This window comes from Anomaloglossus baeobatrachus, chromosome 5 (assembly GCF_048569485.1).
Source record: "Anomaloglossus baeobatrachus isolate aAnoBae1 chromosome 5, aAnoBae1.hap1, whole genome shotgun sequence".
NCBI lineage: Eukaryota > Metazoa > Chordata > Amphibia > Anura > Aromobatidae > Anomaloglossus > Anomaloglossus baeobatrachus.
Window position 1 is genome coordinate 74142726 of NC_134357.1, and position 60948 is coordinate 74203673.

Genomic DNA, 60948 nt, shown 5'->3' on the forward strand with positions numbered 1-60948 from the left:
ACCCAAACATCCAGTCCTCTAAACAGACGGCTCCTGATGAAGACTAATTGGAAATGAAGTTGTAAAATGCTTTATTGATCAGAGCCTTCAGCATAAAGACCATTGTGAATGAGATGAATTGGAAGACGCGGCTGCTGTTTTGGTTTCTCGCATGTGTCATTTAGTTACGCCAGTGCTTCCAAGATCTAAGTAAACATATTGATTTATTTTAGTTTACTCGTTAAAGATATATCGCCGATTTTCCCAAGGTTTTTTATAGAATTATTTGATCTTCCTTTTCCGCAGACTTTTCTCCCAAGTGATGACAGTATCACCCATGATATTTATTATGATGGAGACAACAGATGGAGAGTTTCATATTATCACTTTATTTATTGAAATCGAACAATGTAATTAAAGTGTTATGACGGGTTACCTAAGATCTCCCTTCTGTAGGCCTCTTTTATACGTCAGTGCAAAACATACGCGTTTTTCACGGTCCGTGTTAAAGGTGCATATGGCCATCCGTATACCGTGATTTTGGAACACTTGTGTTCTCCATTTGCTGTCCGTGATAGCACACGGAGATCAAGAACTTTATACTCGCCTGTCTCCGGCGCTGCTGCTGCTTCCGGGTCTGCGGTGCAATGAATATTCATGAGCATAATGAGTGGGCCTGGAAGCAAGTGACAGCAGCGGCAGAGACTGCAACGGCAGAGACAGCAGCGGCAGAGACAGCAGCGGCAGAGACAGCAGCGACAGAGACAGCAGCGGTGCAGACAGGTGAGTATAGAAATTAATTTTACTTCAAAGACAATATGTTTTCATTGGTACGTGTCACACGGATCACATCAGTTTGCAGTCTGTGTGACACGCGTGCTGCTGGAGAAAAATGGATATGTCGCAGTGTGCTCTACACAAACACATCGTCCATGTCAAAACATGACATGTGTACAGACCCATTGATTTTAATGGGTCTAGGTGTGTCTGTGTCTCTGGTACCTATGGAGACAGACGTCACACGTACCATAAACACGGACGTCACACGTACCATAAACACGGACGTGTGAAAGAGGCCTTACAGAAAGAGTGGTGCATACGTTCATGGGCTGTGTCCAATTTTGCAGTAAAGCCTCATTCCATCTAAAGGAGAAAGCAGCACGGCGGCTCAGTGTTTAGCACTATACTATATATATATATATATATATACTAGAAGGTGGCCCGATTCTGCATATACGCACACACCCGATCGCATACACGCACACACCCGATCGCATACACGCACACACCCGATCGCACGGGAGCCCACACCAGCGTACGCCGGCAACCCCAGCAATGCGAGGGCATGTGTCGGCTGGGTTGCCGGCGTACGCTGGTGTGGGCTCCCGGGGGTACAGCACTCACCTGGGAGTCGGGGCTCCGTGTCGGTTCGGGGAATGCGTGCGGGGGGCAGGGCGGGCGTGCAATGCGTGAGGGGGGTGGGGCGTGGCCGAGTTGCCAATGCGTGCAGGGGGCCGGGGCGAGAGGCCAATCCGTGGGGGGCGGAGCCTGGGTGAGCAGCCAATCCGTGCGGGGGGGCGGAGGCGAGGCGAGCGGCCAATGAGAAGCTTGTCGCGGTAAGGACAGAATTTTGGAGCAAGACAGACAGACAGACAAAATAAGGCAATTATATATATATAGGGCAGCACGGTGGTTCAGTGCTTAGCACTATACTATATATATAGGGCAGCACGGTGGTTCAGTGCTTAGCACTATACTATATATATAGGGCAGCACGGTGGTTCAGTGCTTAGCACTATACTATATATATAGGGCAGCACAGTGGCTCAGTGGTTAGCACTATACTATACTATATATAGGGCAGCATGGTGGCTCAGTGGTTGACACTATACTATATATAGGGCACCATGGTGGTTAGCACTGTTGCTTTGCAGCACTGGGTTCCTGGGTTCAAATCCCACCAAGGAGACCATCTGTAGGAGTCTATATGTTCTTCTTGTGTTTGTGTGGGTTTCCTCTGTGTTCTCTGGTTTCCCCCAAGGTTCTCCGATTTCCTCCCACACTCCAAAGACATACTGATAAGGAGTTTCGATAGTGAGCCCCAATGGGGACAGTGATGATGATGTCTGGAAACGCTGTGGAATATGATAGCACTATATAAGCTTTGCATAATAAATAAAGCTGCAATGCCAGAGACAAACGATGAACAGGAATTGTGCTGTACCAGGAAAATGCTGTAAACTCCTTCAGTTTAATTAAGACCTGCATTGATGGCATACAACGGTCAATTTCTACATTATATTACATATACCATCCCATATGGACATTATGGGAATAAAAAAAAAAATCAGTGCATGAAAGTAAGTTCCTGCACCTATAGTGCTGGCAGAATGCTGATGGACGGCAAGTTACAGAGCATGAGAGTAGGGATAGATCTTGGACATATTAGTCCATTATCTGCATCAAAAACAGTGGGGAATGAGCTGGATCAAACTTTTCTCCAGGTTTTGTGTAGATACTACTTTTAGACTCATATACATCACCAGCAGCTCTGCTCCCAGAGTGAAAAATAAGGCACCTAGGGTGAAGATCTGGATAAATGGGTACAAGTGAAATGACTCATTTAGATGTGGTGGGAGCCTGAGGGGAACAGGCAGGGTACGCTGTGTTCTCTGTTGAAGTTTTTCTTTAAAAGTTTCCTGTATTCCATTTCTGTTTCTTTTTTTATAATAATAATAATAATAATAATTTCTAAGAATTATTGATAACTAAAAATTAAAAAATAATACAAATTCTAATAATACTAAGATTTTCATAAACTAATTTTGTGTTCCAAAGTTACCAGACTTTTTGTTTTCAACCAAGACATAAAATTATTTACTTTTAGTGACTATTTTTTATAATTTTATTTATTATAAAATTTTGACTAATTCTGAAGTTTTTAAGTAATTGGTCATAAGTTAAACACAAGCCCTTCTGCATTTTATCTGTATCATTCATCTTTCATGCTATTTTACTACTTTATTTTTAGCATCTATCACTTACTGTAGTAAATAATGTTGGATCTAAAAATTCCGAGCAATCAACCATCAATCAATCAATCAATCAATCCAAACACTACTATGAAAACAGAGCCGTGGAGAGCTTTATTGGAAGGAGCGTTATTAGTTTTAGGTTGCCCTCTTGTGGCCAGCAACCTCATTCACATCTTCAAGAGATGGGGAAGTGGAATGATTATGTGCACACCAAATGCAAACTTAAAATATTCTAAAGGCCCTGTCACACACAGAGATAAATCTGTGGCAGATCAGTGGCAGATCTGTGGTTGCAGTGAAATTGTGGACAATCAGTGCCAGGTTTGTGGCTGTGTACAAATGGAACAATATGTCCATGATGTCACTGCAACCACAGATCTGTCAAACATTTATCTCTGTGTGTGAGGGGGCCTTTAGGCTGGGGTCACAAGATCCATCCGAGAAAAAAAGGGCTGATTATACTAATCAGATTCTGATCAGGGTAGGATCCGTTTTTGGCCAGACGGGGTTATCTGTGAGTCCTCGCATGACACTCAGCACACACTGGCAGCATAGCGGGAGCTGATTGTCATGCGAGGGTCATACAACTGTGGTCCGATTTTCTTTAGTGCTGTAGTGCACATTTAGTGCTGGCTTTTTTGTTTTTTCTTCATTGAATTGGTCGGTGGTTGACCCCCACCTTGCCATGCACCCCAATTTGGGATGTATTCCACCTGTCTAAATTTTGGCGATTGGTGACTGTTCACATTCAGTCATCAGGCCCTGTCAGGCTATTTACTTCATGCAGCATTTGCTTGGACCTATCCCGCCCACAGCCATGACTCAGTCATGGGTACGGGATTGAAATAGACCAGGTGAGTGCTGCTAAGAGCAGTTCTACTATTCATATATGAGGCCGTATGGCACATTTTATAAAAATATTTTAGAGGTAGGACTGCCCCAACAGAGATTTGCCATGGAGTGGTGGGGTGGCTCAAGAAATTGCAATTTTTTTGCCAAAAATCTCATATTTATAATAAGTACAGTTGGAATTTTTAGTGCTGTAGTGCACATTTAGTGCTAGCTTTTTTGTTTTTTAACTGTGGTCCGATTGTGTGATCAGACCACAGTTGCGGAGGGGGGGGGCGGGATTTATCTCCCTCTCTCCTCCGTTGCCGGCTATTGCCATTCTCGCTCTGCACTCGCATTACACCGGTGTAACGCTAGAGCAATGTGATGTTTCTGTCACCCCATACACTTGAGTGGGTGCGAGTAGAACAGGATCGCATTCCACCCGCAGCATGCTGCGACTGTTTTCTCGATCCGATTAGGGCTGAGAAAAAAATCCTCATGGGAGCTTCCCCATACAGTAATTTTGGTCCGAGTGGAATGTGATGTTTTATCGCATTCCACTCGCACTGTTTTTCTCGCTATGTCTGCTGGGCCTTTTTGGAAGAGGGAGAATTAAAAAAAAAAATCTCCACCTTCTCCATTATGTGAGTTAGTGAAAATCGGACCATCCAAAGTGCAATCCAATTTTTTCCACGGGCCCATAGACTTGAATGGCGGAGGGCAATCTGAATCTTAGATGTTGCAATTTTTTATCTCTGACCACTTGACCTCGTTGAATAACATTGGTCCTTGTGAGATCCGATTTTTTGCACTGGGACTGAAAATACGTCCGTCTGCACGAGCCCTGATAACGACCTATCAGCACTAACCCAATATAGTGCACTAACACAGGAACTGCCAACATCAGAGCAATTCTTATATATTGCATACTGATAGTTTACATGTCATTCTATGTAACCCCTTCACCCCCAGCCTGTTTTCACCTTCATGACCAGACTATGGTCAATCCCAACCAGTGTCCCTTTATGAGGTTATAGCTGTGGAACACTTCAGCGGATCCCGATGATGCTGAGACTGTTTTTTTTCGTGACATACTGTATTTCATAATAGTAGTAAATTTAGGAAGATATTTTTTGCATTTGTGAAAATATCGGAAATTTGGTGAAAATTTAGAAAATGTACAAATTCTGAAACTTCAAATTTTTATGTCCTTAAACCAGAGAGTTGCGTCACACTAAATAGTTAATAAATAACATTCCCCACGTCTACTTAACATCAGCACCAGTTTTGAAACATCATTCTTTTTATCTTAGGATGTTGGAAGGGTTAAAAGTTTATCCACAATTTCTCATTTTGCCAACAAAATTTCCAAATCCATTTTTTTAAGGACCACATCACATTTAAAGTGACTTTGAGGGGCCTAGGTGACAGAAAATACCCAATATAGACACCATTCTAAAAACAGCACCCCTCAATCTGCTGCAAACCGCATCCAAGAAGTGTATTAACCCTTTAGGTGCTTCACAGGAGCTAATGTGGAAAGAAAAAAAAATGACAATTTTACTTTTACCCAAATTTTGCATTTTTATTAGGGTGAAATTTCGTGCAATTTCTCCTGAGTATGCCGATACCCCATAGGTGGTGGAAAACTTCTGTTTGGGAGCACGGCAGGTCTTGGAAGGGAAAGAAGCGCCATTTGACATTTGGAACACAAAATTAGCTAGAATAGATAGCAGACACCATGTTAAGTTTGGAGAGCCTCTGATGTACCTAAATAGTGGAGCTCACCCACAAGTGACCCAATTTTGAAATTACACCCCTTAAGGAATTTATTAGATGTTTGGTGACCAACTTGAACCCCCAAGTGTTTCACAAAATGTTATAACATTGAGCTGGGAAAATGAAAATAATACATTTTTTTCACCCCAAATCTTTCATTTCCACAGGGATAGCAGGATAAAATGCACCATACAGTTTGCTGTGCAATTTTCCCTGAGTAAGCAGATACACCAAATGTGATGTAAATCTACTGTTTGGGCTTATGGCAGATCTTTTAAGGGAAGGAGCGCCATTTCACGTTTTGAATGCAAAATTGGCTGAAATTGTTAGTGGACACTAGTCATGTTTGAAGAGCCCCTAATGTGCCTAAACAGTGGAGATCCCCCACAAGTGACACTATTTTGGAAACTAGACTCTCAAGGATTTTATCTAGATGTGTGGTGAGCACCTTCAACCCCCAGGTGCTTCAAAGAATTTTATAACATTGAGCCGTGAAAATAAAAAAAAATCTACATTTTTCCACAACAATGTTTTAGTTTTTATTTTCACAAGGGTAATAGGAGAAAATGCACCATACAATTTTGTTGTGCAATTTCTGCTGAGTACACTGATACCTCATCTGTAATGAACAATTATTGTTAGGGCGCACGGCAGGGCTCAGAAAGGAAGGAGCGTTATTTGAATTTTGGAGTGCCATTTTGGCTGGAATGGATTGTGGGCACCCTGTCGCATTTCAAGATCCCCTGATATGAAAAAACAGCAGAAACCCCCCACAAGTGAACCCATTCTGGAAATTACACCTTTCAAGGAATTCATCTAAGCAATTCTGAGAAATTTTAACCTTCAGGTGATTCACGGAATTGTATAACATTGGGCTATGGAAAAAAAATACAATTTTTCCACTAAAATTTTGCTTTGACCTCAAAGTTATACTTTTCAAAAAGAGTAATATGAGAAAGTGTACTGTATAGTTTGTTACACAATTTCTCCTGAGTTCATCAACAGTGCAAAGGTCAGAAGGGAAGGAGCGCCATACTGGAATGCAGATTTAGTTGGAATGGTTTGCAGGTGTCATGTCACATTGGTAGAGCCCATGAGGTGCCAGAACAGCAGAAATCCCCAACAAGTGACCCCAGTTTACAGCCTGCAGCCCTAACTGAATTCATCTAGGGGTGCAGTGGGCAGATTGACACTACAGGTGTGTCACAAAATGTTATACCATTGGGCAGTGAAGAAAAAATAATTACATTTTACCAGTAAAATGTGGTTTTAACCCAAGATTTCCAACTTTCACAAGGGAAACAGGTAAAAAATACCTGATAATATGTTACACAATTTCTTTTGAATGTAACTGTACAGTGTTTTTCGGCCATGCCGCAGGGCTCGGGAGGGAAGGAACAACATTTGATTTTTAGAGCACAGATTCTCCTAGAATTATTTGAGGACTCCATTTGCAGTGCCCTTAAGTGGGGACTACTATATAGATTACTGATGAATAAGAGGTAGTAAAGGTAGTGATCAGAGTTTATATTAGAAAAACCTGGTGACAAAATCCCTTTAGCGGTTATTCTATTACCATTAGCCAGTAAACTAGCATCAGTCAATTTTTATATCGTTGATAGGTGCTTGGTAGCAGCCATGATCGGCCAGTGAGAATGCCACATTAATAAAGATGAGTGATCAGTACCATGCTCGGGTGCCCAGTACTCGTAACGAGCAGTTGGATGCTCGGGTGGGCACGACTCGAGTACCGGAGTATAATGGAAGTCAATGGGGAACTCGAGCATTTTTTCAGATTTTGTGCGAAAATGCTTGAGCTCCCCATTGACTTCCATTAAACTCAGGTACTCGAGTCGCCCCCATTTGAGCATCCAAGTGCTCATTAAGAGTACTGTGCACCTGAGCATGGTACTGATCACTCATCACTAGTTACAAGTACCGAGCACCCGAGCATGGTAGTGCTCACTCATCACTAGTTACTAGTACTGAACACCTGAGCATGGTAGTGCCCACTCATCACTTGTTACGAGTACTGAGCACCCGAACATGGTAGTGCTCGCTCATCACTTGTTACGAGTACTGAGCACCTGAACATGGTAGTGCCCACTCATCACTAGATATGAGCACCTGAGCATAGTAGTGCCCGCTCATCAGTAGTTACGAGTACTGAGCACCCGAGCATTGTAGTGCTCGCCCATCACTAGTTACAGGTACCAAGCACTCAAGCATGGTAATGCCTGCTCATCACTAGTTACTAGTACTGAACACCTGAGCATGGTAGTGCCCGATCATCACTAACCATTAAGATTAGAGCTTTTGATTGGACGTACACAGCTGTGTCTGGAATCCTAATAGTGAATCCTTTCCTTCATGATCCTTTGGATCTGTTAGATGCTGGAAATACAGTACCAGAACCGCATTGACTCTGCTGATGACAGAAGCCATGATGCTTCTGCATATAGTAACAACACTAGAAAATAAAGCGTAATGCAAAAGATACACATTTAATTCATTTTAATAATAATTTTATTAAAGAACAACCAAATATCACAACTATCTGTAATCTTTATTACAAGGCAGACGGCAAACTGCGAGTTTTTACAACACTTTTTGACATATGAACCAGATTTTGGACTACACAGTCTGCATAGAGTTCCATTGTATGGGATTTCCTCTGTAATGGGTTAGCGTCCAGCAGTAATACAATCTCCTGGCAAAATTTTTTCATCAATCATGGGTCATTAGAAGGCAGAATTTACCCTGAGAAGTAATTGTACCATCCATTTACATATTTTCAGGAGGCGATCATAGAAGACCAATGGCCATTGTTGTGCACTCCACCAAATGTAGATTATAGGTCGTATGTACTTAATATAAATTAGCATGGATGGGCCAAAAAGGAAACCCCAGCTTACAATTCAACATGGGACAGTTAACGGGATTCTGTCACCAGGCCAGCATAATGTAGGGGCAGAGATCCTGATTCCAGCGATGTGTCACTTACTCAGCTGCTTAGTGTAGTTTTGCTAAAATCACTGTTTAATCAGCAGGAGATTATCATTACAGGACTACTTGGCATGCTGCAGGTAGTCCAGCATATTCATGAGCTCTGTATAACTGCTAGATCTGCCGCAGAGAAAACATTGATTTTATCAAAATGACAGCAAACAGCTCAGTAAGTGACACATCGCTGGAATCAGGGTCTCTGTCTCAGATGGGGTAGCAAAAACCCTTTAAGTTTATAAGATGATGTCTGTTGGCCCCAAATCAGTGCAGTTTTTAGATTTTTGCATTGGCTAATATTCATGACGTTACTATAACTTGGAGATCAAAATCTTTGAAGAGACCCAGAGCCCCTTTTTATTGAGTTTGACCCTATAGGGGGTTGTGTCCCATTCCTACCTTCAGGAGCAAACGGCTTGTGAGTGCCTGCTCTTTGCTTAGGAGATTGGCCACCAAGACAATGATCAGTACACGGCGGAAAAAAAAATCCCTCCGATCTTGAGACTGGAGAGGCTTTTTAATAAGAGGTAAATTGCAAGGTTGATTATTTTTAAAAGCACTTTACAATTGTACCCATTAAATAAGATAATATATGCAAAAATCACAATATCTGTAAATATGTAACCTCTTCTACTTCACCATTGGAAATGTCCGAATTGGCCATTTTTATATTGGCTGACCCAATAGAGACTGTCATGTAACATAATATATATAGTAAACAGTACATGATCGTTTTAAAGATGCTAAATAATATACACAGCACATTTATCATCCCCTTATATTGAGAAATTAAATTTTTGTAATAAACTGCAGGGGTCATCTGGAGATTTTGGAACTTTCTAAAAAGGAATAAAACCTTATGTCTTTAATTAACGCTATTGAGCAAATTGATCCTTATCCTCATGAAAAGGTGCAAATTATGATGCATGTCATATTTGCACAATAATTTATATTATTTTTTTCTTTTTTTTCCTCTGCTTTCAGTACTTTTCTTAAAGGGAGCCTGTCAGGTGCAATGTGTACCCAGAACCATGAGCAGTTCTGGGTCCATATTGCTAATCTCTGCCTAACCGTCCCTGTATACACTAGGATAGATAAAGGGATCTTTAGAAAAAGTATTTCTAAAGATCCTTTATGATATGCTAATGAGTGCAGGGACTAGTCGCAAGGGCATTATATCCCAGCAACTAAGCCGCCCTCTTAGCATGTTAGCACTCCCACAGGGGCATGCTAACATGCTATTCAATGCCTAGCGTCATTGGCGGTAACATGTGTACCTGTGTCTGTTGTCACTGCATGAGTCACTGGGCAGAACGCATGATCAGATGTCCCGACACTTCCGGTCATGTGCACTATGAAGTTGGGTGTACGCGCCCTGGCTTACAGGGAGGTCTAGTGCGCATGACCGGAAGTGCGGGGACTTCTGATCATGCGCACTGCCCAGCGTCTGATGTGGTGACAATGGAAGCAGGTACGCACATCACCGCTGATGATGCTGGGCAATGAATAGCATTTTAGCATGCCCCTGTGGGTGTGCTAACATGCTAAGAGGGTGGACTAGTCAGGGAAGTAACGTCCTTGTGACTAGTCCCTGCACTCATTAACATATCATAAAGGATCTTTAGAAATACTTTTTCTAAAGATCTCTTTATCTATACTACTAGATACAGGGACGGTTAGGCAGGGATTAGCAATATACACCCAGAACTGCTCGTGGTCCTACCTACATATTACACCTGACAGGTTCCCTTGAAGATTACTAGAAGCGAGGAAAATAGGCTATAATTTGCTGCAGAGATCTGGGTGTATCTAAGTGCACATGTACACCAGTTATGGTGCATATAGAACCAGAGATGCGCCTAATTTATTGAGTTCTACGTCTGGTGATACATTGGGTGTAACTTAAGGGTACTTTACACACTGCGACATTGCTAACGATATATCGTCGGGGTCACGTCGTTAGTGACGCACATCCGGCGCCGTTAGCGACATCGCAGCGTGTGACACCAAGGAGCGACGATCAACGAGCGCAAAAACGTGAAAAATCGTTGCTCGTGGACACGTCGCTCATTTCCTTAATATCGTTGGTGCTACAGGTACGATGGTGTTCGTCGTTCCTGCGGCAGCACACATTGCTATGTGTGACACCGCAGGAGTGAGTAACATCTCCTTACCTGTGTCCACCAGCAATGCGTTAGGAAGGAGGTGGGCAGGATGTTACGTCCCGCTCATCTCCGCCCCTCCGCTTCTATTGGCCGCCTGCCGTGTGACACCGCACGAACCGCCCCCTTAGAAAGGAGGCGGTTTGCCGGCCAGAACGACGTCGTAGGGAAGGTAAGTCCGTGTGACGGGTGTTAGCGATGTTGTGCGCCACGGGCAGCAATTTGCCCATGTCGCACAATCGACGGGGGCGGGTACGCTCACTCGCGATATCGGTACCGAAAGCGCAGCGTGTAAAGTACCCTTTACTACTACGTCCTTCTTAATAAGACTGATAGATACAATTCTGATCTTAATGAATTCCCCCATATAGTTTTATTTTTCCACTCATAAAGCCCAGTATAACCTATCTATCTAACCATGTCCTGGGTGATGTCACTAAAAAACGGAATGTATTTAACTCACCAGGAAAATAGCGAATCACAAACCTCACAAAACATTGCACCGTGTCTGGTTATACCTGAGAAGACCGGGGATTTACCCTCATGGAGGAATACAATGTGTAGTAGCAGCTTGTAGAATTGTTCGTATTGTCTGCTCAGTGTGGAGAAACCGCAAGGCCCAGGTCTACAGTCCTTTGTTAAAATATACAACCTCTGTCTTGGGGCTTTTTGCAAGGATGCGATCACGGACCTCCGGCTCCAGACTGGATATTTTCATAGAGCTAAAAGGGTTAATGACAGAGAAGTAAATGTTTTCTGGGATCATTGTCGTCAAATGATAATTTGTTTTAAGGCATTACAGAGAAGATAATAAGGAACCAAGAAATAAAATCAGAATGATAAATGGATACAATAAATGATGTGACATCAGAGATCGGGATCAGAGGACTGGGGGTAGACGTGATCCTGGGCAATGCGGATCGCTAAAGATTGAAGTGTTGAATTCTGACTATATGGAAATTCACAATAGCACAAACACAAACAATCCTAATATCACAAATCCGTAGCGAATATTATCACTACGGCAGCTTCACACGCACTTACCTGCCCTGCGACGTCGCTCTGGCCGGCGACCCGCCTCCTTCCTAAGGGGGCGGGTCGTGCGGCGTCACACGACGTCACACAGCAGGCGGCCAATAGAAGCGGAGGGGCGGAGATGAGCGGGATGTAAACATCCCGCCCACCTCCTTCCTTCCGCATTGCCGGTGGAGGCAGGTAAGGAGATGTTCCTCACTCCTGCGGCTTCACACACAGCGATGTGTGCTGCCGCAGGAACGAGGAACAACATCGTATCTCCTATTGGTGCAACATTATGGAAATGTCTGACACTACACAGCTCACCGATTTACAACGCTTTTGCGATCGTTTATCGGCGCATCTAGGCTTTACACGTTGCGACGTCGTTACCGGCACCGGATGTGCGTCACTTTCGACTTGACCCCGACGATATCGCAGTAGCGATGTCGAAACATGCAAAGTACCCCTAAGTCTGGGTGGTAAAATACCAAAGTCAAAATGCTCATTGATCTCTAGATAAATTTAAAGCCTTTGAACTCTGACCTACCCTGCTTCATAGAAATGGATGGGAGATACAGAAACCACATAGATCAGCTAGTCTTGGCTGTTTTTGTACCTTCACCCCGTCTAGTTGGCGGAGAGCAGATTAAAGCGGGCTTTACACGCTGCGACATCGCTAGCAATTGCTAGCGATGCCGAGCGCGATAGCTCCCGCCCCGTCATACAGCTATGTGGTGATCGCTGCCATAGCGAACATTATTGCTACGGCAGCGTCACACGCACATACCTGCCCTGCGACGTCGCTGTGACCGGCGAACCGCCTCCTTTCTAAGGGCGCAGTTCGTTCAGCGTCAACGCGACGTCACAGCAGCGTCACTGAACCGCCGCCCAATAGAAAAGGAGGGGAGGAGATGAGCGGCCAGAACATGCCACCCACCTCCTTCCTCCTTTTCCGGTGGACGGAGGTAAGGTGATGGTTGTCGCTCCTCGGTGTCACACACAGCGATGTGTGGTGCCGCAGAAGCGACGAACCACATCGCTACTGAGCAGGAAATGATTTTTTGTTTTAGGACGACCTCTCCATGACCACCGATTTTTCCCTCTTTAGCGATCGTTTACGGTCACTCAGAGGAGTCACACGCTGCGATCTCGCTAATGAGGCCGGATGTGCGTCACAACCACCGTGACCCCGACGATATCTCCTCAGCGATATTGCAGCGTGTAAAGCCCCCTTAACTCTTTAAAGAGGACCAACCAAAATTTTCATATAAAATCTAAAGCCAGTGCTATACTGGAGCTATAATGCTGATTCTATACATACCTTTAGTTGTGAGATCGGATGTATAGTTTCTGAAATACGTGTAAGTAAAGTTTGTGAAATGCACTGTTATTTGATTGATAGGTGCTACAGAATATCTAATAGGTGGGTCGGGTTTTGCTAGTTATTCCCGCCCCAGTCTGCTGTCTGTCTTTCCTCCCTCTGTAATAACAGAGATATGTGTAGCGCCCCTGAGGCCATCAGGGTGTTACAAGGTTCTGCATCCCCACCAGGATGCAGGGTCTATCCCCTTAGGTACCCAGAACCCAAGTGCCGGTACCAACAAAAACCCAGGTAATCCCAGTTTTCCCCAACAATCCCCCATACAATGGTACTTAGCTAGGGTGAAATCATGGATGGCCACCTAGAGGTGAAGCCACTCCAGTCCACTAGTTGACCAGGTGGGAAGGGCAGACTGTGGAGAGTAGTCGGGACACAGGAAGACAGTACACAGAAGGGAAAGTGAGAGGTGTGTGACTGAGCAACGTCCTGCCTCGGGTTAACGGTGACCTGGTACCCAGGAGAAGTGGTTGCCAGTGGAGTACGGTGGAATACTCCCAGAACTACGCACTGACGGGGTACAGGACCATAGGACAGGGAAGAGCTTCAAGCCAACCTGTTAACACCTGCATAGAAAAGGGGACCATCAAGGACCTTGCTGACCCTAAAGAATCCAAAGACTCAGTAGCAAAGGGAGAATTGGGGACAGGACCAGAGACTCCAGCCCCACAAGGTTCAAGCTACCGTCAGGCGGACAGAGGTTGATAAACCACAAACCAGACACCCTCAGTGTTCCATACCACGGAGACCCACTTAGCAGAGACAGGTGCAGGGGAAGAAGGTGCCAGAGAACCAGACTGGCACTGGGATGAAGTGGACCTGGAGGCGAAACCAGCCGGCCCCAGGCAACCAGTTACATCTTGAGAAAGTGAGTAAACCAGTTGCACTGAATACCTGTCTGGACTCCTTCTACCGCACCAGACACACTCTGGGGCAATACCCTACTTGCGGAGGGACTACCATACTAGCTGTAATACCATCAGCCCCAGTAGAGACATTCTGCAGCAGCAGCTCCCTACACTTAGTCGCAACACCGCAAGTGGCATCACGAATAACCTTATTCACAAATCCCCTGTAAATATCCCCATTACGAAAAGGGCCCACGGCACAGAACCGGGACCGGCCACCACCGTGACATTCCCAATAGAGACTCTGCCCGGAACCGAGTACCCCATATCCCTGGGGGCTACATATGCATTTAGTAAAGTCTCAAACTGCCTTTTTGTCAGATAGATAAACAGACAGATGCCACAAACTGACCAGTATCTACGAACAGGTGATGCAAGCAAGTGTAAACAGGTGCAAGATGCTATAACAACATAATATACAAATAAAAGAATACAGCAGCACAAGTTATAAAGTGTATGCAATCATTGAATATAGAAAATTAGGATTGCATTACTGCTATATAGAATATGCTTATAAAAATGAAGGTACTTCACCCATAAATTGGCTGATTCATGAGAGCCCACCAGCCGTGTCAAAGCATGTTCTTTATAGGTGCTTAAACTATAGTGGCGCAGTATCTTTTCGTTTGCATATTATTCAGTCATGGCAGCTTGCACCTGTTCACACTTGCTTTATTCTGTTCAGAAGTGGAGGCCTTTTTTTTTTTTTTGCTTTTTTTGTAATATACTATTAGGAGGTGGTGACTGCCTACATGTTTGACTGAGCACCTCCCATCAGCCCGTTAGATTTGTAAGCTTTTAGTCCGAGAGAGGCATGTCTGATAAGTATTAGGTTTAGGGTCCTTTCAGAGAAAGGTTGCCTTGTCGTGCCTAGTGGGCTATCAAGAATTGGCCAAGTAGTTTCGCTAAATATCATAATTTTTTCTAAGTATATTCTACTACCTGGCATTGCCTGGGATAGTAACTGTCTCTCTCACTCTCCCTCTCTGTCTCTGTAAGCCTCTCTCTGTCTTTGTGTGTCTTTGTCTCTGTGTGTCTCTGTGTGTATCTCTTTCGCTGTCTCTTTGTCTGTCTTTGCCTGTCTTTGCCTGTCTCTGTCTGTCTCTGCCTGACTGTGTCTATGTCTGACTCTGTCTCTGTCTGACTGTGTCTCTGTCTGACTATGTCTGTGTCTGACTGTGTCTCTGTCTGACTGTGTGTCTGACTGTGTCTCTGTCTGACTGTGTGTCTGACTGTGTCTCTGTCTGACTGTGTGTCTGACTGTGTCTCTGTCTGACTGTGTGTCTGGCTGTGTCTCTGTCTGACTGTGTGTCTGACTGTGTCTCTGTCTGACTGTGTGTCTGACTGTGTCTCTGTCTGACTGTGTGTCTGACTGTGTATCTGTCTGACTGTGTCTCTGTCTGACTGTGTATCTGTCTGACTGTGTCTCTGTCTGACTGTGTCTCTGTCTGACTGTGTATCTGTCTGACTGTGTCTCTGCCTGACTGTGTGCCTGATTGTGTCTCTGCCCGACTGTGTCTCCCTGACAGTGTCTCTGCCTGACTGTGTCTCTGCCTGACTGTGTCTCTGTCTGAATGTGTATCTACCTTTTTGCTTTGATTGACTTTAATGAAGGGAATTTTGTTTACTTACCGTAAATTCCTTTTCTTCTAGCTCCTATTGGGAGACCCAGACAATTGGGTGTATAGCTTCTGCCTCCAGAGGCCACACAAAGTATTACACTTTAAAAAGTGTAACCCCTCCCCTCTGCTATACACCCTCCCGTGCATCACGGGCTCATCAGTTTTGGTGCCAAAGCAGGAAGGAGGAAACTTATAAATTGGTCTAAGGTAAATTCAATCCGAAGGATGTTCGGAGAACTGAAACCATGAACCAAAAGAACAATTCAACATGAACAACATGTGTACACAAAATAACAACAGCCCGAAGGGAATAGGGGCGGGTGCTGGGTCTCCCAATAGGAGCTAGAAGAAAAGGAATTTACGGTAAGTAAACAAAATTCCCTTCTTTTTTGTCGCTCCATTGGGAGACCCAGACAATTGGGATGTCCAAAAGCAATCCCTGGGTGGGTAAAAGAATACCTCGATAAAAAGAGCCGAAAAACGGCCTTCTCGTACAGGTGGGCAACTGCCGCCTGAAGGAGTCGCCTACCTAGGCTGGCGTCTGCCGAATCATCGGCATGCACCTGATAGTGTTTCGTGAAAGTGTGCAGACTCGACCAGGTAGCCGCCTGACACACCTGCCGAGCCGTAGCCTGGTGTCGCAATGCCCAGGACACCGACGGCTCTGGTAGAATGGGCCTTCAGCCCTGCAGGAATCGGAAGCCTAAAAGAACGGTAGGCTTCAAGAATCGGTTCCTTGATCCACCGAGCCAAGGTTGACTTGAAAACCTGAAATCCCTTACTCTGGCCCGCGATAGGGACAAGAGCGCATCAGACCGGTGCAGGGGCGCCGTGCGAGAAATGTAGAGCCGGAGTGCTCTCCCCAGATCTAATAAATGCAAATCCTTTTCACATTGGTGAACTGGATGCGGACCCAAAGAGGGGGAGACGATATCCTGATTGAGATGAAACGGGGATACCTCAGGGAGAAAGTCCGGACCGGACGTAGAACCACCCTATCCTGGTGAAACACCAGGAAGGGGGCTTTGCATGACAGCGCTGCAAGCTGAGACACTCTTCTGAGTGATGTGACTGCCACTAGGAAGGCCACCCTTTGCGAAAGGCGAGATAGAGAGATCCCGCATCGGCTCGAAAAGTGGCTTCTGAAGAGTCGTCAGCACCCTGTTAAGATCCGAGGGTGTTAACGGACGCTTGTAAGGTGGGACCGGAAAGCGCCGATACTTGTCCCTTGAGAGAGCCGAGAGACAAGCCCTTGTCCATTCCGGATTGAAGGAAAGAAAGAAAAGTGGGCAAGGCAAACGGCCAGGGAGTAAAACCCTGATCAGAGCACCAGGATAAGAAGATCCTCCAAGTCCTGTGATAGATCTTGGCGGACGTTGGTTTCCTGGCCTGTCTCATGGTGGCAATGACATCTGGAGATATCCCTGATGACGCTAGGAGCCAGGACTCAATGGCCACACAGTCAGGTTTAGAGCCGCAGAATTCAGAAGGAAATATGGCCCTTGAGGCAGCAAGTTTGGTCGGTCTGGGAGTGTCCACGGTTGACCCACCGTGAGGTGCCACAGATCCGGGTACCACGATCACCTCGGCCAGTCTGGAGCGACGAGGATGGCGCGGCGACAGTCTGACCTGATCTTGCGTAACACTCTGAGCAGTAGTGCCAGAGGAGGAAAAACATAAGGCAGTCGAAACTGCGACCAGTCGTGAACTAGCGCGTCTGCCGCCAGAGCTCTGTGATCCTTGGACCAAGCCATGAATGCCGGGACTTTGTTGTTGTGCCGAGACGCCATTAGATCGACGTCCGGCGTTCCCCGGCGGCAACAGATGTCTAGAAACACGTCCGGGTGAAGAGACCCTTCCCCTGCGTCCATGCCCTGGCGACTGAGAAAATCTGCTTCCCAGTTTTCTACGCCCGGGATGTGAACTGCGGAGATGGTGGAGGCTGTGGCTTCCGCCCACCGCCAAATCCGCCGAACTGCTCGGAAGGCTTGACGACTGCGCGTGTGCCGCCCTGGTGGTTGATGTACGCAACCGTCGTGGCGTTGTCCGACTGAATTCGGATCTGCCTGCCCTCCAGCCACCGCTGGAACACCTTTAGGGCTAGATCCACTACCCTTAACTCCAGAACATTGATCTGAAGGGAGGACTCTGTCGGAGTCCAGGTTCCCTGAGCCGAGTGGTGGAGGAAGACCGCTCCCCACTCTGACAGACTCGCGTCCGTCGTGACCACAGCCTCAGCTGGGGGCCGGAAGGATTTTTCCTCCGCCCAGGAAGTGGAAGAAGACACCACTGAAGAGAGGTTTTGCTGCAAGGGAAGAGAGACGTTCTTGTCTAGGTACGTCGACCTCCTGTCCCATTTGCGGTGTCCGATAGAATCGGACGCAGACGAAACTGCGCAAGGGAACTGCCTCCCTTGCTGCCCCCATCTTCCTTAGAAAGTGCATGAGGCGCCTCAAGGGGTGACTGGGCCCGAAGATTGCACCCCTGTCTGTAGTGAACGCTGACTATGCAGCGGAAGCTTCACTATCGCGGAGAGAGTATGAAACTCCATCCCGAGGCAAGTCAGTGATTGGGTCGGTGTCAGTTTTGACCTTGGAAATTTGATGATCCACCCGAACCCCTGGAGGGTCTCCAGAGCAATGGTCAGGTTGAGTTGACATGCCACCCAGGAGGGTGTCTTGACTAGAAGATCGTCTAGGTAAGTGATCACCGAGTGGCCCTGTAGGACCGCCACCACTGCTGCCATGACCTTGGTGAAGATCCGTGGGGCTGTCGCCAGGCCGAATGGCAGTGCCACGAACTGAAGTGTTCGTCCCTGATGGTGAAACGCAGAAAGCGTTGAAGCTCGGGTGCGATCGGCACATGGAGATAAGCATCCTTGATGTCAATTGATGCTAGGAAGTCTCCTTGTGACATCGAGGCTTCAGAGTATTCCCCGCCTGAAAAAGTGCATTGGCTCGCTCGGGGGGCGGAGATGTTTTGAAGAAACTAGTCGGAGGACGAGAGCAGAGCTCTATCCTGTAACCTTGAGACAGAATGTCTCTCACCCATCGGTCTTGGACATGTGGCCACCAGGCGTCGCAAAAGCGAGAGAGCCTGCCACCGACCGAGGACGCGGTCTTGGTGAGGCCGAAGTCATGAGGAAGCCGCCTTGTGACTTAGACCGCCATGCAGAAGAGTTCCTCTAGCCCTCCTCTGACCTGTTGGACATGGAGGAACGGAACTTTGCTGAGGACCGAAATGACCGAAACCTTTGGACTGGGGCCAAGACGATACCTTTCCCTTGGACTGTCTAGTAACTTCATCCAATTGCTCGCCAAACAAACGGTCGCCAGAAAATGGCAAACCGGTTAAGAACTTCTTGGAAGCAGAGCCTGCCTTCCATTCACGTAGCCACATGGCCCTGCAGACTGCCACCGAATTGGTGGATGCTACCGCTGTACGGCTCGCAGAGTCCAGGAACGGCGTTCATAGCGTAGAGCGAAAAAACCTACGCCTGAGAAGTGAAGGACACAACCTGCGGGGCAGAGGTATGTGCAACCGCAATAATCTCAGCCAGAGAAGTTGAGATAGCTTGGAGTGCCCTCACGGCTGCGAAGGCTGGAGCAAAAGATGCGACTATGGCTTCATAGATGGATTTCATCATAAGCTTTATTTGCCTGTCAGTGGCATTCGTGAGAGATGGCATCTGCCACTAATACTACGGATCTAGCCGCCAGCCTAGAGACTGGAGAATCCACCCTGTGACACTGAGCCCAACCCTTAACAACGTCAGGGGGGAAAGGGTAACGCGTGTCAATAAGGCGCTTAGTAAGCGCTTGTCCGTAAAGTTCTGTGCTTCAGGACGGCCCCTCTGGAGATAGAGTGATCGAAACACGCACTCCTGATGAAGTCGGGGAAGATTCCCAGCGGGCCCGCTTAGCCTATCAGAGGCCGCAGTCCGTGACGGAGTTCTCACCGTGGGATCTGGGTGTTACCCCAGGAGCCCTTTGTTGTACCGACCCAGAGGGACCCGGGAGCGATGAACTCACAGCTCCCTGGCCCTGTGTTACCGGTCTGGACTGCAAGGCTTCCAGTATCTTAGCAGACCCTCTGTCCATAGACTGAGTCCTGGAATGTGAAAGCTACCCAGAGATTTGCTGATTCCAACATGCAAACTCTGTCCCTGTCATCTGTGCAGTGGAAACCGGCGGTACCACCTGGCCGAGGGTCCCACCAGTGCCGGAGGCTCCGGCTGAGTGAGTGCCCTCGGGGCCAAGCATTGTACACAATGAGGGAATGTGGAGCCTGCCTGTAATATAGCCGCACAAGAGGTACAGGTTGTAAAATAAGCCAGTACCTTGGCACCCTTACTCTTTAAGAGCAGACAACAGCATGTCGTCCGCAGAGTAATCAGTGAGGGTATACAGCCAAAAGCAAATAATGCTGCCGAACAGTGAGATCATATACCATATAAATAAACATATATATATACACTGCGGCACCAAGGGGGGTCAGCACCTGAAAAACTGGTGCCCCACAGTGCTCAGTGAGGGGGAAGGAGGATACCAACGTATGCTCCAGCCCTCCCTGCCGACGTCCAGTCGGCCGTCCCGTCGTTTCCCCTGACTGGCAGGCCTGAGAACGGGAGTATATGGTACTAGGCCGCAAGAGCCGGGGACTAAATTTAAAAACGCGGCCGGCAAACATGGCGCGGACGGCGCGGTAGTCCCAGTCTCACAACCACTCAGCAACCGCTGCGGCATTTGTAACACAGATGCTGCATGCACCGTCCCTCAGGGGACACAGAGTACCTTATGATGCAGGGCTCTGTCCCTGATGATGTCCAGTCTCCTGTCCGTCAGAATTCCCCAGGGGCTGCGGATGGAGCCCGGTCCCAGTGCATGGCGACCGGTTAGGATCCCCCTCTCCCAGAACAGTGGGAAACCTTTGCAGATTCTGAGATCCTCCACCGGCAGAATTATAACAATGGCTGCCGGCGTTCCGAGGGGAGGAGAGAGCCGTGGGCGGAACCGCAAAAGTGCGGGAACCTGGTGGCCCATAGAGATCAGTGAGGGGGGCGGAGGACAGCGAAGTGTGCTCCAGCCCTCACTGTCGGCATCATACCGACCGTCCCGCCTTTCTCCCTGACTGGCAGGCTCAGGGGCGGGAGTTTAACACACTAGGCCGCAAAAGCCGGGGACTAAAGTATAAACCGCAGCCGACAAACAGGCACGGTCGGCGCGGTAGTCCCAGACAAAAAATCCACACCGCAGTCGCAGCTGCGTATGAGGCCAAGGTGCTTCATGCGCCGTCCCAACGGGGACACAGAGTACCTGTAGATGCAGGGCCATGTCCCTGACGATACTCCGTCTCCTGTCCAGCAGATTCCCCCAGGGGCTGCGGAGGGAGCCCGGTCCCAGTGGCTGGATGACCGGTTAGGATCCCACTTCCCCAGAGCCCCTAAGGGATGGGGAAGGAAAACGGCATGTGGCTCCTGCCTGTGTACCCGCAATGGGTACCTCAACCTTAACAACACCGCCGACCTGAGTGGGGTGAGAAGGGAGCATGCCGGGGGCCCTGTTATGGGCCCTCTTTTCTTCCATCCGATATAATCAGCAGCTGCTGCTGACTAAAATGTGGAGCTTGCGTGCATGTGTGCCTCCTTCAACACAAAGCATAAAAAACTGATGAGCCCGTGATGCACGGGAGGGTGTATAGGCAGAGGGGAGGGGTTACACTTTTTAAAGTGTAATACTTTGTGTGGCCTCCGGAGGCAGAAGCTATACACCCAATTGTCTGGGTCTCCCAATGGAGCGACAAAGAAAAACATTATTTCTATACTATTGTTTCTGGTTCCTTTTTTGTTAAATTGGTTTGGTTGACTGTGTCTCTGTCTTTGTCTCTCTACCAAAATCATATTACCTCACACAGAAGCTTCTTATACTAAGAATATCCTTTGTTCCTATCAATCACAGCTCCTATTAATTACATGTAGCTCCCAGCTCCATTGACTATAATGGAGGCAGGTTTTTTGGTGAATAACTGTAATGCGCGGGGTTAAATTTTCCCCTCAAAATGTAGTCTATGATGTTCCCTGAGTCAAATGAGGCGTCTGTGCAAAATGTTTTGATTGTAAATGTGATGGTGCGGATTCCTTTAGCGGACATACACACACATATACACATACACTCGGCTTTTTATATTAGATATAGCAGTAATGCAGACCAATTATTAAAAATGTGCATACATTCTTTTGTTTGTAGATAGATAGTTTGATCTTTGGCAATTTGCCAAAGAATAATTAATGAATACATGAATATAATGGAGTATATGACAGCGGCAGGGAACTCTGCTGAGCATACAGCAGATGGCGCTGTGTTCATTGTTTAAGTTTGTCAGTATTGTACAATATGACCTCAATTTTTTGTGTTAGTTTTTTCTTTCCTGTTATCCTCCTTGTGATGAGGCAGATAATCTTTGCTGTATAAACCGAGAAAAACAGATCATTCTCCCACAATGGCCGAGCGCTGAGTATTACTTCTCCAGAATTAGCTGATCTATACACTCTGTAAAGAAGGCTAAAACAAAAAACTTGTCGAACCTCTAGTTCTTGGGGTGAGAACATACCTTTTTTGAGGGAAGAGTGCACAGCACAGTGGAGTGGCAAAAACCAGGCTAAAAGAAAAAAAAAACAGAAGGTTCACATTTTCCAATGATGATAGAAAGTATAAAATAACACAGTAAGTGAAGAAAACACAATAGCGCTTACCAAAATCCCACCAGTCCGACTTGCAGTGGTGCATTCATCCAGGGGTAGCGCTATTACAGGAATACAAGAAGAACAATAGTTGTTTAGGGTCAACCCAATAAATGCAAAGGCCTGACTCCATCACGACATTTCACAGTATTTTCAATTTACAATTACAGCTGCTTAGGAATTTATCTTAGTAAGGCCTTGGTTCCTCTTGCGTTTCCCACGGAAGAGTGCAATCTGATAAAACAGTGCAAAACTACGGGCAGTGTCCTTCTGCGATTGATTTCTCATGCCATATCGGTATGAGAAATTAGTTGCAGCATGCTGTGTTTGGCAGCGAGTCTCGGCTCACACACCCCCATACAAGTCTATGGGAGCATGTGATATATGCAGAGACAGGCAGTGGAGGAGATGGGGAGAAAGTGATCCCTCCCTCTTCTCTGCAGCTGTGATATGATCGCAAGATCGGATCACAGTCACATAACCCTCGGCTGACGCTCCCAGCAGAGGCTCATTAGCATATCGCTTCTGATGCTCTCGCATCCGAAAATGTGCGCAAGTGGAACCGTACCCTAACTCAGTAACTACAATTGAAGGACAGAGCACTGCCCATTTGCCGAAATCTCTCCAGGAAGATATATGTTATTTTTTGTTTGACTTATGAACGTACCTTAAGGAATGCTCTCTTCTCTAATATGTTCATTATTACCGGGGGAATTGCTAAGAAAAAATAAAATACATACTGATTATCTCAAAATCAAAGCAAAACTCACGTCATCCTACAAGAAAATTACAATAAAATAAAATTCAATATTTCTGAGCTGAGCACCAGTGATGCAACGGTGGGGACTTGTCCACAATTCATAGCTAAAACAGAAAACACTGAGTATAGTTTTCCCATCCAGGAAAACAATGTTTGCACCGGAAGAATGGGAATCATGTCAGATATACTGTATATCTGTGTATCACTAGGGTCAAAAAGCAGACGGTGGGTATATGGAAACGTATAGGAACGTGCAATTTTAACTGATATACAAGGTTCAGATTGGAGCAGTGTATGACACAGGGATACGGCAGATTTCCAGCTGGTTCTTACTGGTAACCTGTTAAAATGATAATTGGTTTGCTGAACCAGCAAAAAGTACCCAGATCCGGTCCTATCTCTCAGGGGGCGACACAATCCTCCTGCAATAGGAGCGCTGATTGTGCCGCCTACTAAGAGACAGCACTGAGCGATGGCTGTGCCACCCAGAGACAGCACCGAGGGCTGACTGTGCCGCCCCCTGAGAGACAGCACCGAGGGCTGACTGTGCCGCCCCCTGAGAGACAGCACTGAGCGATGACTGTGCCACCCCGAGACAGCACCGAGGGCTGACTATGACACCCCCTGAGAGACAGGACCGAGGGCTGACTGTGACTCCCCCCTGAGAGACAGCACCGAGGGCTAACTGTGACTCCCCCCTGAGAGACAGCACCGAGCGCTGACTGTGCCGCCCACCGAGAGACAGCACCGAGCACTGACTGTGCCGCCCCCTGAAAGACAGCACCGAACGCTGACTGTGCCGCCCACCGAGAGACAGCACCGAGCGCTGACTGTGCCTCCCTCTGAGAGACAGCACCGAGCGCTGACTGTGCCGCCCCCTGAGAGACAGCACCGAGCGCTGACTGTGCCGCCGCCTGAGAGACAGCACCGAGCGCTGACTGTGCCGCCCCCTGAGAGACAGCACCGAGCGCTGACTGTGCCGCCCCCTGAGAGACAGCACCGAGCGCTGTCTGTGCCGTCCCCTGAGAGACAGCACCGAGCACTGACTGTGCCGCCTACTGAGAGACAGCACATAACGATGACTGTGCCACCCCGAGACAGCCCCGAGGGCTGACTATGACACCCCCTGAGAGACAGCAACGAGCGCTGACTGTGACTCCTTCTGAGAGACAGAACCGAGCCCTGACTGTGCCGCCTCCCGTTAGACAGCATTGAGCGTTGACTGTGGCTCCCTCTCAGAGACCGCACCGAGCACTGAGTGTGCCTCCCCCTCAGAGACAGCACCGAGCGCTCACTGTGCCTCCCCGAGACAGCATCTAGGGCTGACTATGACACCCCCTGAGAGACAGAACCGAGCACTGACTGTGCCGTCCCCTGTGAGACAGCATTGAGCACTGACTGTGGCTCCCCCTCAGAGACCGCTCCGAGCACCTCACCACCCTACATAGGTTCCGCACCTATGCGCTGAGCCGGATACCTGACCCTAGGTATCCCTAGTGCTGGGCCCTAAATAGGGAACGGATGGATGAGCTCTTCATCAACCCCACTAAATACACAAGGGGACACACAGGGGGAAAAGCATGAACTACTTATCATTAGATGACTCAGGTAGGAGTTCAGTAGAGCTTTCAGCAATGATACCACAAAGGAGTACAAACCACCTGCTTGCAACCTCGGCATGAAGGGACTGAAAATATCACCAGCACTAGTCCATAGCCTGGAAGGAAGGGGTATATAAGCACCAAGGGAATACTGACAATCAATAGCTGGTAAGACGTTGATCTCCTGCTGGGTCCAAAAGCGAGAGAGATGAATCCAGCAGGAAATCTACCTATACCAATGAATACTGACAGCAGGAACAATGGAAAGTCATCTGTGACCTTTGATGGCCAGAAACCATTTGACTGTCACACGTGACACACCTGTGACAACTGATGGAAGGTTGTGACCTAACTTGCAACGCCAAGCACCCAAAAATTAGTCAAAACTTTGCTGTCTGGCACAAAATGAGCCATTATACTAGGCAGTGTAGTAGATGCTGCACCACATCTTTCAAACATTATGAACCAGAATGATGAATGTGGCGCACTTGGAAACTGCCCAGAATATGTGCCTCTTTTTAAACATGGCGCATATTTTAGTCTGTCCCTAGATAGAAAAATTAAATCTACACCAACAATGAGCCAGTTTTCTAACACACGGTAAATTGTGGCAATTTTGGTCCAATAGATCACAACTCTTTGGATAAGGCTTTCACGCTTTTTGAAAGAAATGCCAAGACGTGCAAGAGGTGAACAGGTGGGAAATTTGCATAAAATATCACTTGCACCAAATTCTACGACTTTCTATATGCCAGTATTCTGGTCTAGAGGGGATGTACAGGGGATAATAAATTCCTCCCTAATTTTAGCCTGTATTAGAATTAGAAAGTATTGATGGTAGTCCCATTGTATCACAAAAGTAGCTGTTTTGCCCTAAGTTTTTGCCATTGAAATTAATTTTTCGTCTATTTATATTTCGTTTCTATTTTATTTGTAATAATTTACAGTTTGTCCATAAATAACTGTAAAAGTCAAAGTTCAAAGAATTTCTGAATAGCATTACATGACCCTTGCAAAAGTTTAAAAGCTCCACTCCGCATAGTAAAATATAATTTACCCAATGAAATGCCAAATTTTGCAGTAAGTGAACTCAACAAAGGGAGAAAATCTTCTGGAAAGTTCATCAAATACTTTAGTGATTTCACAAAGAAATTAGAACCTCTGTAGGACACAATACAGTTCTTTAAGGTGAAATCTTACAAGACATACCCATAGCAGGGGCAGCCATGCCAATCCGAGATACCACCACTTGGGCAATGGCTTGCTGGGCAGCGTTGGTAGATTCTCCCAGTCTGTTCCCGTTCTCATCTGTAATGGGGATTCCAAACTTCAGTTCTCTGTATAATACATGAGGCAGAGTAAAATTATAGAAGAATTTGTAAAAATGTAGAAAAATAGCAACAAAAGGGCCCATTACCACTCAGAGGTGGGGGCAATAAGTGATCACTGCGCATGGTGATAGTGAAGAATACAGATCAAGAAGAAGGCTTTACATAAACATCATAGGATAGTTAGATAGTGGAAGATTAGCAGGAAACTATCATTCTACACTATATCACCTACTCAAGTCATCTTCCATTTTTTTAAAATTTCTGACATGTCAAAAGTGACACGTCTGAAGTTCTTATTGGTGAGGGTCCAGATGCTGAAAACTCTACTGATCGTTGAAACTATCAGCCTCCACACACAATGGATGAAAGAGTGTGCCGAAAGGCCGATCTGATTGGTGCCATATTGATTGGAGCCTCCCAACTCTTCCACAACAAGGTGAACGTGCAACGTCCAATCCTTTGATTTTCGGGGGAGATAAGTTATTGCCATAGGTGTCTGGCAGTGGCTTTTTCCTCCTTTCTGTTGCAAATACATGAACATTCAGCTGAGCATAGCACTTATATGTATCGAGGATTCATGAGAGGGCTGTCTGCCGAGCGATTGTTGGGTCATTGGCTAAATCATGTGTATCACCAGCTTAAGGGGCATTGGTGCTCAGGCGAGTCACTTACCCTTCAGCTCTATTTAATCACACGATTCTCACACTGCTGTGCCCAGGTCTCTAATTAGTGCCCAACATAGCTGAAGGAACACAGCACTTAATTGTGCCTATGCCCCATAATTTCCAAGATCAGTTGGCATCTTTAAACAGAAGATTCTTAGCCTAATTTTTCACATGTAGCTAAAATATATCTTTGTACCGTGTTAGCCAATAGAGATAAAAAATTGTTTAAAAGAACAGAGAGTCCTCAGTGGTTGATACCTTTTAATGGCTAACTGCAAAGATGGTAATAATAGCAAGCTTTCGAGACTACTCAGGTCTCTTCATCAGGCATGGTATAACACAAAATCTGAAGTCACATATTTATACACAACAGGACTTATAATAGAGCAGTAAATAAAACAAGTTATGTGAAGCAGAACTATCAGCATGGCAAGGGGACAAACTGTTGTGGCCATAAATATTGCAGCAGTTCATAGAAAAGCAGTGTGAAAGTATTATTGTCCTCTGATTGGGGTCTGGTCCGGGTTGTGATGCCCCCAAATGCTCTGAGGAGCACATCTCTTAATTGATGTAAAAAGACATAAATCCATGTGACACATTCATTTCTGCTCTGAATGTGTCAAAGGCCATCATAAGTTTGTATTCCCAATTGATCATATTAGGCGCGCAAAAACAGATCAGTTATCTAAAGGAGCTATGGTAATTTAAATAGCCTGCCCGGTGTACCTGATGAAATGTTTTTGGAGTATGAGACCTGAAAATTGTCGACTCGCATTTTTGTTCACTCCAATGGATCACCTCTTACCTTGTATTAATTTAATAACTTTCTTAAGCATTGTTCGTTGGTTTTGCGTTTGGACCATTTGAAAATGTTGACGCATTCCTTCAGGATTGGCGCATCCACAGAAGCAGCCAAATTAGGTTTGAGTGAAGGTGCAATAACTGGTCCATGGGGTTCAAATTGTTACCGTACTTATATTAGACCAATTTTGTCCATTTCATTATTTTTCAGGTCAGAAGAGGAAAGTGGTGTTGATTATCGGTCACTCCTTTATTTTTTGGTCCCATGGAAGACCTACTGGGGGGTGCTATATATCTGACTCTCGATTGTAATGTATTTCAGTTGAATTGGTTTGGACTAAGGGGTACTTTGCACGTTGCAACATCGCTACTGCGATCTCGTCGGGGTCAAATCGAAAGTTACGCACATCCGGCGCCGGTAACGACGTCGCAACGTGTAAAGCCTAGAAGCACCGATAAACGATCGCAAAAGCGTCGGAAATCGGTGATCTGTGTAGTGTCGGTCATTTCCATAATTTCGCTGCAGAGACAGGTACGATGTTGTTCCTCGTTCCTGCGGCAGCACGCATTGCTGTGTATGAAGCCGCAGGAGCGAGGAACATCTCCTTACCTGCGTCCCGCCTGCAATGAGGAAGGAAGGAGGTGGGTGGGATGTTTACGTCCCGCTTATCTCCACCCCTCCGCTTCTATTGGCCGCCTGCTGTGTGACGTCGTGTGACGCCGCACGACCCGCCCCCTTAGGAAGGAGGCGGGTCGCCGGCCAGAGCGACGTCGCAGGGCAGGTGAGTGTATGTGATGGTGCCGTAGTGATAATGTTCGCTACGGCAGCTATCACAAGATATCACATCTGCGACGGGGGTGGGGACTATCGCGCTCGGCATCGCTACAATCGGCTAGCGATGTCGCAACGTGCAAAGTACCCCTAAGGGGCTTGAAATGGAATCAGTTAGGGGATGTAATTCAGGATCAAATTCTTTGTTGGAAAAGGCCTGACATTCTGATTTTACATTTGGGGGGTAACGATATTCACAAGGTTCCTACATTATCCTTACTTGCTGATATGAAGAGGGGTTTTTTGATTTGTAGAAGAATATTTCCTTGGTGCGTGCTTTTCTTTTCTGAAATTGTTCCTTGACTTTTATGGGATAGTCGCCATTTGTTGTTTGTAGAAAAAAATTGCAAACGTTATCAGTAGAGGATTGGCGAACTTTTTACTTTCGCTAGGAGATGTCACCTACAGACATCTTGATTTGAAAAGTTTTGTTAAAGATCTTTACAGGGACAATTGTGTTCACCTTTCAGAGATAGGGGTTGACATTTTTAACATGGGTTTGATGAATTTAATTGAGAAGGTTGCGGTGGTATGGGGGGGCCAGGCATGCTTGAGGGTGGTCACCGCGCTATAAAGCTGAGTGGACATTGGTTGAATTTTAAGTGCTTTATAACTTTTATGAGTAATTTATGTTTATTTAATGTTTTGTAAAGTAACTGTTTAAGGCTAGTTTCACACTTGCGTTGTGCGGCATCCGTCACATTGCGTTGTGTGACGGATGCACAACTGATGCAACGGATACTGCAAAACAACGGAATCCATTGTAGCTTGTTTTTCAGCAATTTACTCAACTGAGCATGCGCAGTTTTGTAAAAACGGATCCGTCACAGGAATCCGTCAAATGACGGATTCCGATGGATTCCGCCACCATAGGCTTCCATTATAAAAATGATGGACGCCGACGGAATCCAGCACATTGCGTTTTTTTGATGCTCTAGGAAGCGCAGAAAAACACTACATGCTGGGTTCTTTCCGCCCGGCGGATGCAACGTAGCGTCGGCCGGCGGATGCAATGCAGGACCATCAGTCGCAATGCGTCGTCCCTACCAGTCCATGGGAAGCAGCGGAATCTGTTAACGGATTGCGCTGGTTTCCAAAATGGCGGATTGCGACTGAAGGAAAAAAACACGTGTGAAAGTACCCTTATAAATGCCGCTGCTTTGTATCCCCAAATATCAATGCTGCTCTCTTTTGACTTGAAGCCAAATCAAATGTGACCACCTCCTGGTTTGTTACAACTTGTCATAAAGCGATCACTACTATACATTATGCTGACCTACTGTAAAGTTACTCACCGTTGTCTCATAAGGGGGATGTTGATGCAGTTGGCGGCAGCTACAGCAGCAAAGGGCACAAAGCGTCCGATTAATGAGGGAAGATGCTGAAATACATGGAGAAAGGTTACAAAATACAACGTGGAAGCAAATTGCTCATAAAGACTTCCCTATATAAAGCTTGTATTTAATCTCCGCTTACTTTGGCTGCTTCAGCAATTTATAAATACAGTTCAAACTTATAAGATCCAAATATGAATATAATATATTCATTTGTATTTTTGCTGGTGCTCTTTTTCTAAAACTATGTTCACACGCGGCATCTTTTTTGTCAGTGCATCTTGAGTGCGTCTTAAAATGCACCAAAAAAACGCGCCGCGGCAAAAACGCAATGCTTTTTACCGCGTTTTTACCGTGTTTTTCCCGATGCGTTTTTTAAGTCAAATCTATTGACTGGAAGGGCTCACAAACGCGGTAAAAACGCAAAAAGAATTTGACATGCTGCATCTTGAAAAACACAGCCAAGATTCAGCCAACAAAACATGCCCAGTGTGGATGGCAAAGTCAAAATCTCATAGACTTTGCTGGGAGAAGGAAATGCATGCATTTTGGTGCACCAAAAACGCAGTAAAGATGCCCTGTGTGAACTTAGCCTAAAGGCCACTTTACACGCTGCGACATCGCTCAAGCGATCTCGTTGGGGTCACAGAATTTGTGACGCACATCCGGTCGCTTTAGCGATGTCGTTGCGTGTGACACCTATGAGCGATTTTGAATCGTCGCAAAAACGTTCAAAATCGCTCATCGGTGACATCACCCCCTAATCTCGATTATCGCTGCTGCTGCAGCTAGCGATGTAGATCCTCGTTGCTGCAGCAGCACACATCGCTATGTGTGACACCACAGGAACGAGGAACCTCACCTTACCTGCGTCCGCCCGCAATGAGGAAGGAGGAGGTGAGCGGGATGTTACGTCCCGCTCATCTCCGCCCCTCCGCTTCTATTGGGCGGCGGTTCAGTGACGCTGCTGTGACATCGCTGTGACGCTGAACGAACCGCCCCTTAGAAAGGAGGCGGTTCGCTGGTCACAGCGACGTCGCTAGGCAGGTAAGTAGTGTGACAGGTCCGCGCGAAGTTGTTCGCCACGGGCAGCGATTTGCCCGTGTCACACAACCGATGGGGGCGGGTACGTACACTAGCGATATCGGTCACGATATCGCAGCGTGTAAAGTGGCCTTTAGGCTGGGTTCTGAAGCACGTATTTCATGGTGCATATATAGACCAGAATGCACGGACTGATTGTGGAATACTCCTGACCTGAGGCTGTAAATTTAAGTCGCGAGAACCCCGGTCAGTTCGTGCATTGCGGTTCTTACTCGTCCATATGAACCTTGCCTTAATCTTGACTTTGGGTGGAGATTTTTGCGTCCGGTTGTGCCTTATAATAATTTGATCTTGTTCAGATGTTAGAATATACTGTATATTGGGTTATTTGGTCACATAATGGAAGTTATTGTCCAATCTGTAAGGCTCTCTTCCATTACATTCAGATCTACTACAAATTGACCCAACAACTCAATCAGTCAAGTCACAAAATTGGGACATGTGCCTTAGTAGTTTTTTCAGACTGCTAGCCTTCTTCATCTATTCCATACTAACAAAACAATAAAAATTAAAATTTTAGATTTTTAGGAGCAAAATAGTAACAATGCAGTGGCATAATAAGAATCTGCATAACTAATCATATACTAAATAGTTGCAGATCTCCCTGATACCAGTGTGGTCCTGTAATAAGAGCCACCAGTGTAACAAGACATTTTGGAAGTGGAAGGAACTGAAGCAGCTCAGCCACGAAGTGGAGACCACATTATGTTACAGAGTGGGGGACCGAGTGCTGAGGAGCAGAGGGCACAAAAGTCACCAACACTCTGCTGACTCCATAACTGCAGAGTCCAAACCTCCACCGGCATTAATATCAGCACAAACACTGCGCCCCTCTGGAAGCTTCACCGCATGGGTTTCAATGGCCGAACAGCTGCATGCAGCTTTAAATCACCAAGCTTAATGCCAAGCATGAGAAGGAGTGATGTAAAGCAGCTGTCACTGGAGCAGTAGAAATGTGCCCTATGGACTGATGAATCACATTACTCTATCTGGCAGTCTAGTTTATGCAAATAAGATCAACCTAAGGGCATTGTGCCAGTTGTAAAGCTTGGTGGAAGATGATGTTTTCAGAAGTTTGCCTCAGCCCCTCAGCTCCAGTGAAAAAAAATCTTAATTCTTCTGCATACAAGACATTTTGGACAATTGTAGCTTCTAACTTCGTGGGAACAGTTTGGGGAAGGCCATTTTCTGCTCCCAGAGATCCAAGCAAGCTCCATAAACACGATTGGGGGAGTGAGAGTTTGGTGTGGAAGAACCTGACCGGCCGCAAGAACCCTGACCTCAACCACATCCAACACCTTCAGGTTGAATTACAATGGACATTGTGAGCCAAGCCATCATATCCAAAATCTGCGTCTGACCTCACAAATATTTTTCTGGATGAACAGGCAATAATTCACATAGACAGTTCCAAAATATTCTAGAGCACCTTCCCAGTAGAGTGGAAGCTGATATAGCTACATATTCAAGGGAACCTGTCAGGTCCAACATGCACCCAGCACCACAAGCGGTTCTGGGTGTATATTACTAATCCCTGCCTAACCGTCCCTGTATACACTAGCATAGATAAAGGGATCTTTAGAAAAAGTAATTCTAAAGATCTTTTACCGTAGGCTAATGAGCGAGGGCAGTAGCCCCCTGGGTGTTGCTTCCCTTGCCAATTGCTCCCATTAGCCTGTTAGTACGCCCCTGTGGGTGTGCTATTATGCTAATGAATACGCAGTGTCACAGGATGATCTCACTCACCTCTCTGCTGTCATCGTCTCCACGGGGGATTTCGGCTCAGTGCGCATGACCCGGAGTTTGGGTCCTGCGCACTATGAAGCCGAGTGTACGCATCTTGGCTTTAAACTGAAGTAGTGCGCATGACCTAAACTGCTCGTGGTTCTAGGTGCATATTGGACCTGACAGGTTCCCTTTAATGCCTATGGATTTAAAATGGGTGTCATAAAAGCTTGTAGGTGTGATGTGTCCGCGTCAATAGTTTTGCCCTTATATTGTATCTTTATGCAGGGCAGTTCCACTGTAAAGCAGAATATGTTCACAATAAGCAGAAGCTTGCTACATCACATTACCTTGGTCAGGGCCTTGAGCCCTAGAGCAGTCACTACAGCACCGGTAGTTGCACTAACGTAGGCTGTCCCCAGCTGGCTGTAAAAAAGAGAATTTTGTTACATACCGTAAATTCTTTTTCTTATAGTTCCGTATTGGGAGACCCAGACCATGGGTGTTTAGCTTCTGCCTCCGGAGGACACACAAAGTACTACACTTAAAAGTGTAGCTCCTCCCTCTGAGCTTATACACCCCCTGGTGAGCAGACCCAGCCAGTTTAGTGCAAAAGCTGAAGAAGAATAGCCACCCACAAGTAGAACAGAGCAAGAGCCGGAACAACCGAAGACTCTGTCCACGACAACAGCCGGTGATAACACGCGGAACAAGAAATTGCCAACAGGCAACAGGGAGGGAGCTGGGTCTCCCAATACGGAACTATAAGAAAAAGAATTTACGGTAAGTAAACAAAATTCTCTTTTTCTTTATCGTTCCTTTGGGAGACCCAGGCCATGGGACGTTCCAAAGCAGTCCCTGGGCGGGAAATAAACAGAAAAACTAAGAAGTAGGCAAAACCTAACTTCACAAATGGGCGACAGCCGCCTGAAGGATGCGTCTGCCCAAGCTCGCATCTGCCGAAGCATGAGCATGCACATGGTAGTGCTTCGAAAAGGTGTGCAGGCTAGTCCAAGTGGCAGCCTGACAGACTTGTTGAGCCGTAGCCTGGTGCCTGAAAGCCCAAGAGGCACCGACAGCTCTGGTCGAATGTGCCTTGATCCCCGGCGGGGGAGGCACCTGAGTACTCTGGTAGGCGTCCGAAATGGTCGATCTAATCCAACGGGCTAAGGTCGGCTTAGAAGCAGAAAGGCCCTTGCGCCGACCTGTGGTTAGCACAAAAAGAGAAGTGCACCGCCTAAGTGCAGCGGTGCGAGACACATAGATCCGGAGAGCACGCACCAGATCCAGAGTATGCAGGGCTTTTTCAAAGCGATGAACAGGAGCCGGACAAAAGGAAGGTAGGGTAATGTCCTGGTTAAGGTGGAAAGGAGAGACCACCTTAGGAAGAAAGTCCGGAGTCGGACGGAGAACCACCTTGTCTTGATGGAAAACTAAAAAAGGTGACTCCGAAGAGAGCGCAGCCAAATCCGAGACTCTCCTGAGGGAAGTTATGGCCACCAGAAAGGTCACTTTCTGTGAAAGACGATACAAAGAAACCTCCCTAAGAGGCTCAAAGGGGGGTTTCTGCAAAACCGTGAGAACCAAGTTAAGGTCCCAGGGATCCAAGGGCCGCCGGTAAGGCGGAATGATGTGAGACGCGCCTTGCATGAAGGTGCGGACCTGAGCCAGCCGAGCGAGACGCCGCTGGAACAGAACTGACAGAGCTGAGACTTGTCCCTTAGGAGAGTTGAGGGACAGTCCTAGCTGCAGACCGGACTGTAGAAAAGACAGAAGGGTCGGCAAGGAGAATGGCCAAGGGGGATGGTCGGTAGAGCGACACCAGGACAGGGAAATTTTCCAAGTCCTGTGATAGATCTTAGCGGAGGAAGACTTACGGGCCCGAGTCATAGTGGAGATGACTTCAGGAGGAATACCAGAAGCCGTCAAAATCCAGGACTCAAGAGCCACGCCGTCAATTTGAGAGCCGCAGAATTCGGGCGGAAAAACGGACCTTGCGAGAGTAGGTCTGGACGGTCCGGGAGATGCCACGGCATCTCTACGGACAGATGGAGCAGGTCTGGATACCAAGCTCGCCTGGGCCAGTCCGGTGCAATGAGGATGACTCGACGGCCCTCCATTCTGATCTTGCGCAGGACTCTGGGCAAGAGAGCTAGAGGGGGAAACACGTAGGACAGACGAAACTGGGACCAGTCTTGAACCAGAGCATCCGCGGCGAATGCCTGGGGATCGTGGGAGTGAGCCACGTAAACAGGAACTTTGTTGTTGTGACGGGATGCCATTAGGTCCACGTCCGGAGTGCCCCATTTGCGGCAGATTGACTGAAACACTGCCGGGTGCAGGGACCACTCGCCACCGTCCACGGTTTGAAGGCTGAGATAATCTGCCTCCCAGTTTTCCACGCCTGGGATGTGGACTGCGGATATGGTGGACTTGGAGTCCTCCGCCCATTGAAGGATGCGTTGTACCTCCAACATTGCCAGGCGGCTGCGTGTCCCGCCTTGGTGATTGATGTAGGCAACCGCTGTCGCGTTGTCTGACTGGACTCGAATGTGCCTGCCCGCCAACAGGTGGTGAAAAGCTAGGAGAGCTAGAAGCACGGCTCTGGTTTCCAGCACATTGATTGAAAGGGCTGACTCGGACGGAGTCCAAGTGCCCTGCGCTCTGTGGTGGAGACATACCGCTCCCCAGCCGGATAGACTGGCATCCGTGGTGAGAATCACCCAGGACGGGGCCAGGAAGGAGCGCCCCTGGGACAGGGAGAGGGGCCGAAGCCACCACTGAAGAGAGCTCCTGGTCTGTGGCGACAGAGCCACTAACCTGTGTAAGGAGGAAGGCCGCTTGTCCCAACAGCGGAGAATGTCCAGCTGCAGGGGCGCAGATGGAACTGGGCAAAGGGAACAGCCTCCATGGACGCCACCATTTGACCCAGCACCTGCATCAGATGCCTGAGGGTATAACGGCGGGGCCTCAGCAGAGAGCGCACCGCTAGCTGGAGGGACTGCTGTTTGACTAAGGGCAACTTCACAAGTGCCGGCAAAGTCTCGAACTGCATCCCTAGGTACGTGAGACTCTGGGTCGGAGTTAGAGTGGATTTGGGCAGATTGACCAGCCACCCGAATTGGGCTAGAGTGGCGAGAGTGAGCGAGACACTCCGCTGACAGTCTGCGCTGGATGAAACCTTGACTAGAAGGTCGTCCAGGTAAGGAATCACTGCCAACCCCTGGAGGTGCAGAACCGCAATCATTGCTGCCATGACCTTGGTGAATACCCGAGGGGCCGTGGCTAACCCGAAGGGGAGAGCCACGAATTGAAAATTATCTTCTCCTATTGCAAAACGTAGCCAATGCTGGTGTGAAACTGCAATTTGCACATGCAGATAGGCATCTCTGATGTCGATGGATGCCAGGAAATCCCCTTGGGTCATTGAGGCAATGACTGATCGCAGAGACTCCATTCGAAAGTGCCGCACCTGAACATGCTTGTTGAGAAGCTTGAGATCCAGGATGGGCCGGAAGGTACCGTCCTTTTTGGGAACTAGGAAGAGATTTGAGTAGAAACCTCTGAACCGTTCCCGGGCGGGAACCGGTACAATTACTCCGTTGGCCTGCAAGGCTGCCACGGCCTGCGAGAAGGCGGCGGCCTTGGAGCAAGGGGGAGTTGAGAGAAAAAATCTGTTTGGCGGGCTGGAAGAGAATTCTATCCTGTAGCCGTGGGAGATGATATCTCTCACCCACTGATCGGAGACGTGTTGAAACCAAGCTTCGCCAAAGTGGGAGAGCCTGCCACCGACTAAGGACGTCGCCGGAGCGGGCAGAGAGTCATGAGGAGGCTGCCTTAGTGGCAGCACCTCCTGCGGTCTTCTGTGGACGCGCTTTTGGGCGCCAGTTGGATTTCTGGTCCTTGGCTGAGTTAGTGGACGAGGCCGAGGGCTTAGAGGACGACCAGTTGGAGGAACGAAAGAAGCGAAACCTCGACTGATTCCTACCCTGGGCAGGTTTCCTGGTTTTGGTTTGTGGCATCGAAGTACTCTTCCCGCCAGTAGCTTCCTTAATAATTTCATCCAGCTGTTCTCCGAACAGCCGGGACCCAGCAAAAGGGAGCCCAGCAAGGTACTTCTTAGAAGAAGCATCTGCCTTCCACTCTCGAAGCCACAATAACCTGCGGATAACGAGGGAATTAGCCGAAACCACCGCAGTTCGGTGAGAAGCCTCCAGCATGGCAGACATGGCATAAGATGAAAAAGCTGAAGCTTGGGAAGTTAAGGCAACCATTTCGGGCATAGAGTCCCTGGTGAGGGAATGCATCTCCTCTAGAGAAGCAGAGATGGCTTTGAGAGCCCACACTGCTGCAAAAGTCGGGGAAAACGCGGCCCCCGCCGCTTCATACACGGATTTGGCCAGAAGGTCAATCTGACGGTCAGTGGAATCCTTAAGGGAGGTGCCATCAGCCACCGACACAACGGTCCGGGCTGAGAGCCTAGACCCCGGAGGGTCTACCTTTGGGGACTGAGCCCACTCCTTGACCACCTCAGGTGGGAAGCGAAAACGGTCATCAGAACCACGCTTTGGGAAGCGTTTGTCAGGACAGGCCCTGGGCTTGGTCACAGCGGCCTGAAAACTGGAGTGGTTAAAGAACACACTCTTTGCTCTCTTAGGCGAGGTAAACTGTTGCTTTTCTGCCAGAGAAGGTTGCTCCTCTGATACTGGCGGATTGAGATCCAGTACAGAATTAATGGAAGCAATCAAGTCACTAAGATCTGAGTCACCCTCGGAAAGATCAATGGGGTACATGGAGTTAGCCTCCGAGCCCCCTGTAAAGGCATCCTCCTCATCCTGCGAGTCAGCTCTTGATCAGAGCCGCGGGAGGAGGAGGGAGAGGAAACCCTGCGTCTCTTCTTAGAAGGACGGGGTCTGGGCCCTGATGATGAATCCTCTGTGAGCTCCGAACCTAAGGGACCCATAGCAGTAGGGGCACCCTGTGAAGGGGGGGGGGCTGATGCATATTTATCAAAGTCCTGGACAGAAGTCCCATGGACTCAGCAAAAGACTGGGAGATAGACCTAGAAAAGGATTCTACCCAAGCCGGGGGTTCAGCCACAGGAGCAGGAGCAGCCTGAGAGACCACTGGGGGTGAGACTCCAGGCTGTGGCACCGCCAAGTTAGAGCAGACATCACAATGAGGATAGGTGCTCGGTTCAGGCAGCAGGAGCTTACATGCAGCGCATACAGAATAAAGCTTTGGAGCCTTGCTCCTCGTGTGAGACATGCTGCTGGAGTGGGGGCTCTGCAAGAGAATGAACCCCAGAGAGTATATACAGAGGTCCACAACCAGAGACCGGTTGTGGCTTACCAGACCGCTGGAGCGGTGTTGTGTGCCCTCCAGATCCCGAAGCCCGGACCCCCAAGCACAGCACTTCAGCAGGGATGCAGAGTGCAGACCAGCGCCGAGTGAACTCTGTCTGAGAAGATGGCCGCCGGAGCGAAGAGAGGGGGCGGGACTTGGCTGTGAGAGCGGGATCTGGAGGGCCATAGAGACCTACAGGGGAGGAGACACGCACAGCAGTGGGGAGTGTCCCTCCCCTGTGCAGAACGGCCGCCGGGAGGAGCCGAGCCTGTCCCTCTGCATGAATGACATGCGAGGGCAGAGAACAGAAACTAGGCCTCCGGCAAAGCCGGGGCCTAAATTTGAGCGGCGAGGCCGACGCGCAGGCACCATCGGCGCGGTTCTCGGGCGACAGCTAGAGAACCCGCTGGAAATGCCAATAAATACAGTAAGCACACTCTCCCCAAACAATAAAGTACAGGGACCCCCAAAATATAAACGTCTCAGGTACTTAGCTGCTGAGACGCAGGGCCAGGTCCCTGGGGATGAGTGCTCCGGTCCAGCAGGGTCCTGAAGGGCTGCGGATGGAAACCGGTCTCCTGCCAGGCAGGGAAACTGTGCTGGCTCCCACTTCAAGCCAGAGCCCAGGAGGAATGGTGAAGGAGCACGGCATGTAAGGCTCCAGCCTTGGATTCAACCTTACAACACCGCCGACACAGTGGGGTGAGAAGGGACATGCCGGGGGTCCAGACGTGGACCCGCACTTCTTCAATCTCATTCCAAAAGGAAAAAATCATATGAGAATGCATGTGTGGATGTATGCCTCCTGAACACAAAGCGATAAACTGGCTGGGTCTGCTCACCAGGGGGTGTATAAGCTCAGAGGGAGGAGCTACACTTTTAAGTGTAGTACTTTGTGTGTCCTCCGGAGGCAGAAGCTAAACACCCATGGTCTGGGTCTCCCAAAGGAACGATAAAGAAATAAGTATATGTCACAAATACACTGAACGGATGAACTTGTAAAGGATTCTGCAACTGTTGAACGTTTGATAACATATACTGTACTTATGTGTAAACCTGCTATATTCATACATAAGCTGGACATTAGTCTCTAGAACAGGGGTCCCCAACCTGTGGCTCAGGAACCATATGTGGCTCGCCGACTCATAATGTGTGGCCCGGGGCTGTCTGTCAGCTAGGTGCATTTGCACCAGGTCTAGCAAACAGCTATGAAGAGCAGGTCTCCAGATGGGTACATTTTTTAGTAGCCCCACACAGATAAAGATAGTAACCCCTGGAAATTGGTATACTACCTTGGTGTGCCGATTTCTGTGGAAAAGCTTTGACTGTCATACTGGTAATAGGGCCACTCGGTGCCACTACTGTGAGGAGCGAGCGCTAATGTGGCTCGCGACCTTGTCTCAGAATTGAGTGTGGCTCGTGAGCCTCTCTGAGAGCTGAATGTGGCTCTGAAGGTCAGAAAGGTTGGGCACCTCTGCTCTAGAACAATATGTAAATATCACAATATATTTATTTTAATGCAAACATTTCGAATAAAGTCATTGCCATTCATTCGTATTACAAGAACAACAGCCAAAGCCCTTTGCCCACTTACAGTATTGATTATTGCCCCAGTATTTCACATACTAAAGTTGCTAATCTATATATTCAATCCCGAAACACTTGTCTGGAATCCAGAAGGTAGAAGTAACAAGTCATTAGGGGATCACATAACACTTCTTATACAGCAGTGCACTTTCAGGGTTTCTCTAGTTTTACACTATGTAAATGTTATACAGGATTAGTAAATGTGCCCCACAGTCAGCGTCATAATATACACTGTGTGTGTATGTATAATATATATATATAGTACAGACCAAAGGTTTGGACACACCTTCTCATTCAAAGAGTTTTCTTTATTTTCATGACTCTGAAAATTGTAGCTTCACATTGAAGAACTCAAAACTATGAATTAACACATGTGGAATGAAATACTTAACAAAAAAGTGTGAAACACCTGAAAATATGTCTTATATTCTAGCTTCTTCAAAGTAGCCACCTTTTGCTTTGATTACTGCTTTGCACACTCTTGGCATTCTCTTGTAGACCATTTCCGGTGACTACCTCTTGAAGCTCATCAAGAGAATGCCAAGAGTGTGCAAAGCAGTAATCAAGGCAAAAGGTGGCTACTTTGAAGAAGCTAGAATATAAGACATATTTTCAGTTGTTTCACACTCTTTTGTTAAGTATTTCATTCCACATGTGTCAATTCATAGTTTTGAGGCCTTCAATGTGAATCTACAATTTTCAGAGTCATGAAAATAAAGCTTTGAATGAGAAGTTGTGTCCAAACGTTTGATCTGTACTGTATATATATTCTGTAACTTATGAATCTATGATATGATATCCCGTCCTTACACTCACACCTCTGCCATACAGTATATTGATATGGGTATATTATATATACTGTATATATAGCTAATGATGAGGAATCAAAATGTGTTTTACCTGTTGGTGATAGGAGCGTCCCCACTTCTATTGGTATAATTAACAATGGCGTTAAATGACTGATTGATCCACTGCCAAAATACAACAGCTGGGGTCGTTCTGTAGGCAAGAACAGTTAGTTTAATAATTCATGAATTTTCCACTAAAATGAGAGCTCTACTTCTTATGTTGGTTCGGGTAAAGCCTTAGCTCTGTGGTAGAATAACAACACATGACTATCAGGCCTCGGATACGTTTGGGGGAACATGGGCTTAAACTATAGGCTGGAATATAGAAAAGTAGAATGAAGGTAATGTACATACGGTACCTATAGAGGACTTGTAGATTGAATAATGGGAGAATATATAGAATAATTATGTGTTAAGCACAATTACTGCTCAATGGGTTTGTACCAGGTTTGGAAGTTATCGCGTACCCATTCAATCCCAAATAATCTCCTGATTCTGTAGCACAGAGCTCAGCTCATAGAAAATGATTAGAACAGATGTTAAGTGAGAACTGCAAACTCCATATCTCATTCCACATGTCAGGATCATCGGACAAGACACCTAATACACATTGGAGAGTCGGCCGGTCCCACCAACGTTTATGCGACATGTATGGTGGTTTTCCAGAAATTCCAAAAAAACTTAAGGTGATAAAATGAAAAAAAAAATTGTTTAATGTTGAAAATTCAGACTACGACAATGAGGTTAGTGATCGGTTGCCGGTATCATCAGTACATGTACAGCATGTCATCATTGGGGTACAAGACAAAGATCAGCGAGGACCAATGGTGCTGATGTTTCAAGAGATTTAACAGCAGTATAATTTTTTTTATTTATTTTATGATCAGCTTAATTTTTTTTTTATTCTACAAAAACTCCTTTAAAGCCAAAAGCGCAACATGGGGGCAATGGACTCAAGTGCATGGAATGGGCATATGAAGGGAAAAACAGCAGACCATTCTGACCTAGGTGGTAAAACATTCCATAATGGGGACATACTGTATTTAGTATTTTGCTATGGATTCTCCTTTAGGGGTACTTTGCACGTTGCGACATCGCTACTGCGATATCGTCGGGGTCAAATCGAAAGTGACGCATATCCGGAGTCGGTAACGACATTGCAACGTGTAAAGCCTAGATGCGCCGATAAACGATCGCAAAAGCGTCGTAAATCGGTGATCTGTGTAGTGTCGGTCATTTTCATAATGTCGCACCAATAAGAGATACGATGCTGTTCTTCATTCCTGCGGCAGCACACATCGCTGTGTGTGAAGCCGCAGGAGAGAGGAACATCTCCTTACCTGTGTCCACTGGCAATGCTCAAGGAGGGAGGTGGGCGGGATGTTTACGTCCTGCTTATCTCCGCCCCTCCGCTTCTATTGGCCGCCTGCCGTGTGACGTCACTGTGACGCCGCACGACCCACCCCCTTAGGAAGGAGGCGGGTCGTCGGCCAGAGCGACGTCGCAGGGCAGGTAAGTGCGTGTGAAGCTGCCATAGCGATAATGTTCGCTACGGCAGCTATCACAAGAGATCGCATGTGCGACGGGGGCGGGTACTATCGCGCTAAGCATCGCTATCATCGGCTAGCGATGTCACAGCGTGCAAAGTACCCCTTTGTCATAAAAAGTTACCACATATACACTTCATGTGATACATTATGCTAAAAATCATATTTACAGTTAGGTCCAGAAATATTTGGACAGTGACACAAGTTTTGTTATTTTAGCTGTTTACAAAAACATGTTCAGAAATACAATTATATATATAATATGGGCTGAAAGTGCACACTCCCAGCTGCAATATGAGAGTTTTCACATCCAAATCGGAGAAAGGGTTTAGGAATCATAGCTCTGTAATGCATAGCCTCCTCTTTTTCAAGGGACCAAAAGTAATTGGACAAGGGACTCTAAGGGCTGCAATTAACTCTGAAGGCGTCTCCCTCGTTAACCTGTAATCAATTAAGTAGTTAAAAGGTCTGGGGTTGATTACAGGTGTGTGGTTTTGCATTTGGAAGCTGTTGCTGTGACCAGACAACATGCGGTCTAAGGAACTCTCAATTGAGGTGAAGAAGAACATCCTGAGGCTGAAAAAAAAGAAAAAATCAATCAGAGAGATAGCAGACATGCTTGGAGTAGCAAAATCAACAGTCGGGTACATTCTGAGAAAAAGGAATTGACTGGTGAGCTTGGGAACTCAAAAAGGCCTGGGCGTCCACGGATGACAACAGTGGTGGATGATCGCCGCATACTTTCTTTGGTGAAGAAGAACCCGTTCACAACATCAACTGAAGTCCAGAACACTCTCAGTGAAGTAGGTGTATCTGTCTCTAAGTCAACAGTAAAGAGAAGACTCCATGAAAGTAAATACAAAGGGTTCACATCTAGATGCAAACCATTCATCAATTCCAAAAATAGACAGGCCAGAGTTAAATTTGCTGAAAAACACCTCATGAAGCCAGCTCAGTTCTGGAAAAGTATTCTGGACAGATGAGACAAAGATCAACCTGTACCAGAATGATGGGAAGAAAAAAGTTTGGAGAAGAAAGGGAACGGCACATGATCCAAGGCACACCACATCCTCTGTAAAACATGGTGGCGGCAACGTGATGGCATGGGCATGCATGGCTTTCAATGGCACTGGATCACTTGTGTTTATTGATGACATAACAGCAGACAAGAGTAGCCGGATGAATTATGAAGTGTACTGGGATATACTTTCAGCCCAGATTCAGCCAAATGCCGAAAAGTTGATCGGACGGCGCTTCATAGTACAGATGGACAATGACCCCAAGCATATAGCCAAAGCTACCCAGGAGTTCATGAGTGCAAAAAAGTGGAACATTCTGCAATGGCCAAGTCAATCACCAGATCTTAACCCAATTGAGCATGCATTTCACTTGCTCAAATCCAGACTTAAGACGGAAAGACCCACAAACAAGCAAGACCTGAAGGCTGCGGCTGTAAAGGCCTGGCAAAGCATTAAGAAGGAGGAAACCCAGCATTTGGTGATGTCCATGGGTTCCAGACTTAAGGCAGTGATTGCCTCCAAAGGATTCGCAACAAAATATTGAAAATAAAAATATTTTGTTTGGGTTTGGTTTATTTGTCCAATTACTTTTGACCTCCTAAAATGTGGAGTGTTTGTAAAGAAATGTGTACAATTCCTACAATTTCTATCAGATATTTTTGTTCAAACCTTCAAATTAAACGTTACAATCTGCACTTGAATTCTGTTGTAGAGGTTTCATTTCAAATCCAATGTGGTGGCATGCAGAGCCCAACTCGCGAAAATTGTGTCACTGTCCAAATATTTCTGGACCTAACTGTATGTCCCTCCATGTGATGGATTGTCCATGTGTTATCAGTGATCCGTACTCCGTGATACGTGATTGTACATGGAGATAAACTCACCTGTCCCAGCTCCTGCTGTCTGTGGTGCTGAACTCTTCGGCTCTGCTGTGTTTCTGCCTCCGCTGCAGCTACTTCCGGGTCGGCTGTGCCTGCATACATGAATATGCATGTCAGTAATTAGCCAGCTCAGAAGCAGCAGCCAGCAGAGGCTGGAGACAGCATCGCTGGAGAAGGTGAGTTAAAAATGCTTTTTATTTTCATTGTCCGTGTTTTTCTGGTACGTGTTTCATGGACCACACCATAGTGTGGCCCGTGAGACATCAGTGATGCCAGAAAAAAATGAATATGTCTCAGTGCGGAGCACATGGACATCACTGATTTGTGCGCAGACCCCTTGATTATAATGGATCTGCATATGTCAGTGATTCTGGTACGTAAAAAAAACTAGCATAAAAGTACCAGAATCACTGACGTCTGAAACAGGCCTTATTTTGTTGTTCTAGAGAACTCAAACTCTGACACCTATACTGAGTATCTGATGATTTTTCAATGACTTGCAAGGAAATGTGTCACACTAGGTACGAGAAAATACCAAGTGAATGGTGTAAAGCAAGGGAAAAGCGGTGTCTAGGGAAATTGGAGATGGTGACCCCTGACCAAACCTACCGCTGGTCCCTAGGGTACATCACCAATCTAGATGGGTCCGCACCTATGCACCGAGCCGGATACCTGACTCTAGGTATCCCTAGTGCTGGGCCCTAAAAAGGGAATGGATGGGATTAGCTCTTCATCAACCCCACTAAACACTATAGAAGACACAAGGAGGACATACAGGTGAAATAGTGCATGGATTACTTATGCACAGATGACTCAGGTGGAAGTTCAGCAATTTTTCAGCAACTATACTACAGATAAGTTCAAGCCTCCTGCTTGCAACCAGAGCTTGCATGAACTGAATAATATCACCAGCACCAGTCCAGGGAAGATGGGAGTATTTAAATGCAAGGGGAATAGTGAAAATCAACAGCTGTATGGAAGGAGATCTCTGCTGGGTCCTAAAGGGGAAGAGATGAAAACTGAGCAGGAAATCTACCTAGTATAATGAATACTAGCAACAGGAACAATAGAAAGTCAGGGAGCATTTTGCGCAGCCAAACGCTGTGACCTTCTATTGTTAGAAACCACATGACTGTGTGTCATCTGTGACACACCCGTGACAAAATTACAATATATTGAAAATATTCTATATGTAATTGATAGATGGATGAGGCACACCTGTAAAATGTCAGCATGCAGCCTGTGATTGTCATGTTCATGGGCACCTGTGCTGACATTCGCCCTACCAAGACCATCTTCTCTCCCGTATCTGGGTGGAAGGCTGAATCGTAGATGTATTTCGCTTTCCATAACTGGTCTTCAGTGAGTCCCGGTGTTCGAACGCCATTTCTGTAAGATGAATGAAAAATAGAGTTTAGAACTGTTAAAGTTTGAAAATTCAGTAAAAAAAACTATTAAAATAGGATTGGAAAATGTAATCTTCACAGTTCTCACTTCTGTTTTAGACAATACCTTACAGTGAAAGATTTATCACGGATTTTCAGTGTGGGTCCTGCACTATAAGGCTCTGTGCCCACATGTGCGTATTGCATGCAGTTACGCTGCGATCTGCACTGCAGCATAACTGCATGCGTCCTGCGTCCCCTGCACAATCTATGAAGATTATGCATAATCCATGCTCACGTGGCGTTTTAGAATGCAGCGATTTGCATGCTGCCAAATCGCTGCGTTCTGAAAAGCAACATGTCACTTCTTTCGTGCGCTTTGCATGCTGTCTCCATTCTGTCTATAGGGAGAGGCAGTATCCAGAGCGCACGAATTCTGCCATCACCAAAGTTTCAGAACGGAGCTTTCCAGCTGCGCTCTAAAGCGGACATGCAGTGACATTACGCTGCGGTGCAGAGCGCACACACGTGGGCACATAGCCTAAATGTGCCACAGTTTAGAGCACAATATCTACTGATGGGTTTATGAAAACTCTATATATATTTTCCAAAAAAACCTGCAGTTTCAGTATAGATTGTCATAAAGAATTGTTGATGATTTTAAAGGCGGCGTTACAAGCTACGATTTATATGACGATCCTGTTAGCGATGTGACACGCCCAGATCGTGGTTACGATTTGCCGAGATCGCTCATAGGTCGTTTATTAGCGGTCACACGTACAGATCTCACAAACGACGCTACATCGTTCAGCGATATATTGTTTGACCAAGGCGGTCGTGTGGATGTTGTTCGTCGTTTGCAGGGTGTCAAATGTAGCAATATGTCTGCTGCGTTCCAAACGACGGACAATATTTTGAAACTGAACGATGTGTCAACGATCAACGATTTTCAACCTATTTGCGATCGTTCGGAGTCACTCGTAGGTGTCACACGCAACGACGTCGCTAACGATGACAGAAGTGCATCACGGAATCCGTGTCCCCGACGACATATTGTCAGATAAATTGTAGCGTGTAACGCCGCCTTAAGTCATTGGTAGCAAATCTGTATCAAAATCCATAGATATAAAATAAGTATTTTGATGCTCAGCCACTGAATTGGGCAGAAAAATGCAGCCACGCCTAAAACCATCCTCTCCCTGCTCCTGACAGCCATGTCATGTATTGTCATGCCTGTGATTGGCCACTGTAAAAAAAAGGAAGCAAACTCTACTTCCGGGTCCAACAATTATCACTAATGCAAATTCACTGTTTTCCCTTTCCACCGGCATCTCTGATTGGCTGCCATTGGACCACGCCCCTACCCTTTGAAACAGCCTCTGTGATTGGTTGGAATCGCACATGCTGTCTGTGTCCTTAGACTGGTGATAAATGAAACAATTGGCATAGGGTCCACCATATATTGATACCAGCACAGATAAAGTCCATGGCTATAGGCTGCAGCCCACAGCAGTGTGCTTATATTGGCTGTGTATCAAAATAAGAGGGACCACATGCGACAGAATGGGAAACCATTGAATATGGATTTGTGATAATTGACAGACCTAGAAATAGTGCTGCAGCCGCGGTGAGACTTGGTAAGTATATACTGCTTTACCCATTTTTTTATTTTCTTTCTTTTACAGCCCACCTACACCATTTTTCAACACATCACTTTTGCCTAATGGGTTCGGCTAGGATCGTCGATCCAATCGCGATTTCAGGCAGGATTGGTGATCCTTAACTGAACCAATCCTTAGCAGGATCGCTCATCTCTAATCAAGACCATAAGACATTTATCCAATTAACGTAAAACAGCATCTTATAAGCCAAACATTCCACACTACACACCGAGATATGCACCATTAACAAATGCGTGCTAACCAAGAAGACCACAGCCCATCAAAGTAGGCATTTCTATTTAGTTTGAGATGCATTCTTTTTTCCAGTAGAATAAGAGAGTTCACATTTATAACATATTCTTTACGTGACAGAGGGTTCAGAGAAATCCAATGTGCGGCAATCAATTTCCTAGCTATATACAGTTATCTAGCGACAGCAATATATCCTACCTCATCAACCCATACTTCTTCAACATAGCCCAGTATGCAAACAAGAGGGTCCCTAGGCAATTCACATCCATATGCCACTTCCGTGAGGTTATGGACCACAAGCCAGAATGCGCATGTAATGCTCACGGCCGTGTAGTGGCAGCGAGCAGGAGTAGTGAACCCACTGGATCACAGGGGGACCCGGGTTTACCCTTTAGTGGAAGGGGCTGAACTAAGCGTCCACCGCGAGGTGGATGCCAGATACCACTCCCAGGGCAGTGACCGGGACTGTGTCTGCTGAATGCCAGGGCAGGTGACGGACTCAGGAATAGACGGGTACCGGTGGGGTGACTGAGGCACGCTGGTCAGTCGGGTACAGACAGGAATGGTGGCCATGGCAGGGATAGACAGGTCTGGGAAGGCAGGTACTGGAGACGGACACAGGGATAATGAAACAGGAGCTCTGAATCTGACAACTAGCTAGGTAGCAGACTGGAAACCCTAATGGGAGGATGCCTTAAATACACTGTGCCCCTCAGCCATAGGCTGAGAGGCATTTCATGGAAATAGCATGCCGACCCTTTTAGAGGAAGGCCTGTGTGTGTGCGCGCACATCTTAGATGCACTCCCAGGAACTCTGTGCAACATGTACAGGGCCCTGGAGGGGAAGGAGGAAGAAGCACATGTGGATGGCCAGGGGAATGCGTGGGAGGACGCGACCCGGCCGGGGCAGTAAGTCGGTGTCTCTGCAGAGAGACTGGCGCTACAGCGCACAAGCGAGGACAGGTCCACAGAATATGAAGTATCCCTCCCCCTCCCCAGTAGAATGAGGGCAATTAGAGTGTAATTTGAGGTTTATCTTAAACATGACGTCAGGCGACTTATAATCTCTTAGTATAATGTACAGCTGAGAGAGCCTTTTCGGTGAGAGAAGGGGGATGTATTCCAACATAGATGCCCAGTTCTCATCAGAAATGTCTCCAACCTCCAATTAGTTTAGTCACCAGTGGGAATTTTTGCAGGAAATTAAACCATAAGTTATTATAGATTCAGGATATCCCATTGGTGTTCCCTAAAGAGTATATGGTATCCAGTACACTATCCCTCTGAATTTTCATAATCTTAGATATAGGTATTGTTAAAATGACAAAGATATCACGATTCAAATTAAACTTGTATATTTAATAACAGCGTATCTCAACTCTGGTCCTAACTGCCTACAACACAATGTTCTAGTATTGCACAAGTTACGGTAAATTGTATAATTATTATCATGGCATAAGACATAGACACAGGCGTTGACTCTACAGGATATCTTTAAATTACAGCTTTTTGGTGGAGCTGGAGTTTCAACACATTATTTTAGGTAATAGAATATTTCATAAAGCCAAGCAGTAGAATTCCACTACTTAATGTAATATACCTGTAGTTTTCTATAATGGTCTTAGATTCATCAAGCACTTTGGGTCCAAGTAGAATATTGCGAGGATCTGTTACCATAAAAAAATGTCTGGCTCGTCCTTCGAACGTGCTCTGGTCCCATCGAGGTTCCTTAATGTTAATATTGAAGGGAAGTTCTTCAGGCATTGTCTGAAAAAATGCTAAGAAGTAAAATTTTGTCAGGATTCTTACAATCTTATCAACAGCATAACAATTCTCAGTATCATTTTATTATCTTCTTATAATATATTCAATATCTAATTCTTAACGTTCTTTACATAAGCACAAAAATGTTCCTTTTTTCCTAGTGTGCTCAGTGTTTTACTTGAGTAGAGACAGGATATATACTCTATCTGCCTATAGAAAACGTCTGCTAAGCCGTCATTCTTGTCTGTGAATTTTAGTCTAAATGAATGTAGACATATGAAAATGCCATGCCGAATATTGTAGGTGCAAACGCATACACAGAATAGCATTGGCTACATATTCTGTATTTCTTGGAATGTTTAAAATTTAAATTTGCCAGCTTATACAGATTTGATTTGCAGAGAATAAATTAGCTATAAATCTAAAACCCTCTACTTGCCTGAAAAAAATCTGTATAAGGCCAGGGCCACATGGGGATCTACTGCGATCCTTGCATGACACTCGGCTCACGCTGGCAGCACGGCGGGAGCCGAGTGTCATGCGAGTGTCCCTGCGACTGAGGTCCGATCGTGCGATCAGACCACAGCTGCGGGGGGCGGGCCGGTACTGAGGAGGGGAGGGAGGGATTTATCTGCCTCTCTACTCCGTTGCCGGCTATTGCCATTCTCACTCTACATTCGCATTACACCGGTGTAATGCGAGTGCTGTGTGATTTTTCTCTCGCCCCATAGACTTGAATGGGTGCGAGAGAAAGAAGGATCGCATTGCACCCGCAGCATGCTGCTACTATTTTCTTGGTCCGATTAGGGCGGAGAAAATAATTGCTCATGGGTGCTGACACATAGGGTAATATTGGACAGAGTGGAATGCGATGTTTTAACGCATTCCACTCGCTTTGATTTTCATGCCGTATGTCTTAGGCCGGCTTTGCACACTATGACATCGCAGGTGCGATGTCGGTGGGGTCAAATCGAAAGTGACGCACATCCGGCGTCACTTGCAATGTCGTAGTGTGTAAAACCTTTTTGATACGATTAACGAGCGCAAAAGCGTCGTTATCGTATCATCGGTGTAGTCTCTGACATTTCCATAATGCCGGTGCAGCGACAGGTACAATGTTGTTCCTCGTTCCTGCGGCAGCACACATCGCTGTGTATGAAACCGCAGGAGCGAGGAACATCACCTTACCTGCGTCCCGTCTGCAATGAGAAGGAAGGAGGTGGGCGGGATGTTTACATACTGCTCATCTCCGCCCCTCCGTTGCAATTGGCCGTCTGCCGTGTGACGTCGCTGTGACGCCGCACGGCCCGCCCCCTTAGGAAGGAAGCGGTTCGCCGGCCAGAGCGACGTCGCAGAACAGGTGAGTGCATGTGAAGCTGACATAGCGATAATGTCCGCTACGGCAGCTATCACAAGATATCGCACATACGACGGGGGCGGGGACTATCGCACTCGACATCGCAGCATCGGCTTGCGATGTCGTAATGTGCAAAGCTGGCCTTAGGCCTACCACTCAGAGGTCTGCTAGGAGTGTATTGAACCCCTTTTGAGCTCAATGCAAACACTGTCTAATTCATTTCTGTTATGCTAGGTATGGGGGAAGTACCAAGCGCACAGCAAAAGGGAAGGTAAGGGAAACCCTATGTCTAGGGAAAGGGAAGATGGTGACCCGTAACCGATCCTACTGCTGGTCTCTGGGGTCCCTCACCACCCTAGATAGGTTCCGCACCTATGCGCTGAGCCGGATACCTGACCCTAGGTATCCCTAGTGCTGGGCCCTAAATAGGGAATGGATGGGAAGAGCTCTTCGTCAACCCCACTAAATAACCATAGAAGACACAAGGTGGACACACAGGGGGAAAAGAATGAACTTCTTATCCTTCTATGACTCAGGTAAAAGTTCAGCAAAGTGTTCAGCAATGATGCCACAGAGGAGTACAAACCACCTGCTTTGCAACCTCGGCTTGAAGGAACTGAAAAATATCACCAGCACCAGTCCAAGGAAGGATTGGTATATAAACACAAAGAGAAGGCTGATGATCAGCAGCTCAGTGGAAGTAGAGCTCCTGTTGGGTTCAAAAGGGGGAGAAATAAAACCAGCAAGAAAGCTATCTATACCAATGAATACTGACAGCAGGAACAATTAGTCAGGAAGTATTCTGCGCAGCCAAACGCTGTGACCTTCCATGGCCAGACACCACATGACTGTCTGTCATACATGACCCACCCGTGACAATTTCCAAGTGACCTTAATGTATCATGAATAGGAATTTATTTTCAAGGGTATGGAGGACTGCCTCTAGTCACTCAGATTGTATACCCAGACTGCACACTACTTATCTCTTTCCCAATGTGCCCTCTCGGCATCAATTTCTTCTGTCAATCTTGTGTATTTCTTCGCCCATAGTAACTCCTCTGTGCCTTCTATGCCTAACTGAGTAGACTTAGTAAATGTACTCATATTCTGATTACAGCTACAGTTCCAGACAGTCGACATCCACTGGTGCTAAAAGTGAAAACTCCACTCAGTGGAAACTCAGACCACTAAGCCTCTGCGCACTACACTCACACTAGTGCGAAATCATCCAAGTCACTAAAGTGGGATGATCTGCTAGTTGCCCATAGTCCTCGAAAATAATTTATTTTCAGATCAACACAGAAAGAGATTCAATAATTCTTCATCAGCAGAGTAATCGTCAACCCATGAAATTGACTGAAACCAATCTTTTTGATAAAAAAAAGAAATGTAATATGGGTCAGAAACAGGGACATAACTACAATAGGTGCTGGGGTTCCCATCTCACCCTGACCTTGGAGCCTGGGGGGGCTAAAAAGTCCCTTTTGCCCTTCTAAAAAGACATATACTATTAAAGATTCTGCAATAATTAGGGGCCTTGTCGAGCTTTTGCATAGAACTTCAAGTTACACCACTGATCAGAAAGTATCTATTTCTTCAAGAAAGGCTAAATGTAAAGCTGTCCTTTCAAGATAAAATGTAGTTATAATAAATATTATCAAAGAAATATGATTCTTTCTCCACTTACGAGACACTACTTTCCCTCTCCCCTACCTCTCATTCAATCCAGAGGGACTTTCTGCTCACTGAGGGACCAGGTTACATGCTCCCAATAAAAGTCTCTGAAGACACACATAGATTATACTGTAGCTTATTATAACTATTATTTCACTTCCTAGTGCTTGAGTCACAGCTACATAGCTCAGTACTTTTGTACACTATGATGTCGTCCATGTTGCTACTACTTTCATTAGGAATGGAAGGCCGCCCATATGATGACAGGTTCAAAAAGTTAGATATGTTTAGCCTAGAAAAAAGACGTCTCTGAGGAGATCTGATTCATATGTATAAATATATGTGTGCTCAATATAAAGGACTGGCACATGACTTATTTCTTCCGAGGACAGTACTAAGGACCAGGGGGCACTCACTGCGAGTGGAAGAAAAGCGATTCCGACAGCTAAATAGGAAAGGGTTCTTTACAGTTAGAGCAGTCAGACTGTGGAATACACTACCACAAGAGGTAGTGATGGCAGATACTATAACAGCTTTCAAAAAAGGGCTGGATGATTTCCTCAGTACACAAAACATTGTTGGTTATAAGTGACTTAAGGCCGCTTTACACGCTACGACATCGCTAATGCGATGTCGTTGGGGTCACGGATTTTGTGACGCACATCCGGTCGCATTAGCGATGTCGTTGCGTGTGACACCTATGAGCGATTTTGAATCGTCGCAAAAACGTTCAAAATCGCTTATCGGTGACATGGGGGTCCCTTCTCAATTTATCGCTGCTGCAGCGTGTACGATGTAGTTCATCGTTCCTGCAGCAGCACACATCGCTATGTGTGACACCGCAGGAACGAGGAAGCTCTCCTTACCTGCCGCCGCCCGCAATGAGGAAGAAAGAAGGTGGGCGGGATGTTACGTCCCGCTCATCTCCGCCCCTCCGCTTTGATTGGGCGGCCGGTTAGTGACGTCGCTGTGACGCCGCACGGACCGCCCCCTTAGAAAGGAGGCGGTTCGCCGGCCACAGCGACGTTGCAGAGCAGGTCAGTAGTGTGACGGGTCTGGGTGATGTTGTGCGCCACGGGCAACGATTTGCCCGTGTCGCACAACCGATGGGGGCGGGTACCCACGCTAGCAATATCGGGACAAAATGTAGAATTGGTGGAGGAGGCTGAACTAGATGGGTCTTTTTTCAACCTATGTAACTATGTATCAAATGAAGATAGAGGAGCATTATATATTCTTTTCTCTATGCTTTGTATGGATGATCACCAGCCACTAGCTCAAAAATACCAATAAAATTAGACATGGAGCCTACAGAGAGATAGCATGGGGAAAACTGAATGATACAAGTCATATAATGACTAGGTGTAGTGTTACTCCTCATTTATACACAACAGCCCATACTGAAAAGTTGCCTGATGTGATATATATATATATATATATATATATATATATATATATATATATATATATATATATATATATATATATAATATATACAGTTAGGTCCAGAAATATTTGGACAGTGACACAAGTTTTGTTATTTTAGCTGTTTACAAAAACATGTTCAGAAATACAATTATATATAATATGGGCTGAAAGTGCACACTCCCAGCTGCAATATGAGAGTTTTCACATCCAAATCGGAGAAAGGGTTTAGGAATCATAGCTCTGTAATGCATAGCCTCCTCTTTTTCAAGGGACCAAAAGTAATTGGACAAGGGACTCTAAGGGCTGCAATTAACTCTGAAGGCGTCTCCCTCGTTAACCTGTAATCAATGAAGTAGTTAAAAGGTCTGGGGTTGATTACAGGTGTGTGGTTTTGCATTTGGAAGCTGTTGCTGTGACCAGACAACATGCGGTCTAAGGAACTCTCAATTGAGGTGAAGCAGAACATCCTGAGGCTGAAAAAAAAGAAAAAATCCATCAGAGAGATAGCAGACATGCTTGGAGTAGCAAAATCAACAGTCGGGTACATTCTGAGAAAAAAGGAATTGACTGGTGAGCTTGGGAACTCAAAAAGGCCTGGGCGTCCACGGATGACAACAGTGGTGGATGATCGCCGCATACTTTCTTTGGTGAAGAAGAACCCGTTCACAACATCAACTGAAGTCCAGAACACTCTCAGTGAAGTAGGTGTATCTGTCTCTAAGTCAACAGTAAAGAAAAGACTCCATGAAAGTAAATACAAAGGGTTCACATCTAGATGCAAACCAATCATCAATTCCAAAAATAGACAGGCCAGAGTTAAATTTGCTGAAAAACACCTCATGAAGCCAGCTCAGTTCTGGAAAAGTATTCTATGGACAGATGAGACCAAGATCAACCTGTACCAGAATGATGGGAAGAAAAAAGTTTGGAGAAGAAAGGGAACGGCACATGATCCAAGGCACACCACATCCTCTGTAAAACATGGTGGAGGCAACGTGATGGCATGGGCATGCATGGCTTTCAATGGCACTGGGTCGCTTGTGTTTATTGATGACATAACAGCAGACAAGAGTAGCCGGATGAATTCTGAAGTGTACCGGGATATACTTTCAGCCCAGATTCAGCCAAATGCCGCAAAGTTGATCGGACGGCGCTTCATAGTACAGATGGACAATGACCCCAAGCATACAGCCAAAGCTACCCAGGAGTTCATGAGTGCAAAAAAGTGGAACATTCTGCAATGGCCAAGTCAATCACCAGATCTTAACCCAATTGAGCATGCATTTCACTTGCTCAAATCCAGACTTAAGACGGAAAGACCCACAAACAAGCAAGACCTGAAGGCTGCGGCTGTAAAGGCCTGGCAAAGCATTAAGAAGGAGGAAACCCAGCGTTTGGTGATGTCCATGGGTTCCAGACTTAAGGCAGTGATTGCCTCCAAAGTATTCGCAACAAAATATTGAAAATAAAAATATTTTGTTTGGGTTTGGTTTATTTGTCCAATTACTTTTGACCTCCTAAAATGTGGAGTGTTTGTAAAGATATGTGTACAATTCCTACAATTTCTATCAGATATTTTTGTTCAAACCTTCAAATTAAACGTTACAATCTGCACTTGAATTCTGTTGTAGAGGTTTCATTTCAAATCCAATGTGGTGGCATGCAGAGCCCAACTCGCGAAAATTGTGTCACTGTCCAAATATTTCTGGACCTAACTGTATATGTGTGTGTGTGTGTGTGTGTGTGTGTGTGAATGTATAAGACCATCTCCAGTAAAGGTCCAGGTGTCCAAAGAGCACTAGCTCAATTTACACTATTTGTCTACAAGCTCCTGAGATATTAATCCAATACTGCAATGACTGAACACCGGATTATCACTGCACTGACTGCAGAAGAGAGGAAAGCAGCTTTGCATCCAGGCAACTTCCAGTCTGTGCTATTAATCAATTTTTCTCTAAAAATAACTGAAGATGATAATCCATAATCTAGAGCTGAGAACTGGCGGTTTTGTTTCTGTGGCTCCTGGAAGAGCTGGAGACAAGGTCAGCATCAGTACCAGGAAAACCTAGGATGCCATTACCAAAAATATACAGTTTATACAGTTATACACCCAGAACTGCTTGTGGTACTGGGTGTATATTGCACCTGACAGGTTCCCTTTGATATTGTATTGCATGACCTCTTTGTTGTCTATTTGGTTCAGTTCTTTCCTGTTTTCCTCCATGTTCACACATCCAAGCCTTCTTCACCTCTTGCCGCCTCCAACTCAAAAATATTTCCCGGATCCGTACATTCCTTTCCCAAGAAGCTTCAAAAACCCTAGTACATGCCCTTATTATCTCCCACCTGGATTATTGCAACCTCCTGCTCTGTGGCCTCCCTTCTAACAGTCTTGCTCTCCTTCAATCTATTCTAGACTCTGCTGCCCGACTAATCCACCTGTCCCTCCACTACTTCCCGACCTCTCCTCTCTGCCAATCCCTTCACTGGCTTCCCATTGCCCAAAGACTCCATTTCAAAACACTAAAGGCCCCGTCACACAAAGCAACATCGCTGCTAACGAACAACTTTTGTGACGTTGCTAGCGATGTTGCTGTGTGTGACATCCAGCAACAACCTGGCCCCTGCTGTGAGGTCGTTGGTTGTTGCTGAATGTCCAGGGCCATTTTTTAGTTGTTGCTGTCCCGCTGTGAAGCACAGATCGCTGTGTGTGACAGCGAGACAGCAACAACTAAATGTGCAGGCAGCAGGAGCCGGCTTCTGCGGAGGCTGGTAACCAATGTAAACATCGGGTAACCAAGAAGCCCTGTCCTTGGTTACCCGATATTTACCTTTGTTACCAGCCTCCGCCGCTCTCACTGTCAGTGCCGGCTCCTGCTCTGTGCACATGTAGCTGCAGGACACATCGGGTTAATTAACCCGATGTGTGCTGTAACTAGGAGAGCAAGGAGCCAGCGCTCAGTGTGCGCTGCTCCCTGTTCTCTGCACGTGTAGCTCCGTGCGCTGGTAACCAAGGTAAATATCGCGTTGGTTACCCGATATTTACCTTAGTTACCAAGCGCAGCATCTTCCACGCGGCGCTGGGGGCTGGTCACTGGTTGCTGGTGAGCTCACCAGCAACTCGTGTAGCCACGCTCCAGCGATCCCTGCCAGGTCAGGTTGCTGGTGGGATCGCTGGAGCGTCGCAGTGTGACATCTCACCAGCAACCTCCTAGCAACTTACCAGCGATCCCTATCGTTGTTGGGATCGCTGGTAAGTTGCTTAGTGTGACTGGACCTTAACCATGAGATACAAAGCCATCCACAACCTGTCTCCTCCCTACATCTCTGACCTAGTCTCCCGGTACTTACCTGCACGTAACCTTCGATCCTCAAAAGATCTCCTCTTATCTCCTCTTCCCACAATCGCGTACAAGATTTCTCCCGTGCCTCCCCCATACTCTGGAATGCTCTGCCACAACACATCAGACTCTCGCCTACCTTGACAAGCTTCAAAAGAAACCTGAAGACCCACCTCTTCCGACAAGCCTACAACCTGCCGTAACCCTCAGTCTGATACAGCGCCGCACAATCAGCTCTACCCTCACCTACTGTATCCTAACCTATCCCTTGTAGACTGAGCCCTCGTGGGCAGGGACCTCTCTCCTCCTGTACCTGTCTGTGTCTTGTATTGTTTATGACTATTGTACTTGCCCTATTATGTACACCCCTTTCACATGTAAAGCGCCATGGAATTGATGGCGCTATAATAATAAATAATAATAATAATGTTGTGATGATGCAGTTTTGCTCTGTCCCAAGTAAACAGTCCATTCTCCAATAATAATGCTGATGATTCTGCTGAAATCTGCACCATGAAATTCCTACATTTATATCATGTGTCCTGTGTGTGTTATTAAACCCTAATTTCTGAGCCTCCTATGAAAAGCCAAATCCATCATTCTTTCCAGAGCTCAGTTCTGTACCAGCCCCAGCCTTTTGGGACAATGCCCAGATACTTTACACTCAAACTTTCCGATTTAACCTCCATATAAAGTCAAATTAAAGGCAGGGATTGTTCCTTAACCTCTTCTTTTCCGTTCTGCTTGTAAATCAGCCCTGCTTTTCCTATAGCAGAAATTGCAGTGATATAGTGTATGATTGGCGCAGACCAGTGATACATTGCATTAATAGTATCCGTTCTCTACATATGGTCGTCTCCATGAGAACTGCAGGACTGGATCCGGAGTCTGCGCTGGTATATGGAGGCGTTACCTCGCCTGCCAATACTGAAAAGCCTTTCTTTGCAAAACAGACAAGGATTCAAAGGTACAAAGACTGGAATATGTTTCCTCTTATGGCTGTAATATTAAAATATGCAATAAAAATATAATGAAACATATATAACGTTCAAACATCTTCACATACAGGTCAGGGATACAGAACAGATCATTGTGTGCTATACTGAGGATCCATTACACATGAGATAAGATCCAGTAGGGAGCAGATTTGTTCATGGAGAACTGGTTTCTTTTCGTTCAGATTATTTGGCACCAGCACCAGGACCCCACCCAAAATGCCAGAATGCAAGAACGACGGAGAAAAATATCACTGGTTACTAATGTACTGTATATATTTCTACAAATATAGTAAATATTTATATTCTCAGCCAATGTGCCACTATGGTTAAGGGTAAGGGTTTGCAAAACTAAACACACCCTTATCCGTAATGTACCTTAATTCCCAAATAGAAAAACCCTAATCCTCCATTATACACTATCAGTATGATCCTAAATTTACCCTAACCTACCCTGAACAAGCCCAAATGCACCTTAATACACAATCAAGAAGATGACCCTAAACTTGACCCTACTTTAATAAGACTTTACCATAGATAGATAGCTAATACATAGATAGATAGATAGATAGATAGATAGAGGGATAGAGAGATAGATAATACATAGATAGATAGAAGGATAGATAGATAATACATAGATAGATAGATAGATAGAGAGAGAGAGAGAGATAGATAGAGGGAGAGATAGATAGATAGATAGAGAGAGATAGATAGAGAGATAGAGGGATAGATAGATAGATAGATAGAGAGAGAGAGAGAGAGATAGATAGAGGGAGAGATAGATAGATAGATAGATAGAGAGAGATAGATAGAGAGATAGATAGATAGATAATACATAGATAGATAGAAGGATAGATAAATAATACATAGATAGATAGATAGATAGATAGAGAGAGAGAGAGAGAGAGATAGATAGAGGGAGAGATAGATAGAAGGATAGATGGATAGAGAGAGATAGATAGATAGATAGATAGATAGATAGATAGATAGATAGATAGATAGATAGATAGATAGATAGATAGATAGATGGATGGATGGATGGATGGATGCTGTGGGAGAGTCACGCCTTTCTATTTGTGATCAGATTGTAATGCTCATTACACTTGAACCCTCCTCCAGTTGAGGACAGCCCCAGGATTCCCCGGGTCTCGGCAGGAATGGGGGGATCTCAGCGCTGATTTACCATATATAACACATTGGATAATCTCTCGCCCATTGTCCCCGGATCCTGTGCTCGGCGTCGCTGCACTGTAACCCTTTCCCTGCCAGCCATGTAGATACCATGCTGCTAACCACCAGGGAAGTTTATAGTAATATTTCTGCAGAATATTAACTCTTACGTTCTAAGAAACAAAGCGCAATGTGCACAGCATGTACAGTGTATAGAGAGCGGCATGTACAGTGTATAGAGAGCGGCATGTGCAGTGTATAGAGAGCGGCATGTGCAGTGTATAGAGAGCGGCATGTACAGTGTATAGAGAGCGGCATGTACAGTGTATAGAGAGCGGCATGTACAGTGTATAGAGAGCGGCATGTGCAGTGTATAGAGAGCGGCATGTACAGTGTATAGAGAGCGGCATGTACAGTGTATAGAGAGCGGCATGTACAGTGTATAGAGAGCGGCATGTACAGTGTATAGAGAGCGGCATGTACAGTGTATAGAGAGCGGCATGTGCAGTGTATAGAGAGCGGCATGTGCAGTGTATAGAGAGCGGCATGTGCAGTGTATAGAGAGCGGCATGTGCAGTGTATAGAGAGCGGCATGTACAGTGTATAGAGAGCGGCATGTACAGTGTATAGAGAGCGGCATGTACAGTGTATAGAGAGCGGCATGTACAGTGTATAGAGAGCGGCATGTACAGTGTATAGAGAGCGGCATGTGCAGTGTATAGAGAGCGGCATGTGCAGTGTATAGAGAGCGGCATGTGCAGTGTATAGAGAGCGGCATGTGCAGTGTATAGAGAGCGGCATGTGCAGTGTATAGAGAGCGGCATGTGCAGTGTATAGAGAGCGGCATGTACAGTGTATAGAGAGCGGCATGTACAGTGTATAGAGAGCGGCATGTACAGTGTATAGAGAGCGGCATGTACAGTGTATAGAGAGCGGCATGTACAGTGTATAGAGAGCGGCATGTACAGTGTATAGAGAGCGGCATGTGCAGTGTATAGAGAGCGGCATGTACAGTGTATAGAGAGCGGCATGTACAGTGTATAGAGAGCGGCATGTGCAGTGTATACAGAGCGGCATGTACAGTGTATAGAGAGCGGCATGTACAGTGTATAGAGAGCGGCATGTGCAGTGTATAGAGAGCGGCATGTGCAGTGTATAGAGAGCGGCATGTACAGTGTATAGAGAGCGGCATGTGCAGTGTATAGAGAGCGGCATGTACAGTGTATAGAGAGCGGCATGTGCAGTGTATAGAGAGCGGCATGTACAGTGTATAGAGAGCGGCATGTGCAGTGTATAGAGAGCGGCATGTGCAGTGTATAGAGAGCGGCATGTACAGTGTATAGAGAGCGGCATGTACAGTGTATAGAGAGCGGCATGTACAGTGTATAGAGAGCGGCATGTACAGTGTATAGAGAGCGGCATGTACAGTGTATAGAGAGCGGCATGTACAGTGTATAGAGAGCGGCATGTACAGTGTATAGAGAGCGGCATGTACAGTGTATAGAGAGCGGCATGTACAGTGTATAGAGAGCGGCATGTACAGTGTATAGAGAGACTTACGCTTTGTACGTCCTTGCTCAGAAGTCAAATGCTGCCCGCATCCAGTGATAGCAGTGACCTCTCAATGACGTCACACGCTTGTACAGTACAGGGGAGGGAGGACAACCTAGCGTGCCAGCTGACAGCCAATGCATTAATAATACCGCACACATAAACATGAGCGCGGCCTGTGATTGGCTGCTGTCAGTGGGGCAGTGCGGGGCGGGCACAGGGGGAGGCTATGAATAGCTGCTGCCCCGGGAGGGGGCTGGCTGACTCCAGTTACTGCCTGCTATCATGTGGGGGCGATTGTATCACGTGAAAATGCGAAATATTCTCCCTGCGCTGCCTAATAGAATGGCACAAGACTGAAATGAGTAATATGTAGCAGAGCTGCATGTGTCAGGTTTATCAGAGCAAACAATATTTAGGTGACGTTCAAATGTTGCGTTTTTAGTGCAGATTTTCCATGGAAACTGACCTGCAGAAAATGGCACCAGCTTCTCATCAACTCTATCTACACATTGCGGATATTTATAGAATCAGCA

At 46.4% G+C, this 60948-nt stretch overlaps 1 protein-coding gene across 2 annotated transcripts; it reads right to left on the reverse strand.

Moving 5' to 3' along the window:
- Nucleotides 1-10331: 10331 nt before the first annotated feature.
- On the reverse strand, nucleotides 10332-60500 carry SFXN3 (sideroflexin 3). Of its 2 annotated transcripts, none has more exons than XM_075352310.1 (11): nucleotides 60422-60500; nucleotides 48733-48910; nucleotides 45053-45223; nucleotides 40440-40538; nucleotides 32957-33032; nucleotides 29739-29824; nucleotides 26024-26151; nucleotides 23121-23170; nucleotides 22466-22515; nucleotides 22324-22371; nucleotides 10332-11511 (listed from the first exon to the last, which is right to left on the reverse strand). In XM_075352310.1, the coding sequence occupies exons 2-11, from the start codon at nucleotides 48894-48896 to the stop codon at nucleotides 11415-11417; spliced, it is 969 nt and encodes a 322-aa protein (XP_075208425.1). In that variant the 5' UTR covers nucleotides 48897-48910; nucleotides 60422-60500; the 3' UTR covers nucleotides 10332-11414. The 2 variants fall into 2 exon arrangements, with proteins under 2 accessions (XP_075208425.1, XP_075208426.1); XM_075352311.1 differs by having other exon boundaries at nucleotides 48733-48899; nucleotides 60422-60493.
- Nucleotides 60501-60948: the final 448 nt, after the last annotated feature.

Bases quoted from the DNA above. Each gene is read 5' to 3' on its own strand.
- SFXN3 (XM_075352310.1), bottom strand. From the start codon at position 48,896: ATGCCTGAAGAACTTCCCTTCAATATTAACATTAAGGAACCTCGATGG. The intron at 40,539-45,052 runs GTGTGCCTCATC...TCTTGCCTACAG, and splicing joins TGCATGCTGACATTTTACAG to AACGACCCCAGCTGTTGTAT. The intron at 26,152-29,738 runs GTGAGTAACTTT...TGTATTATACAG, and splicing joins ATCCCCCTTATGAGACAACG to AGAACTGAAGTTTGGAATCC.